This window comes from Phoenix dactylifera, chromosome 1, assembly GCF_051530095.1.
Source record: "Phoenix dactylifera cultivar Ajwa chromosome 1, Ajwa_hap1_PhDact_Kaust_v1.1, whole genome shotgun sequence".
Lineage (NCBI taxonomy): Eukaryota > Viridiplantae > Streptophyta > Magnoliopsida > Arecales > Arecaceae > Phoenix > Phoenix dactylifera.
This window is the reverse complement of record NC_143190.1, coordinates 15,770,014-15,842,102: the sequence shown is the minus strand read 5'-3', so window position 1 is coordinate 15,842,102 and position 72,089 is coordinate 15,770,014. Positions and strand designations below refer to the sequence as shown.

The 72,089-nt window shown below is 47.7% G+C and overlaps 1 long non-coding RNA gene and 1 other non-coding gene across 2 annotated transcripts; one reads left to right on the top strand and one right to left on the bottom strand.

Moving 5' to 3' along the window:
- Positions 1–16,521: 16,521 nt before the first annotated feature.
- Positions 16,522–55,835, top strand: LOC148715071 (uncharacterized). The gene is made up of 2 exons (XR_015982685.1): positions 16,522–16,745; positions 55,519–55,835. It is a non-coding gene; the product is annotated as an uncharacterized LOC148715071 (long non-coding RNA).
- On the bottom strand, positions 19,665–19,737 carry TRNAK-CUU (transfer RNA lysine (anticodon CUU)). Its single transcript has one exon. It is a non-coding gene; the product is annotated as a tRNA-Lys (tRNA).
- Positions 55,836–72,089: the final 16,254 nt, after the last annotated feature.

The following is a 72,089-nucleotide window of genomic DNA, read 5'->3' as shown; positions in this document are numbered from 1 at the left end:
AACACTTTTCATTTCAATAATTTCTGGTTACAATGGCGTGCTCGTGTGATTACAAGGAATTCCCAGAGGAGAATTAGGGAGTAAAGAAAGCAAAGAAGAGGTGGAGAATCCGTGGAGCTGAGGACCGAGGATCCCAAACCCTCAACCCAAAGCAGCTGCAATCCCACCGGAAGTGGGTCCTTCTAACCGGAGGCGCCATCCAGCACCTCACCAAAAAGACGAGGAGCCGCCGCAGAAGAAGCTCCCGCTGCCCCCAGGGGAACGCCGCCTCCAAAGGATATTCCCATCCTCCCCAGTGGTAGGAAAGAGAAGGAATACGAGGGGGAAGAGCATATGGAGGCGCGGTCCCGGACTGAGCGTCTGGTGCAGAGCTCGATCGGGAGGCTGAACTTCAAGGAGGGGAGATGTGATCCCGGATGAAACGCCTAGAGCGGAGTTCCGCCGGGAAGACCCTCCTTGTTGATCCAAGATGAAACGGCTAGTTGGCTGAAGTCGCAAGGGGAGCGTCTCCCCTTTCCTTCAACAGGAGTCTCTCAGTCATATGCCAAGGAGGAGGTCCGCGATCCATGGCAACCTGAACAGCTCCGGCTTGGCAAACTCCATCGTACCTGCACCTGTATTTATAGCCAAACTGCGGCCCCCTGGTCGTTCCGATGCGGGTGGCTCCAATAAATGCAGGCGCATTGAAACCGGAGCCGTTCTGGCTCCCGAGGCGTATCTCCCCGCGATTTCCTAAGCGTCATTCTCCTTAAACCGCATTCTTTGCGCAGGACAATCCGGGTGTCATGTACCCCTAGGTCTACATATCTCCGCTCGCGCCCAGGCCGTATCCTCCTCGAAGAACCCGCGTATCGCGGCCGCTCAACTAACACTCCTCGCAAGCAGCAGCTGGCGATCCGATTTCCCAGGTAACGCATTAATTAGCGTTTAATGCCCTTCTCGTGTTCCCCCAGGCAACGCTTAGAGAAAAGGAGAAACATGATCGCGGCTGGCCATGGAGAAACCCCGTCGGGCAGCGAGCGACAAGCGCACGACCAGCGAGCGGAATTTCCCGAGGCTCGGCCCTCGGATGCCTGGCTAGCCCGATGATCATCCCGGGAGCAGACTAGCCGGAAGCCCCGACCGGTCGCCTCGGCTTGCGCCAGCCTTGGCCGACCAACGAGTGGAATGTCCCGAGGCTCGGCCCTCGGATGCCTGGCTAGCCCGATGATCATCCCGGGAGCAGACTAGCCGGAAGCCCCGACCGGTCGCCTCGGCTTGCGCCAGCCTTGGCCGACCAACGAGCGGAATGTCCCGAGGCTCGGCCCTCGGATGCCAGGCTAACCCGATGATCATCCCGGGAGCAGACTAGCCTGAAGCCCCGACCGGTCGCCTCGGCTCGCGCCAGCCTTGGCCGACCAACGAGTGGAATTTCCTGAGGCTTGACAACCCTCGGATGCCAGGCTAACCCGACGATCATCCCGGGAGCAGACTAGCCTGAAGCCCCGACCGGTCGCCTCGGCTTGCGCCAGCCTTGGCCGACCAACGAGCGGAATTTCCTGAGGCTTGACAACCCTCGGATGCCAGGCTAACCCGATGATCATCCCGGGAGCAGACTAGCCTGAAGCCCCGACCGGTCGCCTCGGCTCGCGCCAGCCTTGGCCGACCAACGAGTGGAATTTCCTGAGGCTTGACAACCCTCGGATGCCAGGCTAACCCGACGATCATCCCGGGAGCAGACTAGCCTGAAGCCCCGACCGGTCGCCTCGGCTTGCGCCAGCCTTGGCCGACCAACGAGCGGAATTTCCTGAGGCTTGACAACCCTCGGATGCCAGGCTAACCCGACGATCATCCCGGGAGCAGACTAGCCTGAAGCCCCGACCGGTCGCCTCGGCTTGCGCCAGCCTTGGCCGACCAACGAGCGGAATTTCCTGAGGCTTGACGGCCCTCGGATGCCTGGCTAACCCGATGATCATCCCGGGAGCAGACTAGCCGGAAGCCCCGACCGGTCGCCTCGGCTTGCGCCAGCCTTGGCCGACCAACGAGTGGAAGGTCCCGAGGCTCGGCCCTCGGATGCCAGGCTAACCCGATGACCATCCCGGGAGCAGACTAGCCTGAAGCCCCGACCAGTTGCCTCGGCATGCGCCAGCCTTGGTCGACCAACGAGTGGAATTTCCTGAGGCCTAACCCTCGGATGCCTGGCTTGGCGCCGGAAGAATTTCCTGAGGCCTAACCCTCGGATGCCTGGCTTAGCGCCGGAAGAATTTCCGGAGGCCTAACCCTCGGATGCCTGGCTTAGCGCCGGAAGAATTTCCTGAGGCCTAACCCTCGGATGCCTGGCTTGGCGCCGGAAGAGTTTCCTGAGGCCTAACCCTCGGATGCCTGGCTTAGCGCCGGAAGAATTTCCCGAGGCCTAACCCTCGGATGCCTGGCTTAGCGCCGGAAGAATTTCTTGAGGCCCAACCCTCGGATGCCTGGCTTAGCGCCGGAAGAGTTTCCTGAGGCCTAACCCTCGGATGCCTGGCTTAGCGCCGGAAGAATTTCCTGAGGCCTAACCCTCGGATGCCTGGCTTAGCGCCGGAAGAGTTTCCTGGGGCCTAACCCTCGGATACCTGGCTTAGCGCCGGAAGAATTTCCCGAGGCCTAACCCTCGGATGCCTGGCTTAGCGCCGGAAGAATTTCCCAAGGCCCAACCCTCGGATGCCTGGCTTAGCGCCGGAAGAGTTTCCTGAGGCCTAACCCTCGGATGCCTGGCCTAGCGCCGGAAGAATTTCGGGAGCCAGGAGTCAGCAAGACGCTACCGAGAGTTAAAAGAAAAAGAAGGACGAAGGCGAGATGAAGAAACATTCAACTTGCATTAATTTTCATTGTTTCAGGGCCGAGGCCCATACAATTTGGCAAAACGCCGGTATAAAAAAAAAGAGAAGACAACGAAAGGTACAAGAGGTCAGCTTGGAGGAACTCCCGGGTCGGGAACGTCGGGCTCGTCCGCAGGAGGTAGGGAAGCAGCAGGAGAACCAGCAGGCAATGGCGCCGGAGAGGAGTCGAGAAGGGAAATCTCGCTCAGGTCAACTTCGGAGTACTTAGCCGACACCCTTGCCAGGCCCTCCTCGAAGCCTAAGATAAAGGCTTCGGCCCCCGCGTCCGACGCGTCACGGACAAACTCGTCGGACTGACGATAGGTCTGTACTGCCTCCGACATATCATGAGCGAACTCGGCGGACTGGCGATAAGCCTCTACCGCCTGACGCCCGATTTCCGCACTCCTCTCGGCCAGCGCCGCCTCTGCCCGCTCCATAATCTGGGCTTTCGCCTCCAAGACCTTCGCCACAATCCGGCCTTCCGCCTCGGTGGAGACCCTCAGCAGCTCAGCCCGAGCCTCCTTGTGCTTCGCTTCGGCAGCAATGCGAGCAGCCTCAGCCTCCGTCAGGCGCGAATGAAGCTCCTGATCGCTCGCACGGGACTTCTCCAAGGCCGACTCCAATTCGCCCAGCTTAGCTTCAAGAGACCGGATTCGGTTGCGGGCGTTGTCGGCTGACCGCTGGGCCTTCTCCCACCTCTCCCGGTAGTCGGCAGCCTTCCGGGACTGCTTCTCGGCCCGCTCATCCGCCTTCTTGACCTTGCCCTCGAGACCCGAGGCAACCTTGAGCTGCTCCTGAGCCTCCAACAGTTGCTTCTCGAGGGCAGCAAAGCCGAGTGCCCGCTCTTCGGCCTCCCGGAGCCTCGCCTCGAAGTCCCCGGTCGTCCTGCCTGCCACAGCCTGGCCTCCCTTTTCCACTGCTTTCAGCCGGTCCTCGGCCTTCGCCAGAAGCCCCGCCTGTTCCTTGTAGCACTCCTCCAGACGGATCATGTACTGGGCGAGCTAAGAAATAGGAAAAATAAGGGAGTCAGGCGGAGAACAACAGAGCCAATAAATGGTGAAAAGCGGCCAGAAGAACACTCACCGACATGAGACAGACACAGCTGGCAGCCCCAACGTCAGAGACCTCCAACTCCCGGACCCGCCGACGGTCCTTCTCCAGCAGCACTGTTTCGATGAGATTTCGGGCGCCATCGGTAGTGAAGGCAGACCCCGATTTCTCCCCAGAGCCGGACGGTGGTTCTGCAGCCTTACCCCTATCCATCGCCTGGGGAAGAGTCCGGCCGATCGCGCTCGGGGCGGGGGTCACCCCAGGAATTGATAGGGTCCCGCTCGGTCGGGGCCTCGGCGCGTCCCTCCTCGAGTCATCAGGAGCCGACCGAGTCGAAGGCCGGGTCGGGGACCGATCACGCCCGACCCGTCCGTCTCGGGCAGGCTCGGATGATACCTCCGGAGTAGCGGCAATCTTACCATCGGAGGGCTGATACAGCGTCAGCTGCCGGTCCGTGCCCACGACGTCTCCCTGATCGGTGGGCCCGGACTCGTCGGTCGGCGTCGGAGGCACCTCCTTACGGGACTTCTTCGCCGGTGGGGCTCCGCTCGGAAGAGCTCGTTTCCTCCTCTGGGCTGCTTCTAGCAGGGACGCCCTACCAACAGCCTTTGTCTTCACCGACCGCATGACGTCGTCGATCTCTGCAAAAAGGACGGGATAGTCGGAGACGGAGAAACCAAAGGAAAGAACGGGACGAAAGAAGGGAAAAAGTCAAGAAAGAATCGGTGGCGGACTCACGGTCGGTGGGGACCGAGCTCAGACCGACATTCACCAAAGTATCCTCGGAAATAAGGCGGGCCACCGGGGGGAGCTGGCCCTCGGCAACCAACCCCTTCAAGGCGGCCAAGCCATCGGACTCCTCCCTTGACAGTCTCGATAGGCCGATCGGAGACTTCATCGGGGTCTCCCAGGTCGCCCTGATTTCCCAAGAGGGATCTGCATCAACAAAAAAGAAGCGCTCCTTCCATTTGTGAATGGAGGTAGGAGCCTCCTTGACAAGGCCGCATCCTCGCCGCGCTGCGAAGCACCACCACCCTTTGTCCTGGGGGTGGCCGCTCAGGCTGTAGAACTCCCAAAAAACATTCAGGGTGGCGGGGATCTCGTGCATACGGCAGAGAACCTGGAAGCCCGTCAGGGCCCGCCACGAGTTCGGCACCAGTTGCGTCGGTGCCACTCTTAAACCCCGTAGCACCTGCATGACCAAGTCCGAAGGGGGAAAGCGGAACCCGGCCTGGAGAATGCCCTCATTGATGGCGATCTTCCCTGGAGGAGGATGGGACATCCTCTCCTCAGGCCCCGGGAGCGTGGCGTTGCAGGCCTCGGGAAGGTGGTACCGAGCCACGAGTCTGTCTAAGTCTGTGGCGACCAGCTCCGACTTAATTTGGTCTGCTCTCACTTCGCCCATTCCTAATGGCCAATAAACCTACGGTCAGGACGGGGACAGGAAGGGGGGAAAGACCGGAGCGACTGGAGTACACTAGCATAAGAGGGGAAAGTATGGAGAGCCCTAAGTAGAAGAATGGGGAAAACTCACCGGAAAAGAGGTAAGAACGGCTCCGAGAGCGCCAAAGGAGAAACAAGTGAACAGTCCGACGGCAGCAACAGCAGCGCAAAGGGGAAACTTGAAAATATCTGTAAAGAAGAAGACGGACGGGGAAAGGCCCCCGATTAAATAGGCGGAAAGGCAAGTGACGCCTCGATGACGCCAGAGGACGCCTGGCTGCCGAAGGGTCGCTCGCGCCCCAAAGGCGAATCGACACCATTAAGGAAGGATGTCCGCCGAAATCCTCAGACTGCCAGGTCAGCAATAACCGCCATACGCCATAAAAAGGGCGGGGAGCTCGAAGCGCGCGCGCCTCTTCGAGGAACGGCGGCAATCCCGAAACATCACTCCCTTCACCTGTTCCCCTTCTGGTTCCAGGCTCGGAAGTGGGGGGCTACTATTACGGGGGAAATAAGCCGCCATGCCCCACGTGACCGGCACGCGCGCCCAGGAAGACTACGGCTGCCCTTTGATCCAGCAATCCGACCCCGAGTCGGACATCCTCGGCCCCGCAGCCCGACCCCGAGTCGGCTGCCCTTTGATCCAGCAATCCGACCCCGAGTCGGACATCCTCGGCTCCGCAGCCCGACCCCGAGTCGGCTGCCCTTTGATCCAGCAATCCGACCCCGAGTCGGACATCCTCGGCCCCGCAGCCCGACCCCGAGTCGGCTGCCCTTTGATCCAGCAATCCGACCCCGAGTCGGATATCCTCGGCTCCGCAGCCCGACCCCGAGTCGGCTGCCCCTTGATCCAGCGCTCCGACCCCGAGTCGGAGATCTCTTGATAACGACAGGCTATTCCCCAGAGGCACGCCGCGGCCTCCTGCTCCACTACTCCCTGCAACGGCTGTATCCGATGCTGCTCCACGATCTCCTGCATCAGCCGTACAAAGCGGAGCCCCACTATGCCCTGACGTGGCCGTACCCGGTGCTGCTCCACGACGCCCTGTAACGGCCATGTCAGTGGCCACACCATCGTGCCCCACGGTAACGAACCCCCCTGAGAGACCCCCCAGCCAGGTATATATGCGGCTGGGGGGAGAAAGGGGGGAGGTGAGCAATATCTCCCAGAGCACTCTCTTACTTGCGATTATCACCTCTCCTCCTCCTCCAATCTCCTCTGACTTGACCGTCGGAGGGCCATCACCACCCTGGTGGTGGTGCAAGGCTTGTTTGCAGGTTTCTTGGCGGAAGGTGGAGCGCAACCAACACCAACCAAGACAACTCAGACGGAACCCCGTTCACACCGCAGTGCCAATCGTTCACGGTTTGGACCACCAGCAACAAGTACTATGGTATTCCTGCCTAACAAGAAAGCGGGTTTGGTCGGTGTCACTCAAGATCCGACCATCGCCCTTCGAATGCTCGGGGACTTATACAGCATACATACATTTGTAGATGATTGACATCAACCAATGGTTTTGGCATGCGCGCATAGACATAATTCCAGCACCTTTTCTGTGGCCTTCAGAGTCCGATTTTGGATCCATATTTTGCTTTCAAAAACAATGCACAAAAGAGGGGCAAGCCAGACTAATACCTATCTTGAGTTACAGTAGTACAATCAGAAACCAAAATGGAAGCAAAGTCCAGTGGGACAACAATATCAGCATTCGTGCAAGATTCAGCATCAACAAGGGCTCTCCTCACAGTCTCATTTCTCTCTCAATTAAGATTTACTGTCTCTGTACTGGACTCGGTACTAATGTCACACAATACAATATAAGTACGGTATGATATAGTTTTTTTTAGCATACCGGATGTCAGTATGCCATTTGTACCAACACTCCATTTGCATATGCTCGTACATCCCAGTTCATACAAACTATGAAGTGTTTTTAACTTCTATAACAAAATTTTGTGCCGGCAGTTGAATTCTTTTTTTACATCTACAAGGTGTGGTACCAATCACTTTCTCCGGCGCATGATCAATATCAGACGGTTCTGCAGAATGTTCTCAGTCGCTTTTCAGGCTGGTCACACCGGAGCAACGATTTTGACACCCACATCTTCTATTTAAACCACCCGGCCCGGCCCGACCCGACCCGACCCCACTTTCCGTTTAATCCAACGGGCCCTTTCTCGTTCTTCTACGCTTCCTTCGCTCGTGTCGTCTTCTCTTTCCCGCCCACCGCCACCCTCTCCTTCCCTCCTTTTTCGCCTGTGGATTAGGGCTTTGCCCATCACCTTTGTCGTCGCCGTCCGCTGCCATTGCCTCCGCGGCCGCCTTCATGGAGGAGAACACAGACGCGGCGAACAACCTCAGCATCGGTGTATCCTGCAAGAAGAACCAAATCGAAGTCCAATACCAAAAAGTTCCTCTTCTTCTACATTAGTCTCGCGAATGTGAGCCCTCCCTGTGTCCCTTCTGCATATGTTTAAAGATCGACCAGCTCTCTATACCTACTTTTGTCTTGTCTCGTCTCATCTCATCTCTCTTCGAGTGTGTTTGTATCTTCAAAAGAATCTCCTTTCCTGTTATTTTTGCATTTGAGCTGCTGGCCAGTAATTCTTTCTTTTGACGCTTGAATTCTTGATTCGGATCCCTGTTTCTTGAAAGAGAGTTTATTTCTTTAAAAGAAAACCTTGCTTGCTATTTTTGGATTTGATCTCTTGGCTGTAGCTTTAACTAGAGTTAAGGTTGAAGGGTTTTATCCGGGTACAGTTCTTTCTTTTGATTCTTGAATTCTTGATTCGGATCCCTCCATCTTGGAAGAGGGGTCTATTGTTGAATTAAATTAAATATTTTAAAATTTTAAAACCGCATGCCAAACAAAGCAAGCCACGGCTAACCAAATATTTGACTTGGTCAACGGCCAAGTGGCAAGCATCCGCGCATAAGCAAGAGAGTAAACATGAAAAGATTCCCAAAGGAAGCAGGCCAAGATAAGTGTCATGCATCCACATGCAAGAGCAAGCATGAAAAGACTCCCCGAAGAAGGAAGGAAGCATGGGCGGCCAAGATGCAACAAGCCGCAAGATCAAAGGAGCACAAGAAGACACGTCATCAATCTGCGGAAGGAGAGTCTGCTTCTTTTGACGCGCCTGAGCCTATATAAAGGCTTTAGGGATCATTTCAAACACAACGAAAAATTCTTTTTTTCCCTCTTGTTCTTATTCTCTTCTCCTCATAATTTCAATTATTTTTCTGAGTTTTTTTTTAGCTATCTACAAGCATAAACGTTCTCTTCTTTTTTTTTCTGGAGGCGTACTGATGGGGAAGACGTAGTTCTGTATTGGATCGTCGTATCTCGAGGAATCTGTGCCAGCGGACCCGTGCGTGAGGGGCATAAACTTTCTTGGGACAGCGCGTCGGCGTGCTTCGATCCACAAGCCATCTTCTTTTATTTCTTCATTTTATTATTCTATTTTCAAGTAAATAATTTGCTAGTTTATTATTCTTATTTACTATTATGAATATTAAAAATATTTAATTATTGATTTATCAATTATATTTGTGCATCTAGGCTAACAATGCAGAAAAGTTTATGTATTATTAGCACTAGATTTTAAATTGCAACATTTATTATACATTTTGCTGCATAATTGCAAATTGTTATATTTTAGTTGTTACACATTTATGCTAGCTTCACTTCATTGCTTAATTTTTCAAACAAAATATTAGATTGCCTAACCTCCAAGAGATTTATTAATACCTCCATTTGGACTCCTCACGGAGTAATTTTCAGATTTCATTCAAACAGAAATTCGAAAATTGATTAATTTATAGGAGCTAGCTTAATATTGCACTTAGGATGACGATATCTAGTGAAATTATCCATTGAATAACGGTGTCTAAGAAAAGCTTATCAAAAAGGCCTACGTGCCTAAAAAAGGCTGGTACTTAAGTGGGCCAAATGCTCCACCACCGATTTGGAGCTGATCTGGCTGTTATTCTTTGAATTTTTCAACTAGATATCTAAAGTTCAAATTAGATATCAGTGCAATAATTTGATATAAACTTTTTCATTTCCACAGGTGTCAAAACTGTATTAAGCTACAAATCAATGGCTTTCCACACATATGAAAATCTTAGTACTAAACTTAAAAAGTTTGATGGTCAAAACTTTAGGAGGTGACAGAATCAAATATGGTTCTGGCTCACCACCCTAGGCTTGATCTCAACCATTGGTGAGAGTATTACTGAAGTCAGTAATGGGTTAACCCATCCGCTTTATGACCTGCTACTTGCCGCAATTCAAACCCTGCTCCTTCCTCTTCCCAAACTGTTGCTGCTTCCTCCACCTCCTCCACCAGGACTCCAGAAGAAACAAACTACCACTGTCTTCATAGAATCCTAGGAGCCCTTTCGGATAGGCTTTATGATATTTATTATATAGCTAAGAGTGCCAAGGATCTCTGGGATACCCTAAAAAATAAATATGGACTTGATGATGCCAGGGTAAAGAGATTCAAGGCCTCTGACTTTAGCAAGTTTAAATTTGTTGATTCCACACATTAGCTAAGCAACCCCACACTTTTAAGTATTTTAAGTTAGGTTTTCTATGTTTTCAGATTTCATATGAGGTTTTATCATTATGTTTGAATAGAATTCTGTTCAAGATATAAGATGCAGTTACTAGTGCCTCCTCCTAAAGATTTTCTAGTGCACCAAAACTAATTAGCATAGAGTTAACCATATCAATTAAGGTTATATTCTTTCTTTCAGCTACTCCATTAGATTGGGGTGAATAGGGAGCTGTCATTTCATAAATTATCTGATGTTCTTCACAGAACTGGGTCAGCTCAAATGAGGTATATTCACCTCTTCTATCAGACCTTAAGGTTTTAATTTTTTTATCTAGTTGGTTTTCAGCCTCTGCTTTATAGATTTTGAATTTATTTAAGACCTTATTTTTAGCTTTAATAAGATAAAGGTGACAGTATCTAAAAAGGTCATTTATGAAAGTTACAAAATATTTGTTTTCACCCCTTGAGGTTCTCCCTAAGTCACATACATCACTATGTATGAGTTCAAGGAGATCAAAATCTCTACTTATAGAGTGGAAGAGTCTTTTAGGTAATTTGGCCTTTACACATATCTCACATTTGTCATTATTCTTAAGTTTTGATTTTGGGATTAAGTTCAAGTGCATTAATATTTTAATTGAACTGTAGTTTACATGTCCCAGCCTACTATGCCAGACAACAGGAGAGTCAATATGAAGAACAATAGAAATTTTATTCATAGATGGAATAATTACATTGAGTTTGAACAACCCATCACAAAGAAAATCTTTTTCAATGAAAGAGACCATGGGTTACTACAACTTTATTTGATTCAAAAACAATTCGGTATTCTTGCTGGACAAGCAAGGATCTACTAACTAGATTTTTACGGATGTCTAGAACGTGGTGCACGCCTTGCAGAGGGAGGATCTTTCTAGAGGTAAGTGTCAGATCCACTCGTCCCACTCCAAGCATGCGTGCCACAACATTATTACTCATGGTCACAGTTCCTCCACATGAGACCTGATAAGATGAAAATCAGAAGCGATCAGAATAAATATGTATACTAGCTCCGGTATCAATCCAGACAAGTGCTAATTTGGTCATGTTAACTTTAGGTATGAAAAAACAGACCTAATAGCAGTTCCAGAAGAGTCAGCCCCACAGGTCACCATGTTGGCCTGGGCACCAGAAGTGGCAGGATCCTTATTTCTAGGTTGACGAGGAGTAGTGATCTTGTAAAAGCATTGGTTGGCTATATAGTTGGTCCAACCACAGACAAAATAGCAACGAACAAATTCTTCTTCTTTCTCTTTTTTCTGGTTCTGAGAGAAGTTGGGTCTTTTGTTGTTGGGCTGGAAGGAGTTCCTATGGTTGAATGATTTCTTCTTGAAGGACTTGTTATGGTTGGGATGGAAAAAATGATTCTGATTTTTGGATTTGGGCTTGGATTCAATATTGTTGACTTTAGGCAAAGGATTGGAGGAGTGGAATTTTTTCCTAAGGCGATGTTGTTCTTCAATCCTAATAGAATTTAGGACTTGAGTTAGAGACAGATCTCCTTGGGTGTGGCTCAAAGTCTTGGCAAAATCTGATCAGGTAGAGAAAAGTTTGTCTATGATACAGGCAACTTAGAAAGACTCATCTAGGTGGGTTCCATTTGCCTGGAGTTAAAGAATCAGGATTTTATATTCATGGATTTGATCATTCATAGGTTTGGAATCAACAAATTTAAACTTGCTAAAGTTAGAGGCCTTGAATCTCTTTATCCCGGCATCATCAAGTCCATATTTATTTTCCAAGGTATCCCAGAGATCCTTGGCACTCTTACCTATATAATAAATTTCATAAAGCCTATCAGAAAGGGCTCCTAGGATTCTATGAAGACAGTGGTAGTTGGTTTCTTTTGGAGTCTTAGTGAAGGAGGTGGAGGAAGCAGTAGCAGTTTGGAAAGAGGAAGGAGCAGGGTTTGGGTTGCGGCGAGTAGTAGATCGTGAAGCAGATGGGTTAGACCCATTACTGACTTCAATAGTGCTCTCACCAATAGTTGAGATCAAGCCTAGGGTGGTAAGCCAGAACCACATTTGATTCTGCTACCTCTTAAAGTTTTGACTATCAAATTTTTCAGATTTAGTACTAAGATTTTCAGATGTATGGGAAGCCATTGATTTGTAGCTTAACACAGTTTTGACATCTGTGAAAATGAGAAGGTTTATGTCAAATTATTGCACTGATATCTAATTTGAATTTTAGATGTCTAGTTGAAAAATTCAAAAAATAATAGCCAGATCAGCTCCAGATTGGTGGTGGAGCACTTGGCTCACTTAAGTACCAGCCTTTTTTAGGCACATAGGCTTTTTTGACAAGCTTTTCTTAGACATTGTTATTCAATGGATAATTTCATTAGATATCGTTTAATTTCATCCTAAGTTTAATATTAAGCTAGCTCCTATGAATTAACCAATTTCTGAATTTTCGTTTGAATGGAATTTGGAAATTACTTCGTGAGGAGTCCAAATGGAAGTATTAATAAACCTTTTGGAAGTTAGGCAATCTAATATTTTGCTTAAAAAATTAAGCACAAAAGTAAAGCTGGCAAAAATGTGTAACAGCTAAAATATACTAAATCCTATGATTTGATACAAATACTAATTTTGAATATGATAATCAGATTCAATGATTTTTGGAGATTGATCTATGATATCATACCAAGATTGTGCATGTAATATGTGGCAGTTGTGATATCATACCAAGATTGTGCATGCAATATGTAGCAAAATGTATAATAAATGTTGCAATTTAAAATCTAGTGCTAACAGTACATAAACTTTTCTGGATTGTTAGCCTAGATGCATAAATATAATTGATAAATCAATAATTGAATGTTTCTAATATTCATCAATAGTAAATAAGAAAAATAAACTAGCAAATTATTTACTTGTAAATAGAATAATAAAATGAAGAAATAAAAAAAGATGGCCTGTGGATCGAAGCACGTTGATGCGCTGTCCAACAAAGTTCATGCCCCCTACGCACGGGTCCGCTGGCACAGATTTCTAGAGATACGATGATACAATACAAAATCACGTCTTTTCCGTCAGTGCTCCTCCAGGGAAGAAAGAAGAGCACGTTCCCGCTTGCAGATAGCTCAGAAGAAACTCAGAAAAATAATTGAAATTATGTGGAGACGAGAATAAGAACAAGAGGGAGAAGAGGAATTTTTCATTATCTTGAAATGATCCCTAGAGCCTTTTATATAGGCTCAGGTGCGTCAAAAGAAGCAAAATCTCCTCCCGCAGATTGATGACATGTCTTCTTATGCTCCTTTGATCCTGTGACCTGTTGCATCTTGGCCGCCCATGCTTCCTTTCTTCTTTGGGGGCCATTCCATGCTTGCTCTTGCGCGTGGATGCATGACCCTTGTCTTGGCCTACTTCTTTTGGGGATTTTTTCATGTTTGCTCCCTTGCTTATGCGCGGATGCTTGACACTTGGCCGTTGACCAAGTTAAAGCAGAAGCAGAAAGCCCGTTGACGCCGAATTTGAATTCAAATTTTGAATTTAGACGAAAGGTTTAAAATATTTAATTTAATTCAACAGTTCTTTCTTTTGATTCTTGAATTGATTCGGATCCCTATTTCTTGGAAGAAAGGTGGTCCAGGAGTTTCCAGCGTTCTTTAGTTGACAATCCAAAAGTTTCTAGCCTTCTTTAGTTGATGATCTGATAACTGGAGCATCCAGCTACTTTGTTTTTTGGTCTAGGATTCTTTGGTTCATGATCTGCTAACCGAAGCTTAGAGTTACTTGTATTGATTTTTCGAAAGATTTGTCCTTTTTGCACTTCTTGTCAAGTATATTTCGTTTTTCTTTTACTAGTTTTATCATGATATTTGTTCTGTTCAATCGCATTCACAGAGATGTATGCAGCGACATAATGAGGTTGAGCTTCTGGCTTTGGGCTATTTCTCTTTGCTTGTTTTTAATAACTTATGGCATGTTTAGATCTTTCTTGTATGGATTAGTTGAGTTATATCACATGTTTTAGATCCTTATTTAAATTATATGTTACTAGTTTTTGGTTTTGATAATCTCATTTCACCCGAATTAGGATACTTTATTTAGAGTAATCTGGTATCAACACAATGATGAAAAGATCTGCTTTAGATTTTTCTTTCGTTTAATTTATGCAACTTACTCAAAAAAAGGAAAACCACCTTATTGTGAGTGCACAATGATATTTTTGGGCCGAAAAAAAGATAAGCTCTTAAATACACCTTTTTTTACCTGCATCCACTCATTAAATGGTTGTAAATGAAAAATACCTGCACATTTTGTGTGCTATTTTTTTTTTTTGAATAACCCATCATGAATACCTTCTCATTGCATTCAAATGTTGATCACAGGTGGAGGATTCTATTAGTTCTCTAACCGGTTATATTTTAAGATCGTAAACAAGATGGATAACTTTGCTTATTTGTGTGATTGAAGTGTATGTATCTGTAGAGATTTCCACTTCAATTTTCCATAGATGTTGCTTATATCTTTTAGACACCTACAATAGGACTTCCTACAATTGATTCTTTCAGGTGACATGATCAAGAGATGCCTGATCTTTCATCAGGAATAATGGTTTCCTTAGATCAATCCGATCTCATATTTTTCGTGATTGACGTTCTCAGGCTTCTTTGAGGCTGAAAATGGATGTTAAGGACATATTTGGTCGGGGGATAATGTTGTTTGGTCAGGGGATAATTAGTCATCAGAAGTCCTCATGTACGTAGGTCCTCACCCACTTGTTATGCGTGGAATGATCTGTTTCATTTTTGATGTGAATCAGTGGCTTGATGTCATTGTAGGTAACTTCAAAAGGAGGACCATTATTGGGCATTTATGCACCCCATTTGAATTAATTTTCTACTGTATGTTGCAGGCTTTTTACTGCAAAATAGACAGGATAATCCTGCTTAGTCTATTAGATAGGCAAGATCCACCCCCTATCTTAAATAGGATTCTTGCGAATAACAGGTATGGGGACTTTGATGTATGAAAGCTCATTACTTGATTGTCGTTATCAATGTCATGATTGTTAAATTACGTGATATCTATAAGTCTATTTTTGTATCTCTGCATATTCCCATGCTCATACAATCTCTCAAGTGTTAGGGGAGAACACATCTATTGATTAAAAAGTGTATTCTAATGATGTTAAAAAGTAGACAAGGTTTGGCAACGAGTTCATTGACTCTGCATATGCATACTTAAAAAGGAAGTGCGATTGTGTTCTTTTGCAGACATTTCTTTTCTTTATGTATAAATGCATGTGTCCCTGTGTAAGCACGCGTGCATAAGCATGGGTGCATTCATGTGCTTGGCTGTGGGTATGACTTCTTATTGAAGTTGAGTTGGGGAATTATATAAGGATCACTATCCACGGCTTATGCCGGCACCAATATTATCATCCATCTGACACCCTTATTTCTGTTGGCTGAGCTAGCCTTGGTAATGTCAATGAAGAATTTGCAAAAATAGTAAATTTAGTATACATGGGTTTTTCAGCAGACTAGATCTTGGAAAAGCTTATCCGGAGATAGACTTTGAAATTATGCAGTACATGTTTGCAAGCATACACACACATGGTGGTTGGGACTTCTTGCGATTACACCAAGAAGGCTGATAACTAGTTCCAATATTGTGGTGCGTGGTACTTCATTGTTTCATTTGCTGTTGGCCACCTACAATACCGACATGTTCTGTTCACATTGTGATCATGAGGGATTGGTTTGAAATATGTTTTTTTTTTTGACCAATTAGTTTTAGCTATGTCGTATACGTATGTCTAGCTCTTATATGCATGTATCTCATGTATCAGAGGTGTGATCTTTGTATAACTTAGGTTTTGTAGATGTCGTGGTTCAGCCTGTTCATGTGTGGCTTTTGATGATTTTATTTTACTTGGTAATTGTTTTATGTTTCTGCGATGTTTGATAATAAATATGCTCTTCCCATCCTTCATCCTATTGAAATCTTTGTAGGCTGCAATAACCTGAGTAGTTGAGATAGTGTCACAGAGAAGAAATATTTGGTCTTCAAATATCAACCTGCCTTGACACCAACCAGAAAGTTATCTATCTTTTGGGTGTATATCTGGTTGACTCAAAAGTTTCAGATAATGTATTAGTGTGTTCTTCTGGTCCATTTCATCCATTTAGCATATTTTGGTTCATCAGTCTTTCAAGTGATCCATCTGTTGAATGCAGTGATTGTTTAATTGATGCAAAACCATAGTTGAGGGTCCATTGGCACAAAAAGATGTGAATAGGAACATAATTGCTTAAATCTGCATAAATTCCTTAATATCAATCCTGCTGCAATAGTTGTGATTTGTGAGTCCTCTTATAATATTTATAATGCACCTAATCTCATTTGCTATTGCCTTCCTGTAGCTGATCTTTTACCAGTATTAGTGCTCTATTGTACTGCTATGTCAATATTGTCTTGTTTTCCTACATTCCCTCCATCATGAAACAATGTTTGCAACTATTTAATTTATTGTATAAATGACCGTTCTCAGATTTATATTTCTCGTCTTACAATCACACTGAATTCTTGAACTAACTGATGCTTTATTTTTCTTTGTTTAGGCAATGCATGATATGCTTTAGCACCAGCATTAATGGGCTCTCCCTCTTTCTCTTGGAGTCAATACCATGGCAATGGAGGAGTGACTGAATATCTAACAAGGAGCATAAGAGGAGGGAGAACTCCTGCTAAAACATCCGCATCTGCATCATGGGGCTGTGGCTGGACCTCCGCCTCCTTGCCGATCTCCTTATTTCTGGCCTCAATCTTTGTCGCCCACTCTTGGGTAATCTAATTCACTGCCCCTTTTATGGATTTCAGTATGAGTTTCTGTCTATTAAATTATTGACTGGAATATTTGATCGTTTGACTAGGCCGTGGATTCTTTCATTGAGTGGCATTGCATAACTACTTCTGCCACTACTATGAGTCTATGACCGCTACTACTAAGATTAACTTTCTTGTTGGTGGTTATAATTTGAAAGCTTGCTAATCAAATTTATCAACTGCCAGGTTTCCAAAATGTTTCAAACTTTCAATTATATTAGTTAGATGTTACTTGTTACTAATCGGAATTTGAGACACCTACAGGAGGAAGTTCTTGATGCCCTTGTTTGTTGGGTAGTTATTCTTGTTCTTATTATTGCATGCATTCAGTTTGTGATGTAACAGATGTCTGCTTTATTTCTGACTGAAATGAAATGATTAAGATGCCTTTTTTTATATATAAAAAGGACTCTCATTTGGTAATGTGGCGTAAATTTGGTGCATTAAAGAGGTAGAGTTAGTGTGGTTAGATTCTCATAAAGGGAAGATGGCATGCCAAACTCAGATATATTACTTAGCAGTTAGCTTGATGTTAACATATGATGATATAATGGACCATAGAATTCTTTTGTAACCAAGGTGATGTAGCAACATTGCTGGATGAGATCACTGGCTTTGGGGAACATATTTGTAAAAGTGATGTTCTGAAATGTTTGAATTTCTTGCTGAACCTGAATCTCATTAAATGTGAATGATGTGGGAGGTGGATTTTGGTCCTAAATCCTAACAATATGGAACTAAAGCTTGAGTTTGGTTTTATAGGGATTTAATAAGGGGATACAAAAAATTATCATGTTTGCTGCCAAAAAGTCGATATTTGATTATTTTGGACTCATGAAGGTGAAGAATGCGACGAATGAATTGATTGGGATTAGTGTAAGAGGATTAATTGATGGTTTGGAAGACTGAATAGAGATTATTGTTTTGGAGCCATGAAGGTTAAGAATTCAATTGATGTTAATCATGGTCTGCTGAATCGGTCGGAACCAACCGGTTCAGCTTGTACCGTACCGGTACCGGCCTCCATTGGTACGGTATAGCGGTGGAATTCGGTTCCTTGCCCGTACCGGTGCGAATCGGTGCAGTTCCACCGGTACTCGCGGGGAAGAAGGGGGGAAGAGAGGAGAAGAGAGGAGAGAGAAAAAAAAAACCTCTCACGCTACCGGGCCTCTTTCTTCTTTCCGAGCACCTCGCGGGGAAAAAGACCTCCCTTACTTGCAGGAGAAGGGGGGAAAGAGAGGAGAAGAGAGGAGGAGAGAGGGAAGAAGAGAGGAGGTGCTCGGGAAGAAGAAGAGGAGAAGGAAAAAAAAAGAAAAGAAAAAGAAAGAGAGAGAGAGAGAGGCCGCGGAGGCGCGGGCGTGAGTGTGGAAATGCATCCTCCGACTCGTGACCGCGCGTGTTCCACGCGGCGGAAATCGCGGTCCACGTGCCGGGAACCGTGCACGATTCCTAACGCAGGCTTGCCGCGCGGGGCAGTGAGCCCACGCACTGCCCCGCGTGGGCTTTTAATGCGGCAGAGGGGCATTTAATGCCACTTTGCAGCATAACACGCATTTTTTTTTTCGGAACCGGTTGAAACCGGTACTGAACTGGTACCGGTCTTCACTACATCGGTTCGGTCGGTTCTGCATACCTTGATGTTAATAATGTGATGACAGAATTGATGAGGATTAGTATAGGGAGATTCATTGATGTTATGGAGGCTAAGCAGGGGTTTGAATGAAAAAAACAGAAAATTTCTCAGAAAAATGAATGAATAAGAGATAATAGAATTGAAGGAACCTTTAGGGATCATACAATAGCAAATTGCCTAGAGTGTTCATCCTTAGGTTTGAATAATTTAACTTTTGAAGCATGGTGTCACATCAAGTATGAGAGGTTAACTTTTATATTCATATTGGTAAGAATTCTATGATTTATGATGCGGGTGCAGAGGGATAAATTTGGAGTTTTTAGCATGAATTGGGATGGAGTTCAATCAATTGGCATGGAGGAGTGCAAGTGATATGAAAGAAAGCAAAGTTCTCTAATTGAATGGCATGTTGATCTTGTGTCATAAATGGGAATTGTGGGCTTGACAATTTCGATTTGATGCTGAGGACAAGGAATGCTTATCTTATTCCGAAAAGAAGTGCTAGTTTCTCGAACATGTTAAATTTGTTTAACCAAATACTACAATTAATAGTTGATATGAGACAATAAATATGAGGCCCAAGGCTTGATTCCTGTATTATATGCTGATAAAAAGTAATGGCAGTGGTGTTTGATTCACTTAGATATAGATGTATTAGAATGGGGTAATGCAAGTTTTATAGGGCTCTGCATTTTCATACACCCCCCAATGAAAAAAGGTGACATTCCCTAATAAGATGTTATGAAATTTTCTCGAAAAAAGAGAACAATACTCAATTAAGTACTATAATATCCCTGGTGGATTTAATCTTACCATGGATTTGTGGACTTCAATCATATCATACAGATGCTTGCATGTAGTTGCTCATTTTGTTGAGATGTAATGGAAAAAACAAAAGAAAATGTAAAATTTAGAAAGAGCAAACTGCACATCTAGACATTCTCCTTCCAGAAGTGGCTGCTAAGATAATAATTGAGTGGAACATTACAGGCAAATTGATAACCCGTGATGAATAGAGTGTGTCTCCTCAAATGATCTGCAAGTGGATATTAATATTAGTCATGGTTATTAGTCGTAATGACTTCAATAGGGTATCGTATCCTCTTCCAAATTATGCTTTCATGAGGTTATGGAAGGTTTTGTTATCATTAAATTGTCTCTTGATAATTCAAATGTTGTTATGAGAAAAATGGTACATACACTGCAAGGTGTTTTGGTGAATAATGCAGTGCATAATATAAAAAACGCCCACCGTGGGGCTCGAACCCACGACCACAAGGTTAAGAGCCTTGCGCTCTACCGACTGAGCTAGACGGGCTGGATAGAGAGCATAAAAAACAATATTTTGTTTATAAGAGTAACTTTGGATGACTGACTTGCAATCAATGTTTGAAATACTTGTGGATCAATATAGTCTCATCCAAAGGTTGGTGTAGCATGCATCATGTCGTGGATTGCACCGACAAAGGGTATTGATAGGTGTGCATAGACATGATTCGAATACTCTTGGTATGGCCTTTCTTAGCCTCCAGACTCTAATTTTTTTTTATCATGTTTTGTTATCTAAATACTATATTATGCAAGAAAAGAGATAGGAGTATTAAGTCAAATGTACTAGTCAAGATTTTCCCTTTGTGTTGAAATCATTATCATGCATAAATATCAAATAGCATCATATAACTTGTACTCCAAACTATATTTCGAAGATATGTTCTAAAATTAGCAATTCGGATGTGAGTAAACAAAGAAAGATATATTTATGAGATTATTTAACAATAGTAACACCCATAACCCACAATCATGTACTTGGCTTTAGTTTACTTATTTATCTTTTATGAATTTTTTATATTTCATGTTTTTTATAGCGTTGAAGTGCAACTTTGTTGCATGCACTTCCGCAGGGTATTCTCCTTATTCCTTTTAGTGCGTCAATTTATCTTCTATGCTTTTTGTGATTTTACAATATTTTTAAGCATATGTATTTTTTGATTTATTAAAATAGATAATTAATTTGAAATTTACAATAGTTTCAAGCCCTATATAACATATGTACCCAAGCCTATTTGCAACCCTACCCCTATATCTCCCAATCCTCACCCACCAAAAATAGGATTGAGTTGGGATTCTCTAACCCAACCCTACCGAACCCCATTTTAAGCTAATTTAGGTTGGCTCATGTTAGTTAGGTCAGATTGTATCATGCCACACTATTCAATGGGAATTTTAAGACAAAGAAGAGGTTTGGGACGCTATTGTTGTATTAATATTTATTAGGTTGATGCCTCAACCATTCGTCAATTTCAGTGGCATGCTTATACATATAAACCTACAAATATTTATTGTTGTATTAATATTTTAAGAAGAGTGAAGATGTAATTTTATAAACCTACAAATAATCTATGTGAAATATATATATTAATTGGAAATATAAATATGAATTATGCATTTATTTATTTATCAAGTTGGGTTAGGTTAAGGTTGGGTTTGGGTTGGGTCATAGGTCAACCCTAACCAAACCCTACTCTAGGTGGTTTAGAACTTTTGAGCCCAAGCCTAACCCAAATTTATAAAACCTCAATCTATCCCTAATTAATGAGTGACGTAAGTGGGGGCTCGTGTCGAACTTAACCCAAGTTGCACCCTTATAGTCAGTTTGGTGGTGATTTGAACCGTTTTCATTCTAATTGAGCCTTCCTATATTGAAACAAACCTCCTTGTACTGAGGAGGCCTCAGTATGATATGTATTGAGAGGTATTCGTTGAATCACTTGGTATTTTGAATCTTTTTGCAATCTAAGCTAAAAAAACTAGAAGAGTAGTCCATTGAAACTTCTTATATTTTATAAAAAGATGGAGCAAGGTTCGTCATCTCGGTACCGAACTCTATATTGGTACGATCTTATTACAATGTTGGTATGTAGTATGGTACAAGATGGCAAGACGTATTAAGTGTCTGTATGGTACGAGACTGTGTACTAGTTTGGTATTGATACAATACAGGACGTTCGGTATGGTGAACTTTGCTCGATGGAGGTTCACAAGGGTTTCATCAGAAGAGCTTTGTTCATCTTTGAGGTTTGCTATCGTTGATGCTTTTTATATATGGTCATAATCCACCCACAATGACCTAAATAAGAAAAAGGATAGTTTAAATCTAATATTATGTATCCACTCATCTTTGGCATGTTGCCTAGTTGCATTGGCTGTTGATGTTTTCTTTATTTTTATTTTATCTTCTCTTCTTTCCATATCATCAATCAATTAGGAAGGTTAATAAATGGAGAGAGAAGAATGACTTGCAACAAGGACAGGTAAATTTTGTGGACAGCATAGCAGTTGTAGAGTAAAAAAATTTACAAATAGGATTGCAAAATATTATTTGATAAGTTCAAGGAGACATGATAAATGAGGGATTGTATTTGTGTTTCTATGTTCTGCAAATCCACTTTTTTGTCACTTCTTTGGTCAAAATGTTTCATCTGAGTTCAAGCTCCTTAGATTGGAAAGGTTTTCGCAATAAACAGAAAGGAAGGTAAACATTGGGGATGGAAAAACTTTGCTTATATTTTTGTATAATCGAACAATAAAACTAACTAATGTTAATGAAAATGGAAAAAGAAGTACCAAAAGTGGTCAAGCCCCTATCTTGCAAGAATAGAATAAAAGGTTGTCTGCTACTTCTGATTATCTTCTATCTTCTTATTGGTTGAAATAAGGCATTTCCTCATTCTAGCCACCTTCCTTTGCTGATATCATCTTGTCTCACTTTTATTAGAGAAAAAAAGGATTGAAATAAGATCCTTGTAAAACTTACCATATAATCAATGAGAGAGGCGAAGATGTGGAGATCTATGAGCAAAAATTTAGAAATAGAATTCTGAAAGCATCATTCTATCAATCCTCCAACACCAGGGGGAGGTTCTGACTCTTACTTTCTTGCTAATCCATATTATGTGCCCTTCTTGGTCAGAACAACAATTTGAAGAAGACATTGTTCAGGTTTCATTTTAATTGAAAAGGGAGTTCAAACATGAGTCCAAGGATTTCTCTCAATGCTATAAAACCCCTAAATGTTAACGAAGAGTAAAAAGTGTGGTTCATGATGTCATGCAAAAACAAAAGAGAAAGGCCTGTCACCTTTTTCTTCTTAGTTGAAATAGCTTGCTCTCTCGTTCTTATCAGCTTCTCACGTTTGTATCACCTTCCCTTTTTCTTATTAACAAAAATTGGAAATAGGATTGAAATAGGAGATGCATGCACAAAAAATGATGGAAATAGGATCCTCAAACGTCAATCGATTAGTATTTAGACGAGAGGAATGTATCCATATTTCTACCTCTTGCTACTCTACCTAAAAGTTAATTGGAGACTGAACTATGTCGAATGGAAAGCTTTTGCTATGATATTTGGCGAGGAAGATAGAAAATGTAAATTGAAAATTTGCCTTCCAGAACACCAATCTAACCAAAAAAATCCATTCGTAGTACATTTTAACAAAGTATAAGTTACTTCAGGTGGCATATCCTGTACATATTTTCATTATTTGCTAATTCATCTCCTTTTTCCTCTTTTAGTGAAATCATTAATTAGAGGATGGACTATTTAGAATGGAAAGCTTTTGATATGATTTTAAATGGAAGATGAAAAATAGGGATTGGAAGCTTTCTTTCTGGATACATTTGTAGCGTGTGTTGACTGGAGAATAAAAATTAGAGCAAGTGGCATCTCCCATGCATGTTTGCAGTTCTTGCTAATCCACCTCCCTTTGCATATTGCCATCAAAGCATTAAACAGAGGATTAATTGGTTAGAATGGAAAACTTTTGACATGGTTTAGAACGATAGGTATTGTTAGTTTTTTTTTTGGTTAAATTAATGATTAAAAGTTTTCATACTTAAAATATATATATTATACATATATGTTAACAAGGGAGTATGGCTTGGTGGTTGGTGCGTTGTTTGGGTGGGGATGAGATAACAGGTTCGATTCCCCATTCCCTCCTTTTTATTTCTATTACGTAAAGCTCGGTTCTCTTGTGCTCGCTGGGCCTGTGCTTGTCCGAGCCGAGGTTCTCCGTGCCTGTGCTTGTCCGACCCGAGGTTCTTTGCGGCCGAGCTGTGCCTGTGCTTGTCCGAGCCGAGGTTCTTTGCGCATGTGCTTGTGCTCGCTGGGCCCTGCCCCTGCTCGTCCGAGGCTCTTTGCGCCTGTGCCTGTGCTCGCTCGGCCCTGCTCGTCCGAGGTTCTTTGCACATGTGCTCGTCCGACCTACCTTCTCATCCGAAGCGCGAAGAGCCGAGGTTGTATTTCATTCGTGCTCCTCCAAGAGGAGTCGAGGCCGAGGTCGGATAGGTGTAATGAGCCCAAGGAGCCGAGGTCGGACAACAGGTACGATGAGCCAAGAGGTACGTGAGTCGTGCTTGGCACCCATAGCACGAGGAGCCACGTCGCTTCCTCGTTAGCACCTCTTCGCAACCGACCTCGCATCCGCTGGCCCTACTCCCAGTGTTTTTTCAAACTTTCTTACCGGTTTCGACCGTTGGATCGGTTTTGGGTCGTGTCTGTCCCGAAGAAATCTATAAATAGACCTCTTCAGATTAGACAGGATATATAATTTGAAAACAGAGAACTTCTATTCTCCCTGTTTGCTATTTTTCTTTCAATCAACGGGCTTGCTGCATACTGATTCTGGGTTCGAAGGCTTCTTTGATCCGTGCAAATCATTGAGGCAGAAGGAACAGTACGAGAGACTGTTGTATCTCAGGAGTAGAACGCCATCTAAGCCTAGTGCACTGTAAGGCGGCGAAATCTACTTCAAGGAAAGTGACCAACATACCACGCCTCAGCATCTCGGGTTCCATTTTTTCACCTTTTCTATTTATTTTCTCTAAGCCTATTTCTGCCTATTATTTGTTGAAGTAGAGTATTATAGATTTAAAATTTTCTGGGACAGTATATTCCCAACATTCTTGAAGTAGATTTCTCCTACATATAATAGGCTAGTACTTAGAGTTACCCCAATGGCCAATGCAAGTGACCCGGTTCCTCCTGAAAAATTTAATGGAAATAACTTTAAGCGTTGGAGACAGAAGATGGAAATCTTCTTAACCACACTTGGGTTATTTTCCATAATCTTTGACTCTCCTCCAAATGAGGAAGAGAATGAACCAGCTAGAACTTGTAATTTGGAGGAATTTAAGAAGAAAGACTATCTGTGTAGGGGAAGGATTCTGTCCTATCTTACTGATCCCCTTTTTGATGTCTACTGCACTTTTAAAACCTCCAAAGAGATTTGGGATGATCTTAATAAGAAATATGGTATCCAAGATGCCGGAATGGACAAGTATGCTGCTAGTCAATTCCTGTCTTATAGGATGGTTGACACCAAGCCCGTAGTTGATCAAGCCCATGAGTTAACAGTGATTTATCATGAATTAGGCTTAAGGGGAATGGGTATAACTGAGAGCCTTCAAGTTGCTTGTACCATTGACAAGCTCCCACCTTCTTGGAAAGACTTTGGGTTATCCCTGAAACATAAAACCGAGGATATGACAATGAAAACTCTATTGTCTGCCATTAGGATCCAAGAACAACACCTTGAGAAAGATAATGAGCAACTCATGAATCCTGAGCTTCTAACCAAGGTGAACTTTGTAGAAGGCCAGAATAAGACCCATAAGTTCAAGAACTCCAAATTTGAAAAGGGTGGACCTAGAAACAAAAGAAAACCTATGAAGCCAAAACACCATATCAATAAGAATGATCGGAAGCCGATTTGCTACAATTGTGGGAAACTCGGTCATATGGCTCGAGTATGCCGGATGAAGAGGAAGAAGTATCAGAACTATGAACATGCGCCTTCTCAACCTGCAAATCCACAAACCAACATGATGCTATCCAGTATTGGTCCTACTAGTACTGATGATCGGTATGTAACTTTAAGTCCAGAATTAAATTTGGCAATTTGCTCTACCGATTGGTTAGTGGATACAGGTGCGAATGTTCATATGTGTACTGATCATACCCTTTTTACTACTTATCAGGTCCGGAGTGGCCTAACAGTAACTATGGGGAACTCCACCTCGGCACGAGTGCTTGGAACTGGAAAAGTACTTCTAAGGCTTACGTCTGGAAATGTGCTTACACTATTTAATGTGTACCATGTGCCCGATGGAAGGAGGAATCTGATCAGTGGATCTCTTCTAAATAGGAGTGGTTATTCTTTGTTATTTCAATCTAAGAAAGTGATTATAACAAAGAATGGAACATTTGTAGGCAAAGGCTATGAGTGTGATGGCTTGTATGTAATAAATAATGTATCTTTGGATTTTTCTTCTGATAACAATAATAAAATTGTGCTTTCAATATGTTCTTCATCTCTTTGGCATGCTAGATTAGGACATGTGAATAATAATACTTGTTGCTGGTGGTCCAAACCGTGAACGATTGGCACTGCGGTGTGAACGGGGTTCCGTCTGAGTTGTCTTGGTTGGTGTTGGTTGCGCTCCACCTTCCGCCAAGAAACCTGCAAACAAGCCTTGCACCACCACCAGGGTGGTGGTGGCCCTCCGACGGTCAAGTCAGAGGAGATTGGAGGAGGAGGAGAGGTGATAATCGCAAGTAAGAGAGTGCTCTGGGAGATATTGCTCACCTCCCCCCTTTCTCCCCCCAGCCGCATATATACCTAGCTGGGGGGTCTCTCAGGGGGGTTCGTTACCGTGGGGCACGATGGTGTGGCCACTGACATGGCCGTTACAGGGCGTCGTGGAGCAGCACCGGGTACGGCCACGTCAGGGCATAGTGGGGCTCCGCTTTGTACGGCTGATGCAGGAGATCGTGGAGCAGCATCGGATACAGCCGTTGCAGGGAGTAGTGGAGCAGGAGGCCGCGGCGTGCCTCTGGGGAATAGCCTGTCGTTATCAAGAGATCTCCGACTCGGGGTCGGAGCGCTGGATCAAGGGGCAGCCGACTCGGGGTCGGGCTGCGGAGCCGAGGATATCCGACTCGGGGTCGGATTGCTGGATCAAAGGGCAGCCGACTCGGGGTCGGGCTGCGGGGCCGAGGATGTCCGACTCGGGGTCGGATTGCTGGATCAAAGGGCAGCCGACTCGGGGTCGGGCTGCGGAGCCGAGGATGTCCGACTCGGGGTCGGATTGCTGGATCAAAGGGCAGCCGACTCGGGGTCGGGCTGCGGAGCCGAGGATGTCCGACTCGGGGTCGGATTGCTGGATCAAAGGGCAGCCGACTCGGGGTCGGGCTGCGGGGCCGAGGATGTCCGACTCGGGGTCGGATTGCTGGATCAAAGGGCAGCCGACTCGGGGTCGGGCTGCGGGGCCGAGGATGTCCGACTCGGGGTCGGATTGCTGGATCAAAGGGCAGCCGTAGTCTTCCTGGGCGCGCGTGCCGGTCACGTGGGGCATGGCGGCTTATTTCCCCCGTAACAGTAGCCCCCCACTTCCGAGCCTGGAACCAGAAGGGGAACAGGTGAAGGGAGTGATGTTTCGGGATTGCCGCCGTTCCTCGGAGAGGCGCGCGCGCTTCGAGCTCCCCGCCCTTTTTATGGCGTATGGCGGTTATTGCTGACCCGGCAGTCTGAGGATTTCGGCGGACATCCTTAATGGTGTCGATTCGCCTTTGGGGCGCGAGCGACCCTTCGGCAGCCAGGCGTCCTCTGGCGTCATCGAGGCGTCACTTGCCTTTCCGCCTATTTAATCGGGGGCCTTTCCCCGTCCGTCTTCTTCTTTACAGATATTTTCAAGTTTCCCCTTTGCGCTGCTGTTGCTGCCGTCGGACTGTTCACTTGTTTCTCCTTTGGCGCTCTCGGAGCCGTTCTTACCTCTTTTCCGGTGAGTTTTCCCCATTCTTCTACTTAGGGCTCTCCATACTTTCCCCTCTTATGCTAGTGTACTCCAGTCGCTCCGGTCTTTCCCCCCTTCCTGTCCCCGTCCTGACCGTAGGTTTATTGGCCATTAGGAATGGGCGAAGTGAGAGCAGACCAAATTAAGTCGGAGCTGGTCGCCACAGACTTAGACAGACTCGTGGCTCGGTACCACCTTCCCGAGGCCTGCAACGCTACGCTCCCGGGGCCTGAGGAGAGGATGTCCCATCCTCCTCCAGGGAAGATCGCCATCAATGAGGGCATTCTCCAGGCCGGGTTCCGCTTTCCCCCTTCGGACTTGGTCATGCAGGTGCTACGGGGTTTAAGAGTGGCACCGACGCAACTGGTGCCGAACTCGTGGCGGGCCCTGACGGTCTTCCAGGTTCTCTGCCGTATGCACGAGATTCCCGCCACCCTGAATGTTTTTTGGGAGTTCTACAGCCTGAGCGGCCACCCCCAGGACAAAGGGTGGTGGTGCTTCGCAGCGCGGCGAGGATGCGGCCTTGTCAAGGAGGCTCCTACCTCCATTCACAAATGGAAGGAGCGCTTCTTTTTTGTTGATGCAGATCCCTCTTGGGAAATCAGGGCGACCTGGGAGACCCCGATGAAGTCTCCGATCGGCCTATCGAGACTGTCAAGGGAGGAGTCCGATGGCTTGGCCGCCTTGAAGGGGTTGGTTGCCGAGGGCCAGCTCCCCCCGGTGGCCCGCCTTATTTCCGAGGATACTTTGGTGAATGTCGGTCTGAGCTCGGTCCCCACCGACCGTGAGTCCGCCACCGATTCTTTCTTGACTTTTTCCCTTCTTTCGTCCCGTTCTTTTCTTTGGTTTCTCCGTCTCCGACTATCCCGTCCTTTTTGCAGAGATCGACGACGTCATGCGGTCGGTGAAGACAAAGGCTGTTGGTAGGGCGTCCCTGCTGGAAGCAGCCCAGAGGAGGAAACGAGCTCTTCCGAGCGGGGCCCCACCGGCGAAGAAGTCCCGTAAGGAGGTGCCTCCGACGCCGACCGACGAGTCCGGGCCCACCGATCAGGGAGACGTCGTGGGCACGGACCGGCAGCTGACGCTGTATCAGCCCTCCGATGGTAAGATTGCCGCTACTCCGGAGGTATCATCCGAGCCTGCCCGAGACGGACGGGTCGGGCGTGATCGGTCCCCGACCCGGCCTTCGACTCGGTCGGCTCCTGATGACTCGAGGAGGGACGCGCCGAGGCCCCGACCGAGCGGGACCCTATCAATTCCTGGGGTGACCCCCGCCCCGAGCGCGATCGGCCGGACTCTTCCCCAGGCGATGGATAGGGGTAAGGCTGCAGAACCACCGTCCGGCTCTGGGGAGAAATCGGGGTCTGCCTTCACTACCGATGGCGCCCGAAATCTGATCGAAACAGTGCTGCTGGAGAAGGACCGTCGGCGGGTCCGGGAGTTGGAGGTCTCTGACGTTGGGGCTGCCAGCTGTGTCTGTCTCATGTCGGTGAGTGTTCTTCTGGCCGCTTTTCACCATTTATTGGCTCTGTTGTTCTCCGCCTGACTCCCTTATTTTTCCTATTTCTTAGCTCGCCCAGTACATGATCCGTCTGGAGGAGTGCTACAAGGAACAGGCGGGGCTTCTGGCGAAGGCCGAGGACCGGCTGAAAGCAGTGGAAAAGGGAGGCCAGGCTGTGGCAGGCAGGACGACCGGGGACTTCGAGGCGAGGCTCCGGGAGGCCGAAGAGCGGGCACTCGGCTTTGCTGCCCTCGAGAAGCAACTGTTGGAGGCTCAGGAGCAGCTCAAGGTTGCCTCGGGTCTCGAGGGCGAGGTCAAAAAGGCGGATGAGCGGGCCGAGAAGCAGTCCCGGAAGGCTGCCGACTACCGGGAGAGGTGGGAGAAGGCCCAGCGGTCAGCCGACAACGCCCGCAACCGAATCCGGTCTCTTGAAGCTAAGCTGGGCGAATTGGAGTCGGCCTTGGAGAAGTCCCGTGCGAGCGATCAGGAGCTTCATTCGCGCCTGACGGAGGCTGAGGCTGCTCGCATTGCTGCCGAAGCGAAGCACAAGGAGGCTCGGGCTGAGCTGCTGAGGGTCTCCACCGAGGCGGAAGGCCGGATTGTGGCGAAGGTCTTGGAGGCGAAAGCCCAGATTATGGAGCGGGCAGAGGCGGCGCTGGCCGAGAGGAGTGCGGAAATCGGGCGTCAGGCGGTAGAGGCTTATCGCCAGTCCGCCGAGTTCGCTCATGATATGTCGGAGGCAGTACAGACCTATCGTCAGTCCGACGAGTTTGTCCGTGACGCGTCGGACGCGGGGGCCGAAGCCTTTATCTTAGGCTTCGAGGAGGGCCTGGCAAGGGTGTCGGCTAAGTACTCCGAAGTTGACCTGAGCGAGATTTCCCTTCTCGACTCCTCTCCGGCGCCATTGCCTGCTGGTTCTCCTGCTGCTTCCCTACCTCCTGCGGACGAGCCCGACGTTCCCGACCCGGGAGTTCCTCCAAGCTGACCTCTTGTACCTTTCGTTGTCTTCTCTTTTTTTTTATACCGGCGTTTTGCCAAATTGTATGGGCCTCGGCCCTGAAACAATGAAAATTAATGCAAGTTGAATGTTTCTTCATCTCGCCTTCGTCCTTCTTTTTCTTTTAACTCTCGGTAGCGTCTTGCTGACTCCTGGCTCCCGAAATTCTTCCGGCGCTAGGCCAGGCATCCGAGGGTTAGGCCTCAGGAAACTCTTCCGGCGCTAAGCCAGGCATCCGAGGGTTGGGCCTCGGGAAATTCTTCCGGCGCTAAGCCAGGCATCCGAGGGTTAGGCCTCGGAAAATTCTTCCGGCGCTAAGCCAGGCATCCGAGGGTTAGGCCCCAGGAAACTCTTCCGGCGCTAAGCCAGGCATCCGAGGGTTAGGCCTCAGGAAATTCTTCCGGCGCTAAGCCAGGCATCCGAGGGTTAGGCCTCAGGAAACTCTTCCGGCGCTAAGCCAGGCATCCGAGGGTTGGGCCTCAAGAAATTCTTCCGGCGCTAAGCCAGGCATCCGAGGGTTAGGCCTCGGAAAATTCTTCCGGCGCTAAGCCAGGCATCCGAGGGTTAGGCCTCAGGAAATTCTTCCGGCGCCAAGCCAGGCATCCGAGGGTTAGGCCTCAGGAAATTCTTCCGGCGCTAAGCCAGGCATCCGAGGGTTAGGCCTCCGGAAATTCTTCCGGCGCTAAGCCAGGCATCCGAGGGTTAGGCCTCAGGAAATTCTTCCGGCGCCAAGCCAGGCATCCGAGGGTTAGGCCTCAGGAAATTCCACTCGTTGGTCGACCAAGGCTGGCGCATGCCGAGGCAACTGGTCGGGGCTTCAGGCTAGTCTGCTCCCGGGATGGTCATCGGGTTAGCCTGGCATCCGAGGGCCGAGCCTCGGGACCTTCCACTCGTTGGTCGGCCAAGGCTGGCGCAAGCCGAGGCGACCGGTCGGGGCTTCCGGCTAGTCTGCTCCCGGGATGATCATCGGGTTAGCCAGGCATCCGAGGGCCGTCAAGCCTCAGGAAATTCCGCTCGTTGGTCGGCCAAGGCTGGCGCAAGCCGAGGCGACCGGTCGGGGCTTCAGGCTAGTCTGCTCCCGGGATGATCGTCGGGTTAGCCTGGCATCCGAGGGTTGTCAAGCCTCAGGAAATTCCGCTCGTTGGTCGGCCAAGGCTGGCGCAAACCGAGGCGACCGGTCGGGGCTTCAGGCTAGTCTGCTCCCGGGATGATCGTCGGGTTAGCCTGGCATCCGAGGGTTGTCAAGCCTCAGGAAATTCCACTCGTTGGTCGGCCAAGGCTGGCGCGAGCCGAGGCGACCGGTCGGGGCTTCAGGCTAGTCTGCTCCCGGGATGATCATCGGGTTAGCCTGGCATCCGAGGGTTGTCAAGCCTCAGGAAATTCCGCTCGTTGGTCGGCCAAGGCTGGCGCAAGCCGAGGCGACCGGTCGGGGCTTCAGGCTAGTCTGCTCCCGGGATGATCGTCGGGTTAGCCTGGCATCCGAGGGTTGTCAAGCCTCAGGAAATTCCACTCGTTGGTCGGCCAAGGCTGGCGCGAGCCGAGGCGACCGGTCGGGGCTTCAGGCTAGTCTGCTCCCGGGATGATCATCGGGTTAGCCTGGCATCCGAGGGCCGAGCCTCGGGACATTCCGCTCGTTGGTCGGCCAAGGCTGGCGCAAGCCGAGGCGACCGGTCGGGGCTTCCGGCTAGTCTGCTCCCGGGATGATCATCGGGCTAGCCAGGCATCCGAGGGCCGAGCCTCGGGACATTCCACTCGTTGGTCGGCCAAGGCTGGCGCAAGCCGAGGCGACCGGTCGGGGCTTCCGGCTAGTCTGCTCCCGGGATGATCATCGGGCTAGCCAGGCATCCGAGGGCCGAGCCTCGGGAAATTCCGCTCGCTGGTCGTGCGCTTGTCGCTCGCTGCCCGACGGGGTTTCTCCGTGGCCAGCCGCGATCATGTTTCTCCTTTTCTCTAAGCGTTGCCTGGGGGAACACGAGAAGGGCATTAAACGCTAATTAATGCGTTACCTGGGAAATCGGATCGCCAGCTGCTGCTTGCGAGGAGTGTTAGTTGAGCGGCCGCGATACGCGGGTTCTTCGAGGAGGATACGGCCTGGGCGCGAGCGAAGATATGTGGACCTAGGGGTACATGACACCCGGATTGTCCTGCGCAAAGAATGCGGTTTAAGGAGAATGACGCTTAGGAAATCGCGGGGAGATACGCCTCGGGAGCCGGAACGGCTCCGGTTTCAATGCGCCTGCATTTATTGGAGCCACCCGCATCGGAACGACCAGGGGGCCGCAGTTTGGCTATAAATACAGGTGTAGGTACGATGGAGTTTGCCAAGCCGGAGCTGTTCAGGTTGCCATGGATCGCGGACCTCCTCCTTGGCATATGACTGAGAGACTCCTGTTGAAGGAAAGGGGAGACGCTCCCCTTGCGACTTCAGCCAACTAGCCGTTTCATCTGGGATCAACAAGGAGGGTCTTCCCGGCGGAACTCCGCTCTAGGCGTTTCATCCGGGATCACATCTCCCCTCCTTGAAGTTCAGCCTCCCGATCGAGCTCTGCACCAGACGCTCAGTCCGGGACCGCGCCTCCATATGCTCTTCCCCCTCGTATTCCTTCTCTTTCCTACCACTGGGGAGGATGGGAATATCCTTTGGAGGCGGCGTTCCCCTGGGGGCAGCGGGAGCTTCTTCTGCGGCGGCTCCTCGTCTTTTTGGTGAGGTGCTGGATGGCGCCTCCGGTTAGAAGCACCCACTTCCGGTGGGATTGCAGCTGCTTTGGGTTGAGGGTTTGGGATCCTCGGTCCTCAGCTCCACGGATTCTCCACCTCTTCTTTGCTTTCTTTACTCCCTAATTCCCCTCTGGGAATTCCTTGTAATCACACGAGCACGCCATTGTAACCAGAAATTATTGAAATGAAAAGTGTTGCACCTTTTCAAATTGTCTTTCTGGCCTTGTTGTTCTACTGGTAATACATCCGCAGGTTAGCGGAATTCCAGCCCCTTGGAATTTCTCGGCCATCTAGGGCTTCCAACTGGTAGGAGCCAGGTCGGTTTACCCAACGAACTTTATACGGGCCTTCCCAATTCGGCGCTAGCTTCCCACCTTCCGTAGGTTGAGATGCCTTAGCTCGCCTCAGCACCAGATCTCCAATTCTGAAAAGCTTCGGTCGGACTTTGGAGTTGTAATATCGGGCCACCCTCCGCTGATACATTGCCATCCGAACCTGCGCCATTTCCCTTGCTTCTTCCAAGAGATCCAGGTTCCCTCGGAGTTGCTCCGAGTTGGCCTCGGGTCGATGTGCGGCTACCCGAGGTGAGGGAAGTCCGAGCTCTACGGGGACAACGGCTTCCGTGCCATAGGTTAGGCTGAAAGGCGTCTCCCCGGTAGGAGTCCGATGCGTGGTCCGATACGCCCAAAGGACATTCTCGAGTTCCTCGACCCAAGCTTGCCCCGTCCGTCCGATCCGCGCTTTGATACCTTGGAGGATTGTCCGATTTGTGACCTCGGCCTCGCCGTTGGTTTGGGGATGCGACACGGACGTGAACCGATGTTCGATCCCGAACTCCTCGCAGAAGTCTCGGAAATGCTTGTTATCAAACTGTCGACCGTTATCCGAGATGAGGACCCGAGGTACCCCAAATCGGACAATGATGTTCTTCTTTACGAACTTCCGGACTTGCGCCTCCGTGATGGTGGCCAGTGGCTCTGCCTCCACCCACTTGGTGAAGTAGTCGATGGCGACAATCAAAAATTTCCTCTGGGCCGAAGCGATGGGGAATGGTCCGAGGATATCCATTCCCCACTGTGCAAAGGGCCAGGGGGCGGTGATTGGCGCCAAGGGAACAGAGGGGACTCTCTGGATGTTGGCGTGGCGCTGGCAGGCGTCGCATTTCCGTACGTGATCCTTTGAGTCTTCCAATAAGGTCGGCCAATAGTAGCCTTGCCTCATGATCTTATGTGCCAGGGACCTAGCCCCCAGGTGCGATCCGCAGATGCCTTCGTGGACTTCGCTGAGGGCGTAAGCCGCTTCCGAAGGGCGGAGGCACCTTAAGAGGGGGGCGGTGAACGAGGTCCGATACAGCCTCCCTTCGTAGAGTACGTAGTGGGCGGACTTCATAACAAGTCGCCGAGCTTGATCTTCATCTTCGGGGAGGATCCCTTCGGCGAGGTAAGCTACAAGCGGGTCCATCCAAGATGGTTCCGGATCAATTGCCATTACCGCTTCAGCCTCGCCGATGCTCGGGGCATCTAGGGTCTCCAGGTATATCGCCCTTGACAAGTTGTGTGCCTCAGCGCCCACCAAGCGGGACAACCTGTCGGCCCTAGCATTTTCGCTCCTTGGGACCTGCTGAATGTCAATACTGCCGAGGTCGGGAATGAGTGCTTGCACCTTCCGGACGTAGCTCTGCATGGTCGGGCTCCGTGCCTCGAACTCCCCTCGAACCTGCCCGACCACCAGCTGGGAGTCGGTGAAGACCTTCAGACGCCGGATGCCGAGCTCCTTGGCGAGTTTGAGTCCCGTGACTAGGGCCTCGTACTCCGCCTCATTGTTGGTCACTGGAAATCCGAACCTCAAGGCATACTCGGCTATCACTCCATCGGGATTGGTAAGGACCAGCCCAGCCCCTCCACCTTCAGGGTTCGACGACCCGTCAATGTGGAGCGTCCAGATCGGGAGATCGAGGCTGGGTGTTTCCGGCGGCCTAGGTTCCGTCTCCTGCACAGTGCACTCAGCGAGAAAGTCCGCGAGCACCTGGGCCTTGATGGCGGGCCGGGGCTGGTAGCGGATGTCGAACTCACCAAGTTCTACTGCCCACTTCACCAGCCGTCCCGCATTCTCAGGATTGCTGAGGATCTGCCGCAGTGGTTGATCGGTCAAAAGGGTGACAGAATGAGCCTGGAAATAGGGGCGAAGCCTCCTGGTCGCAGTCAGCAGCGCGAAGGCGATCTTTTCAGCCTTCGTGTACCGCGTCTCGGCATCCCGGAGGACTCGGCTGGTGTAGTACACGGGCTTCTGAAGTTTTGCCTCTTCCCGAACCAGTACTGCGCTGACTGCGGTTGGGGAGACCGCCAGGTAAAGGTAGAGCATCTCCCCCTCTTGCGGCTTGGACAGCAGGGGAGGAGACGCCATGTACTCCTTGAGCTGGTCGAACGCCACTTGACATTCAGCCGTCCAGAGGAAGTCTTTCGGGCGCTTCAACACCTTGAAGAACGGTTGGCAGCGTTCGGCCGATTTTGCCACAAATCGTCCGAGCGCGGCGACCCTCCCAGCGAGCTCCTGAACCTCCTTCACTTTGGTCGGAGGGGACATATCTTGGATGGCCTTGATTTTGTCCGGGTTGGCCTCGATCCCCCGCTGGTTGACAATGAAGCCGAGGAACCTCCCGGCCGAAGCACCAAAGGCGCACTTCGCTGGGTTTAGCTTCATACGAAACTTCCGCAAGGTGGCGAAGGTCTCCTCCAGATCCGCAATGTGCTGATCCGCATGGCGGCTCTTTACCAGCATATCGTCCACGTACACCTCCATGTTCCGGCCGATCTGCTCCTTGAAGATTTTATTGACGAGGCGCTGGTAAGTAGCGCCAGCGTTCTTCAGACCGAAGGGCATTACCTTGTAACAGTACAGCCCCCTGTCTGTTATGAAGGCCGTTTTCTCCTCGTCCTGTGGAGCCATCATTATTTGGTTGTAGCCGGAGAAGGCGTCCATGAAAGACAGCAGCTGATATCCGGAAGTCGCGTCGACCAGTTGGTCTATTCGCGGGAGCGGAAAGCTATCCTTGGGGCACGCCTTGTTCAGGTCGGTGTAGTCGACGCACATCCTCCACTTCCCGCTCGCCTTCCGGACAAGTACGACGTTTGCCAGCCACTCGGGGTAGCTCACTTCCCTTATGAAACCTGCCTCCAAGAGTTTGTCTACCTCCTGGTCGACCACCCGGATCCGATCCGGGGCACAGTGTCTCTTCTTTTGCTTTACTGGTCGGTGGGTCGGGTCGACGTTGAGGGCGTGAGAAATGACCTCCGGGTCGATCCCAGGTACATCGGCCGCCGACCAGGCAAACACATCAGCATTGGCTCGGAGGAATTCCACTAACCGGAGCCGAGCTTCCAAGTCGAGGTTGGCTCCGACCCGGACCGTGCGGTCCGGGCGGCCTTCTTCGAGGGGAACTTCGATTACGCCCTCGGCCGTCTCCCCGTGCCGCAAGGCCACTTCGTCTCTGGCGTCAAGGGACTCGACGCTTAGGGCCTCCATGGGCTTCTTCCCTTTGAGAGTTGCTAGGAAACACTGCCGTGCGGTTGGTTGGTCACCTCGGACCTCTCCAATCCCGGCCGCCGTGGGGAACCGCATGAGCAAATGGTAGGTAGAAACCACCGCGCGAAGGGCGTTCAGTCCGGGTCGTCCGAGGATAGCGTTGTAGGCCGAGGGGACACGGACGACCAAGAACCCGAGTCGCACCGTGGCTTCTGCGGGTGCAACGCCCGCAGTCACAGGCAGCTCAATGACACCTTCGGCCGAGATAGCGTCTCCAGTGAATCCTATGAGGGGGGTGGATGTTTTGTGCAACAATTGTCGGGACAAGCTCATCTTTTGGAAGGCCTCATAATACAAAATATCAGCTGAGCTTCCACTATCCACAAGAACACGCCTTACATCATAGTTCGCCATAGTGAGAGAGATTACCATGGCGTCATCGTGGGGAGTCTGAACCCCCTTTACATCTTCATCACAAAAAGTGATTACATTTCCGACCCGCTGCCTCTTCGCGACGGCCACTCCTGATGCTTCCGCCGAGCCCCCTGCGTTCCTCACGGGCCGAGAGCAGCCCCCAGTGATGGTGTGGATCACTCCCGCAACGGGTCGATTCTGCTCCCGAGGCTCCTAAGGGGCCGGGTCGGCCGGACGCGGGTCTGCCGGGGGACGTCGGTCGTTTACATATCGACCGAGACGCCCTCGGCGAATGAGAGCCTCGATCTCGTCCCGAAGCTGGAAGCAGTCTTCGGTATCGTGGCCGTGGTCTCGGTGGTACTCACAGTACGCCCGAGAAGGCCTCCTCCCAGGGATCTTCTTCATCTGCCTCGGGACCGGGAGGTCCTCCCGCCCCTTGACCTCCATGAGGATCTGGGCCCGGGGGGCCAGGAGTGGGGTATACCGGTTGAAGCGTCAGTGCGGAGAACGAGGGCGTGTGGCGCCGTGGTTCCTTACTGGTGACGGGCTTCTGCGCCGGCGTTGAGGCGTCGGGCTCCTCCTCTGGGGTGCCTCTTTTCGCCTTTTCTTCCCGGGCTTTAGAGGGGCCTCGGCGGCCTCCTTGTTCCGGTGGGAGGCTGCCTCCTCGGCGTCTGCATACTGGTTTGCCCAAGATAACAGCTCCGGGAAGCTCCGCGGCAGGCGTTTGTCCAGGGAGAAGGTGAGTCTGCCCTTCCGGAAGCCACGCTTCAGGGCTGAGAGAGCCACTTCCTGGCTCAGGTTCCGGACCTCCAGTGTAGCCTTGTTGAAGCGGGTGAGATAATCCCGCAGGCTTTCTCCCTCGTTTTGCCGGACATCAAAGAGGGAGTCGGAGACCAGTCGCCGCCTGCTACTGACGGCGAAATGGCTGATGAAGAAGCGGGTGAACTGGTCGAAGGACTGGATGGAGTTAGCCTCCAGGCCGGCGAACCATGCCCTTGCCGGGCCACGGAGGGTCGCCGGGAAGGCCTTGCAGAGGAGCGGATCCGATGCTCCATGGAGGAGCATAAGAGTCCTGAAACTCTCCACGTGGTCCCGCGGGTCCGCCGCCCCGTCGTAGGGTTCGATCGCCGGCATTTTGAACCCCGGCGGGTTCGGGGTCCGCAGGATCCTCGAGGCAAGCGCCGGCTGGGAGGAGATCTCCAAGTCAGCGAAGGGATCTTTGGAGTGACCCTTCAGGACCTGGAGTTGTCTGTGGAGATCGTCCACCCGCCGGTCCAGGGAGCGCGACCGGTGGGTGGGGGACAAGGAGCGGCGCGAGGGGGACCGACTGGAGTGCGGGCCCCTCGAGGACTGGGGTGTCTGAGAACGCGCCCAGGTCCGCCTCTCGTACCCCGCACAGCTCCGATGAGAAGGTCCTGGCAGAATGGACCGCACTCGAGAATCCTCCTCGCGCCGGCGCTCCTCTCCATGGGAGAGGAAGGAGCGCGGGTTGTGAGGAAGAGGCGAGTGCTCGGGGGGCAGCGGCTCCTGAGCCCGTTGCGGCACCCGAGAGATCACGCCCTGCAGATTCTGCACTGCCTCCGCGAGGGTGCGAACCTGCTGGGCTAGCTGGTCGAACTGGGCAGCTTCGACCGTCTGAATGGGAGAAGGGGCGGTGGAGTGCTGCTGAGAGTGCGTTGGGGACGCAGCAGCCTCCCGGCCGGAGGCGCGAGAGGCTCCGCGACCGGAAGCATTGGAAGCTCCACGACCACCTCGCCGTGCCATTACGATCGTTCTAAGATTCGGGCCCTTCCTCTAGCGCCAACTGTTGCTGGTGGTCCAAACCGTGAACGATTGGCACTGCGGTGTGAACGGGGTTCCGTCTGAGTTGTCTTGGTTGGTGTTGGTTGCGCTCCACCTTCCGCCAAGAAACCTGCAAACAAGCCTTGCACCACCACCAGGGTGGTGGTGGCCCTCCGACGGTCAAGTCAGAGGAGATTGGAGGAGGAGGAGAGGTGATAATCGCAAGTAAGAGAGTGCTCTGGGAGATATTGCTCACCTCCCCCCTTTCTCCCCCCAGCCGCATATATACCTGGCTGGGGGGTCTCTCAGGGGGGTTCGTTACCGTGGGGCACGATGGTGTGGCCACTGACATGGCCGTTACAGGGCGTCGTGGAGCAGCACCGGGTACGGCCACGTCAGGGCATAGTGGGGCTCCGCTTTGTACGGCTGATGCAGGAGATCGTGGAGCAGCATCGGATACAGCCGTTGCAGGGAGTAGTGGAGCAGGAGGCCGCGGCGTGCCTCTGGGGAATAGCCTGTCGTTATCAAGAGATCTCCGACTCGGGGTCGGAGCGCTGGATCAAGGGGCAGCCGACTCGGGGTCGGGCTGCGGAGCCGAGGATATCCGACTCGGGGTCGGATTGCTGGATCAAAGGGCAGCCGACTCGGGGTCGGGCTGCGGGGCCGAGGATGTCCGACTCGGGGTCGGATTGCTGGATCAAAGGGCAGCCGACTCGGGGTCGGGCTGCGGAGCCGAGGATGTCCGACTCGGGGTCGGATTGCTGGATCAAAGGGCAGCCGACTCGGGGTCGGGCTGCGGAGCCGAGGATGTCCGACTCGGGGTCGGATTGCTGGATCAAAGGGCAGCCGACTCGGGGTCGGGCTGCGGGGCCGAGGATGTCCGACTCGGGGTCGGATTGCTGGATCAAAGGGCAGCCGACTCGGGGTCGGGCTGCGGGGCCGAGGATGTCCGACTCGGGGTCGGATTGCTGGATCAAAGGGCAGCCGTAGTCTTCCTGGGCGCGCGTGCCGGTCACGTGGGGCATGGCGGCTTATTTCCCCCGTAACAATACTATTAAAAGAATGATTAGCTCTGGTTTATTGCCTAATGTTTCATTAAATGAAAAGGAAAGGTGCCAAATTTGTGTTCAATCTAAACAACCTAGAAAACCATTTAAAATAGTAAATAGAAATTCAACTTTATTAGAATTAATACATTCAGATGTATGTGATCTAAATGGAACTTTGACTAAAGGGGGTAGAAGGTATTTCATTACCTTCATAGATGATTATTCTAAGTATTGTCAAGTTTATTTAATGAAATCTAAAGATGAAGCATTTGAGATGTTTAAGACTTATAAATCTTTAGTAGAAAATCAACTTGACAAGAGAATAAAGATTCTCAGGTCAGACAGAGGAGGAGAATACACCTCTAATGACTTGAATGAATTCTGTAGAGTTAATGGAATTCTACATGAAGTTACACCTTCCTATTCACCTCAGTCTAATGGAGTGGCTGAAAGGAAAAATAGGACTCTGCAAGATATGGTAAGATCTTTGCTTGCCAACTCAGGTTTACCTGAGGTTTGGTGGGAGGAAGCAATGCTTACTGCATGTTTCCTGCTTAATAGGATTCCATTTAAAGGTTCTAATGAATCTCCTTATGAACTTTGGAAAGGAAGAAAACCTAACCTAAACTTTGTAAAAGTTTGGGGTTGTTTGGCTAAGGTTAATATTCCTTTAATCAAGAAAAGAAAATTAGGACCTAATACTTTTGATGCTGTGTTTCTTGGTTATTCTCTTAATAGTGTTACTTATAGGTTCTTAGTCATTAGTTCTGATATTAATGGCATAGATAAGAATACTATAATTGAATCTAAAGATGCTTCTTTCTTTGAAAACATTTTTCCATTTAAGGATAAAATAGAAAAGCATATAATAGATAGATCTAATGATGCATCTTGTAGTTCGCCATCTAATTCTCTAATTATTCCTAATAATGAAAATGAAAATGAACTTAATGATATTAATGAACTTGGTAAAGGGAAAAGAATTAGGAAAAAGAAAGATTTTAGATCTGATTTCTATACTTTTATGGTTGAAGATGATCCTAAAACTTATAAAGATGCTATGAACTCATTAGATTCTATGTTTTGGAAGGAAGCTATTAATAGTGAAATGAATTCACTTATGACTAATAAAACATGGTTTTTAACTGACTTACCACCTGGTAGTAAGGCTATAGGTTGTAAATGGATATTTAAGAAGAAATTAAGACCTGATGGTTCTATTGAAAAATACAAAGCAAGATTAGTTGCTAAGGTTTTTTCTCAGAAAGAGGGTATTGACTACTTTGATACATATTCTCCTGTAACTAGGATAACCACAATTCGTACTTTAATTGCACTGGCTTCAATCCATAATTTGATAATTCATTAAATGGATGTCAAGACTGCCTTCCTTCATGGTGATTTAGAGGAAGAGATCTGTATGGATCGGCCAGAGGGATATGTGGCTCAAGGACAGGAAAGAAAAGTTTGTAGGTTAGTCAAATTTCTCTATAGTTTAAAACAAGCTCCTAAGCAATGGCATAGGAAATTTGATAAAATAATTGTTTCTTATGGCTTTAAAGCAAATGAATCAGATAAGTGCTTATATTCAAAGTTAGAAAATGATTCATGTATTATCTTGTGTTTATATGTTGATGATATTTTAATTTTTGGTACTGATATGAATATGATGACTGATATCAAAACTTTCTTGTCTAATAATTTTGATATGAAAGATTTAGGTCAGGCAGAGGTAATTCTTGGTAACAGGATTACCAGAATACCTGATGGTATAATCTTTGATCAATCACAATATATTGAGAAAATATTGAAGAAATTTGATAAGTACAACTGTAAACCAGTGAGTACACCTTATGAGCATGGTTTGAACTTGAAGTGCAATAAAAATGATCCAGTGGCCCAAGAGAAATATGCTCAAATTATGGGGACACTGATGTATGTTGCAAATACAAGTAGACCTGACATTTCTTATGCTATAGGAAAGCTTAGTAGGTTTAATAGTTGCCCTAGTCTTAGTCACTGGGAAGCACTGGATAGAGTACTTAGATACTTGAGAGGTACAATGTATTATGGTTTACATTACTCAAGATTTCCCACTGTACTTGAAGGATACAGTGATGCTAGTTGGATCACTGATTCAGTGAATCGAAAAGAAACTAGTGGATACATATTCATGTTGGGTGGTGCAGCTGTTGCTTGGAGATCATCCAAACAAACTGTGATCACAAGATCCACTATGGAGGCTGAGATTGTAGCCTTAGATTCTGCAAGTCAAGAAGCAGAATGGTTTAAAAATCTTATGTCTGAAATACCTATTATGGAAAAGCCTATATCTGCTATCTCTTTGTTATGTGATAATGAAGCTGCAATTAATACTTGTAGAAATACTGAGTATAACAAGAGAAACAGAAGACACATTAGTGTGAGACATAAGACTATTAGATACCTAATTAAAAAATGGTATCATAACTTTGGAATTTGTTGGATCTAAAGATAACCTAGCAGATCCTTTAACTAAAGGACTGGCTAGAAGCAAAGTCATAGAAACATCAAAGGGGATGGGACTGAAACCCATAAGGAATCATTGACAATGGCAACCCAACCTATTCTGACTGGAGATCCCAAGATGAAAGGTTCAACGGGAAAAACAAGTTGTTTAATGATTAGTTAGCACTATTATAAAATGACTTTATGCCATTTGGTCTCTTCTTGTGATGTGAGTGCTAAATACAGCAGAGGTATACGGAAGAGTTTAAAACTCTGAATGAGTCCGAGTCTATGGCAAGGTGCTGTGCTGCGAGCACCCTTGGAGGACTCACCTATGTGAGTGTGACTGTGTGGCCGCAGTCTATGGGGATAAGGGTTTAACCCCTAGAGCACTCATGAAACTGAGATATTGGTGCATAAGGCCAGAAAAAGCACCACCTATGATGAACCCAGTATTTGCATTTGTCATGGGTGAAGTATATAGAAATATGAACCAAAGGATTTGGTTCAAAGCTTTTTAGCTATCACTATACCTTTCAGATGAAAATATACTTTCACTAGGTAAAGGTTCAAAGCCGCAAGCTACCTTTATTGAAGTCGTGACATAAACAAGCCCGGTTTGACTATTTTCTGATTTTATAAAGTTTTGAAAACATTTTAATCATGTGGGGGAATGTTAGTTTTTTTTTGGTTAAATAAATGATTAAAAGTTTTCATACTTAAAATATATATATTATACATATATGTTAACAAGGGAGTATGGCTTGGTGGTTGGTGCGTTGTTTGGGTGGGGATGAGATAACAGGTTCGATTCCCCATTCCCTCCTTTTTATTTCTATTACGTAAAGCTCGGTTCTCTTGTGCTCGCTGGGCCTGTGCTTGTCCGAGCCGAGGTTCTCTGTGCCTGTGCTTGTCCGACCCGAGGTTCTTTGCGGCCGAGCTGTGCCTGTGCTTGTCCGAGCCGAGGTTCTTTGCGCATGTGCTTGTGCTCGCTGGGCCCTGTCCCTGCTCGTCCGAGGCTCTTTGCACCTGTGCCTGTGCTCGCTCGGCCCTTGTCACGCCCCGAGCTCGAGGCGCGGCAGACGCCGCACGCCCGCACGGCGGGCCGCACGGGCGCGCAAGGCAGCAGATCATATCAAAGCAGATACAGCTTTTCAAAGATAACATAATTATTTAAATTATTCAAAAGCGGTCTTACAAAATTTCAAATAACATATGCTTACGTAAGTCAAATACTTTAATTAATCTAACTAAAGGACCAATAACTGAAGGAATCGTCGGAAAATCTAACGCACTCCTCAATCCCGTGAGATCAAGCCTCTGGATCTGAAAAATGAAGAAAATAGAATAATGAGCTACACTAGCCCAGTAAACAACAAAATACCCCAAAATGGGGTCAGAGCATATCAGATCAAAATACAGGATAATGTCTGGAATAAATCATAAATAACATCGTTTTGTTATTTTCAAAACTTATTATCATTTTTCCAAAAACTCTGATACCAGAATCTCAACATAATAGGCTACGGCCACGTAACCCAGTGGCATGGGTTGCACAGAGTGCCAGAAACCACTATTGTTAGTCACCGGTGGAAACGGTGTCCAGAAACCACTATTCTAATCACCGGTGGCACGGTGTCGAAACCGGTTCCTCATAGATTACAAGTCGACAGGTCCAACGTATAATCCCCATTGGCGGGGCCAGAACAGAACAGAACAGATCATAGCCATGCTGAGAATACATATATATAAAAACAGATTTCATAAATTTTCCAGTCATAGTTTACGGATTTCAGAGCATAATTTTCAAATGAAATTTAACATGCCAGACCCATTTTACTAAATACAAAACATATTTCAGAATTTAATCTATTTATCAAATAATTTGAAAATCACACTTGAAGTATTAAGTTACTTACCTCTTCTCGCTTAACCCCTACTTCAGATAGGCGGATCAGGTTCACCTGTTTAAATTTAATTAATTCCTTGTTAATTTCAGAGTTAAGCAAAATTCAGAAATAATACTACTGGGTACGGCCCAACAGGTCCTAAAGTTGGCCCATAATGGGCATGGCCCGATAGGGCCCACATCGGACACGGCCCAATGGGCCCGCATAGACTCGGTCCAATAGGGCCCCCAAGGTTGGCCTCTCATTCATTTATAAGATTCATTTCAGGGACCAATATCTAATTACAGAGTACTGTTCCGTAATAAAACTTGGATAAAAGGACCATAGAATTATATTTGAGGACCTTTATATAATAAATCTTTCTTTTAGGGATCGAACATAAATTTCAGAAGAACCTTTTGTGAAATAACATACTGTCAAGGGCTTAACTGCAAAATTCTATTTATTGGCCAAATAGGTTCGGGTTTCGGGTCTGAATTGGGTTTCGGGTTTCGGGTCTGAACTGGGTTTCGGGTTTCGAGTCTGAACTGGGTTTCGGATTTCGGATTTCGGATTCAGATTTGGTTTAAAGCTGGGCCCAAGTTGGGCCCACCGTGAACTGGGCCCAAGTTGGGCCCACCGTGAACTGGGCCCAAGTTGGGCCCACCGTGAACTGGGCCCAATCTTGGCCCAGTTCGGCCCATAACGGGCCTTCTTCCTTCCCAGTCTCCCCACGGACAGGAAGATGGGAAAATAGGGGAGGAAGGGGGGGCCGGCCTAGGTGGCCGGACAGTGGCCCGGCCGGCGGCTCGCGGGGGACACGGCCGTTGGTAGGGCGGTCGTGGCCGGCGGCAGAGTGCCACGGCAGCTCGGCCGTGGAGGGAGGATCCGAGGATGACCTCGGTTTGGGGCTTGAACAGAAAAAAAACATGAAATACAGGGCAAGAGAAGGCTTACCGGCGGTCGACGGAGGCGACGGGAGGAAGATCTCGGCCGAGGCTGTTCGATCCGGCGGTCAAGCGACGGTGGCGTTCGAAACCGAGAGAATGGATCTCGGAACAGGGGATGACCGCGAGGGGGATCCGGACGGCGCTCGGTCGGGAAGAGGACGCCGGTCACTCGGGGGGCAAGAACAAAGGAAGAAGAGGGAGGAGAGGGAGAGGAGACGGAGGAGAGGGAGGAGGAAAGGGGGGTTTTATAACCCCATTTCAACAGCTCTCCGCCGCGAAAATCGCGGCGGTGGGGCGAAATCAACGGCCGCTCGTGCGGCCGTGGGGTGGCCGCGGAATGACCGCGGGGCTGCCGCGTAACGCCCACGGCGCCCCGCCCTCGCTGCGCCCGAAGAAGCCGGAGGGGATCGCGTCTGCGATCCCCTGCTCTGGCTCCTTCCAAAAAAAAAAAAGAAAAACGGGGTTGAAGTCGGCTGGGGCTGCCGACTTCAGCCCGTATCTCACATTCTCTCCCCCTTAAAAAAAATTTCGTCCTCGAAATTTAAGAGATCTAGGCCTTTCAGATGCTCAGCCCATTGAGTAATATAAATCCAAGATCTCATTCTCCTCGATCAAAATCAGTGTGATAGATAGCTTTGGATCAACTATCAAAAATTCATAAAACTCGCAAGATTAACACTAGATAAGTGATTGACTAAAATCTCATATTGAAATTATCATCTTGATGCATGTTCACTCGAGATTGGATCAGGATCGATTCACAACAGGATTGATTAAAATTAGTTGTGTTTGGGATAGAACTTGAAATGAAATAGATCTCATACACTTATCATGGTAGTGTGCTGATCCCTCAAAGGATAATGACCATCCTTAGAGTCAAATCATTATATAGCTAAGAATGTAATTCACAAAATGAACATGTACTGATGATCATTAGATAGCAACAGTCTATCTCAAAAATAATTTGCATCAAATCACAAGAGCAGGTCTGAGAAGGCAAGGTATTGATACCATGATTCAAAATGCCACAAAGCTTTTAACTTAAACTTATAAATCATAAGATGAGAGCAGATAATGCATGGTTTATTCAGATACTTAACAAATTAGACCATATTTGGTCAACAATCAACTAACCCGAGTCATGATACGCTCAATTATTATTATTATTATTTTCTTAGCATACCCAAAAATAGCAAATTCTATCCAAGAGATAACATAATCATATCATGATTGACCTGAGAATCAATAGTATACACCTTCCCTTATTAACAAAATCTTTCATTATTGAACAACATAGTCTTTCATAATAACATGTTACCAAAACATAGTCAATATTTTTGACCAGTTTAAATTGACTCAATCCATCATACTTTCGTTGCGCAACTCTGATCAATATTCTCCAAAATTTCTTAATGATCCTAGATCATCAACATTTTTATTTTTTTTATAATATCCAAGCAAAATTTTATCCTTGCTTTCCAAGTACACTAGGTCATTATTAACCCTTGAGATAGTTGTCGTATTTGTACCATCATATAATCAAGTAATCATATTCTAGATCCAAATTTGAACTAAGCCAATTCTAGTTTCCCTTGACAATTCCATTATACAAGTTGATATTTATTCCAAGCTTCGATTAAAAGATTCTAGATTAACTTACTCAGGAGCTTACTCAATCATCCTGAATCTTTTCTTTTAGGCTAAACTCATTTGGGCCTCTCATGAAATCCCACTTGCATTTCTCATATGGTGATACAAAATCCACAATCAACTTATGGCCTTGATTTATAAATTTTTAACTCACAAGAATCTAATAATATGGTTCAAAGATTTACAAGAAATTCCACCAAGATATAAGCTCTATGATTTTACATTGAGATCAACTCCTCAAATAAGTAAAATATTTTTATTTGCAGTACTGCAAACATTTCGGGATCTTGTAAATCTACTAGACTTAGAGAATCTACTAATAACACAATGATATCCATATTGATCAAAAGTATTATACTTTCCAACAATCTTTTTTTTATTATTTTTAACAAGGAAAAGCATCAAGAACTTTTCCAAATCAAACAAGTCCTATTTTCGACCAACCCAAAAACATTTTAATCCACCAATATTCTCAAGATTTACTAATTGACTTTCCATCAAAATATCAATCTTAATTGTTTCAAGTCTCCAGTAGAGCCAAATAAGAACTCTTAAGTCTCATCCCCAAGAATATTTTCCTTCTATATACGAGCTCCATGCATGATCCACATACAGATTTTAATGAATATTTTCTAGTCCAAGCTTTAAACATCTTTTTATAGATGAATCTTAAATTGCTACCAAAATAATTAACTTCAACTAGAAGCAATATCCACAGTGCCTGATATCAAGTTAAACTTCCAAAATAATTACATTGCACGATAATATCTCATGATTAATATTCCTTCACTTAATTTAGTCAAAATCTAATTAATCATTGAAATACAAATTGCTCTACCAAGAAAACTCTCAGAATTACTTATTCACACTTTGGTTACAGCCATAATTAGGTTGCATTTTAGCATTTCAAAATTCTGATAAAATAACTCAAATTTATCAATAACAAAAGCAAATAAATATCTTCGTCTAATGGCTTAATGTCTACCCATCTCTCAAACTTTTCGATGAATCCTAAAGATCCTAAAACTTAAGCTCCATCTGACTATTTCAAACACAATCCCTAGGAATCTGAAACCTGAGCTCTGATACCACCAAATCTGTCACGCCCCGAGCCCGAGGCGCGGCAGATGCCGCACGCCCGCACGGCGGGCCGTACGGGCGCGCAAGGCAGCAGATCATATCAAAGCAGATACAGCTTTTCAAAGATAACATAATTATTTAAATTGTTCAAAAGCGGTCTTACAAAATTTCAAATAACATATGCTTACGTAAGTCAAATACTTTAATTAATCTAACTAAAGGACCAATAACTGAAGGAATCGTCGGAAAATCTAACGCACTCCTCAATTCCGTGAGATCAAGCCTCTGGATCTAAAAAATGGAGAAAATAGAATAATGAGCTACACTAGCCCAGTAAACAACAAAATACCCCAAAGTGGGGTCAGAGCATATCAGATCAAAATACAGGATAATGTCTGGAATAAATCATAAATAACATCGTTTTGTTATTTTCAAAACTTATTATCATTTTTCCAAAAACTCTGATACCAGAATCTCAACATAATAGGCTACGGCCACGTAACCCAGTGGCATGGGTTGCATAGAGTGCCAGAAACCACTATTGTTAGTCACCGGTGGAAACGGTGTCCAGAAACCACTATTCTAATCACCGGTGGCACGGTGTCGAAACCGGTTCCTCACAGATTACAAGTCGATAGGTCCAACGTATAATCCCCATTGGCGGGGCTAGAACAGAACAGAACAGATCATAGCCATGCTGAGAATACATATATATAAAAACAGATTTCATAAATTTTCCAGTCATAGTTTACGGATTTCAGAGCATAATTTTCAAATGAAATTTAACATGCCAGACCCATTTTACTAAATACAAAACATATTTCAGAATTTAATCTATTTATCAAATAATTTGAAAATCACACTTGAAGTATTAAGTTACTTACCTCTTCTCGTTTAACCCCTACTTCAGATAGGCGGATCAGGTTCACCTGTTTAAATTTAATTAATTCCTTGTTAATTTCAGAGTTAAGCAAAATTCAGAAATAATACTACTGGGTACGGCCCAACAGGTCCTAGAGTTGGCCCATAATGGGCATGGCCCGATAGGGCCCACATCGGACACGGCCCAATGGGCCCGCATAGACTCGGTCCAATAGGGCCCCCAAGGTTGGCCTCTAATTCATTTATAAGATTCATTTCAGGGACCAATATCTAATTACAGAGTACTGTTCCGTAATAAAACTTGGATAAAAGGACCATAGAATTATATTTGAGGACCTTTATATAATAAATCTTTCTTTTAGGGATCGAACATAAATTTCAGAAGAACCTTTTGTGAAATAACATACTGTCAAGGGCTTAACTGCAAAATTCTATTTATTGGCCAAATAGGTTCGGGTTTCGGGTCTGAATTGGGTTTCGGGTTTCGGGTCTGAACTGGGTTTCGGGTTTCGAGTCTGAACTGGGTTTCGGGTTTCGGATTTCGGATTCAGATTTGGTTTAAAGCTGGGCCCAAGTTGGGCCCACCGTGAACTGGGCCCAATCTTGGCCCAGTTCGGCCTATAACGGGCCTTCTTCCTTCCCAATCTCCCCACGGACAGGGGAGATGGGAAAATAGGGGAGGAAGGGGGGCCGGCCTAGGTGGCCGGACAGTGGCCCGGCCGGCGGCTCGCGGGGCACACGGCCATCGGTAGGGCGGTCGTGGCCGGCGGCAGAGTGCCACGGCAGGCCGTGGAGGGAGGATCCGAGGATGACCTCGGTTTGGGGCTTGAACAGAAAAAAAAACATGAAATACAGGGCAAGAGAAGGCTTACCGGCGGTCGACGGAGGCGACGGGAGGAAGATCTCGGCCGATGCTGTTCGATCCGGCGGTCAAGCGACGGTGGCGTTCGAAACCGAGAGAATGGATCTCGGAACAGGGGATGGCCGCGAGGGGGATCCGGACGGCGCTCGGTCGGGAAGAGGACGCCGGTCACTCGGGAGGCAAGAACAAAGGAAGAAGAGGGAGGAGAGGGAGGAGAGGGAGAGGAGGAGACGGAGGAGGAAAGGGGGGTTTTATAACCCCATTTCAACAGCTCTCCGCCGCGAAAATCGCGGCGGTGGGGCGAAATCAACGGCCGCTCGTGCGGCCGTGGGGTGGCCGCGGAATGACCGCAGGGCTGCTTCGTAACGCCCGCGGCGCCCCGCCCTCGCTGCGCCCGAAGAAGCCGGAGGGGATCGCGTCTGCGATCCCCTGCTCTGGCTCCTTCCAAAAAAAAAGGAAAACGGGGCTGAAGTCGGCTGGGGCTGCCGACTTCAGCCCGTATCTCACAGCCCTGCTCGTCCGAGGTTCTTTGCGCATGTGCTCGTCCGACCTACCTTCTCATCCGAAGCGCGAAGAGCCGAGGTTGTATTTCATTCGTGCTCCTCCAAGAGGAGTCGAGGCCGAGGTCGGATAGGTGTAATGAGCCCAAGGAGCCGAGGTCGGACAACAGGTACGATGAGCCAAGAGGTACGTGAGTCGTGCTTGGCACCCATAGCACGAGGAGCCACGTCGCTTCCTCGTTAGCACCTCTTCGCAACCGACCTCGCATCCGCTGGCCCTACTCCCATTGTTTTTTCAAACTTTCTTACCGGTTTCGACCGTTGGATCGGTTTTGGGTCGCGTCTGTCCCGAAGAAGTCTATAAATAGACCTCTTCAGATTAGACAGGATATATAATTTGAAAACAGAGAACTTCTATTCTCCCTGTTTGCTATTTTTCTTTCAATCAACGGGCTTGCTGCATACTGATTCTGGGTTCGAAGGCTTCTTTGATCCGTGCAAATCATTGAGGCAGAAGGAACAGTGCGAGAGGCTGTTGTATCTCAAGAGTAGAACGCCATCTAAGCCTAGTGCACTGTAAGGCGGCGAAATCTACTTCAAGGAAAGTGACCAACATACCACGCCTCTGCATCTCGGGTTCCATTTTTCCACCTTTTCTATTTATTTTCTCTAAGCCTATTTCTGCCTATTATTTGTTGAAGTAGAGTATTATAGATTTAAAATTTTCTGGGACAGTATATTCCCAACAGGTATTAAATAGGGACCGAGAACTTTCCTTCTAGTGCTCTTGCGGAATGACAAAAGAGCATTCCTGGCATGTGTTAACAGAGAATAGAAGTTCTTTCAGGTGGCATCTCCCATATCACCTTCTGATCCTGGTATTCCTTCTAAGCCACCTCGTTGATATCACCTTCCCTTGTACCTATTAGTAGGTGGTATCTCCCATACCTGTTTCTTCCTCTTGGTAATCCACCTCCCTTTGCCTATATCTGTCGAAGCATTACATAAGAGGATTATTTGGTTAGAATGAAAAAACTTTTGACATGGTTTCGAAGCATAGATATAAATATCGATTGAAAACTTTCCTTTTGATGTTCTTAGGAAACAAAAAACCGTTCCTTGAACATGTTACCTAAGAATAGAAGTTATTAGTAAGTGGCATCTCCTGCTAACATGGAAAGATATATAAAAATGTAAGGGTTGTTACCTACCTCGTTCATATAACCTTCCCTCCTTAGCAAGGAGTATCTCCCATATGTGTTTCTGCATCATGCTAATCCACCTCCCTTTGCGTCTTATTTATCAAGGCATTATCATAGAGGATTAGTTGGTTAGATTAGAGAGTTTTTGACAAGGTTTCAACTTTCAAATGATAGTAATTAAATAGGGATTTGAAACTTCCATTCTAATACCCTTGGGGAACAAAAATCCCTAGCATGTGCTAACTAAGAAAAAAGTTGTTGCTGGTGGGATATCCTACTTACATGCCAATATAGAAAAATGTAGAGGTTAGAAGAATGAGGGAATGTTATAAGAATAACAAAATGGTCTTTTTGCTTTTTTGCTTGTTATAGATGGGTGGATGGTGATAAGCTTAAGAGTTGGGAAACAAATTTCCACTCTAATAGAGGTTTAAACCAAATTGAGAAACCGATACAAAGCATGTTTTGTCCTCCTAAGGGTTTTCTAGACCAATATGCGGAACCATATCCCACTAGGTTTTTGACATGTTACTCAACTAATTTTTATCTATTTTTAAATTAAGGCAATTTAAGGAACTTGGTCTTTCCTTTACACTTTGTGGTTGGTATGGATTAGGGGAAGGCTAAGAATGAGATGACAATCTTTTTTTCCTTTTTTACCATGTTATTGGAGTGGAAGAAGGTGACTGAGAGGAAGTAATGGTCTCTTCCCTTCCCCTTTTGCATGTTAAATTGGAGGCAGAAGGGTGATAAGAATGAGAGGATCTTTTATTTACAATTATTATCTAACAGTTGTTAGGTTTTATTCAAGGATTTAAGGCACAATGGAACAAAAAGGTAATGTTGGTTTGTATGATTGCTATAGGATTTGCCAGGACCTGAGACAACGGTTCCCTTGAACTAGGTTGTCTTGACTGTGCTACTTACATCCTGACATTCAAGATGCATCAAGACAGTCAAGATGGACCTCGACGTGATTTTTTGTTTTCTTTTTCTTCTCATTACTACTTGTTTTGCCCGTTACCATATCATTTTAAAGCAAATCGGGACGAGGCATGGTTCATTATAATGTCCCATAGGAATGTTCAGCAAAAAAAAATGTTCTCACTTTACTTTCAATTAGGAAAATAATCTTTTTAACATGGCTGTAGAAATTGGCGGAATAGGATGGTACCACTGGTACCATATTGTTTCAACCAGAAAAAAGACACCCCTCGGCTTGCCGAAACCTTAGCTGGTCAGGTCGGGTTGGTGCAATTGGTACTGATCTCTATAGACATGCTGATAGGACACATGGATCACATGTCTCAATTGAAACATGTCGGTACTAGCCGGTTTGACTAGTTCGCAAACGTGTCCCATAGGGCACAACTTTTTTTAAAGAATTCGTTGGGGGGGTCGAGGGGCCTTGCATGATGTCCTTCCCCCCTTTTACACATCCTGTTAGATGTTCTACCTATCTTTTTGACTAAATTGTGAGAAAAAGAGAAGAGAGAGAATGAGAGAAAGAGGAAGCTGATGGGGACATCAGATCTAATATCACATACTGAAAACACAATTAAAACACTAAAATACAAAGCAATATTATCCCAATACCTTTATTATCCATAGAAACCAAATAAAACCCAAAAGGCAAAAAAATTAAAGAAGCTGTTTTTTGGTTATTTTGGTACAATACTGGTATGTAGCTCCATCTTGTGTATCATTACAAGACGGATTGATACCATACTGTTTGCAGAAAGCTAGTACCACCCTCGATACCGGTATTTAAAACCTTACTTTTTATAATTCTTTCTTTAATCAATGTTCAATAAAATGCTTCTTTTGGATTCTATTTTCAAGAAACAATATTGTCAAAACTGGCAAATTTTAAGTTGAGCCACTTTTCTCTGAAGACTTAAAATAGTATGTTGCAGTTGCAAGTACAATGAATACCAAGTAAAATGACATATATAAAAGTAGGAAAAGTGGGAATAACTCCTAACTTTTGATACCTTGCTCCGACAATGTCTCTATTCTTAAGATGCCCTTGTTAAATGGGGAAAAAAAAACTTTTTATGTACTTGTTCCAAGACTACGTGAGGACACCGACATCAACTTCAGCTATGATCTTGAACCTCAGGACTGTTTCCAAATTCATGCACATTTTAACTAGTGCCAGGTATCATGTTTTTCTATAATACATGATAAAAGTGGCCCTATAAATCCAAGAAATAAGGACGATGCTTGTATATGTTAATATCACGTTGCAATAGTGTTATTAACATGACACGTTATCAAAGTGACAATTGATCAAAATAAGCAACTAAATCTAACAAATGTATACTGATAGGAAGTGATCAAGAGACTAGTAGTGTTAGATTGGCAAAGGAACATATACCAATGAGAATGTCATTGCGTCAATCCTTGTCACCTTAATCCAATCAATTCTGCACCAATTTTAACCCAAAGGCTTCAGTGAATGTTGCACCTTCGGAACCTTGGAACCGCACCAAGGGGTTGCAATAGGGTCACTCCCAAAGCAAATAGCACATTCAATGTGCACATAAAGCAATCCTAAATCTATTGCTCATTTTGTTTGAGTACAAGTCCTGCTTATAGATTCTAGGGATCCTTTATGAACTCTCGAGTATTGACTCATGAGAGACATTTGGAGTAATTAAGAATTTTGGAATAAACAAAATGTTCATGTAAATTAAGACTCCGAGGACATACTGGGTACTGACAGGATGAGAGTCAAATGCTACATATGGCCTGGATAAGTTTCAACCTACTCTTGAATGGACTCAAATTAGACCATCAATTAAACACTAAATATTCTGGTTTCTTAGATCCCAAGACGACTTATAGAAGTGTAACTTAAGTTAATTTGGACTCTTGAAGTGGAAATGTGGACTAGTGGTATGGGGTTCGATTCTGATCAAGGTTTAAAGTATTGGTGCTGGTGGGTGTGCTAGTTACCAGATGAAACAGCAATAATGTGCCAGTCCGTGTTGTACTGCAATGAAAAGAAGCCCTTTGTAATTAAAAATTTATAAATAAAGAGTTAAATAGCTTTTTCCTGCCTGCCTTTGGTTCTGGTACTGGCTTGCTGTGGTACATGCTGGCGAGGACAGGCAACACTTGAAACCTTGATTCTAGTTACAACTTGTTCTAATTTCTGACTTGCATGAAACAACTAGTCAGATGTGGCTCATGATCAATTGGGTCCTTGCCATTGTATCTTGCTTTAGTCCACATGGAAGTTTTCTCACATTGTGTGAGTATCCCTTAGTTCATGGTAGTGGTTCCAACTTCCAAGGTGGGTTTGGTCTACTGTCTATGCATTATGGTATTAATGGTTACTGTTACAAGGGTCATTTAGTGTATGTCACATAACCTATTTTAATTTATTTTTCTGTTCATTTATTTGCAAGAACCTAATTTTTCACTACTACTCACTTTATCAACACTAGGTGGTTTAATTCCCATTTTGCTCGTCATTTTGTATATATATATGTTTCATGCACCAGCTGGTTTTTATAGGCACTATTATTCTATCCAACTTATACAAACATGTATGCTTGGCACTACTTATTTATTTATCTTTTTATTTGTATCTGTCATATGAAATGAATCTCTTTAATCCAGGTTGTAGGCGCTTTTTACTTTATTATGGACGTTATCTATGAATTATAGGCAGTGCTTTCTCTTCGTAGCAGCTGTTTGCTTTGTGATTATCTGTTTATAATGGATGGCACATGTCCACTTTAAATGCTTTGAATTCGTGATGCATTTCCCACACACAACACAGTACCTATTTACTTATTTCTTTATTATTGATAGTATGTGTTGAATATTTTTATTCCTGGTTATAATTATTTATTATTTTATTATGGTATTATCTATATATTTCAGAGAGTCACTGTCTTTTCTCTGTACTGTTTTCCTTGGAATTATCTGTTTTTTAATGGATTAGACATGTGTATTTGTAACCTTTTTTTAGTTTCCTAAACTTTGTGAGACTTTCCCAAATTTTTTGATGCCTTTAAATGTAAGAATGGCATGAAGTATACGTAACTGATAGTAATAAAAAGAAGACATGTTCTGAATTTAACTTCTCATTGAGTATGGCAGGAACACAGAAACAACTCTCGTGCTGGTCAATGGACCACATATGTTAACCAAAATGGCGAGCATAAATAATTTAGTTTGAGGTGAACAACTGCTAATTATTTTCTAAGGTAACTAACTTGTCTGGTTCGTAAAAGAAATAGTGATGGAGCACAGTTATTTAGATTTGTGAGTTTCATTTTAGTATCCAATCAGCATACTGGAAGAATAGGTTGACACCTATCAATTTTGAGGGTCGATTTTTAGAATTGTTTAATCTGACAGGTGTCTACATTAATCAGTATAGTATATCAAATTGATTACAAGATAAGATGAATGGCCACTGAAATCATCTAGAGTCAGAGGATGACATGGTTTCAACTAAAGTTGACTTGTGTTCCTGATTGATGTGTTGGTGATTAGGTGGTTCCAATTTATTATGTTAGAGATTTCTCTGCCCTTCTCTAGCTACCTTATTTTCGAACTCATTCTGAAAGTTGCTCCATGTACAACAATATAACCAGTGAGCATCTCAAGTAATAATATGCTTTTTGACCAAGGAATTAAGGCATTAAATTATTGGAATTTGTTGTTCAAGTTCATTTCCTGCATTTCATTTTGGTGTTTAGTGTTCATTTAAGTGACAATTCCTTGATTAAGGATGCAGTCACAAAGAGAGATTATGACCGAAAGCATGAAGCAGGACAAAGTTCAACCGAGTGACGTGGAGTAAGACTGAGATAAAAGAGATCAGATTCTGAGAACAATTGCGTATCTATCTTCGGTCAGAAATAGCAAGTCCCGGGCATTATTGCCGTGAGGTAATGCTTGAGACAAGAAATGCTCATTGTATTTGTAAGAGAGGTGTTAATTTGTCTATTATCATGTGCTATGGGGTATAATTGGCACCAATATAGAACCATGCTGCTTTTTGTCAGTTTGTTTTCTGGAAAATTTCCTTCTTAAATAGCTACTGTTCCTTCCTAAGATGTCAAGTTTTTACAGGCTTTTATATGTGACTTCTTGAATGGGATGTTGTTATCTTTTATTTATTTTGGATGATATAATCATATGATGAGTGCTAGTGATGCGAACTATAACCAGGCATGTAGTGGGGAGCAGTTAGTTTGTTTTAAAGGGGTTGCAATGTCCTTGTAGCAATGCTCTCTTATTTGTGAGATAAAACAGCCGTATCTTGGTGTCGTACATAGGCTAGCCTCTGTTTATGGTTTTATGTGTCTCTTGCTGAACACTTGTGTGCAATGGGCATCGGGCGGGATTTGAGCAGTGGAGTTCTTGATCTGTCCCTCGAGGAATTTTCTTTCTTCTTGATATACCAATGGATTTTTTTTCTAATTTCCATCTTTTACATATCGTTAGGGTAATATGAGAGCAAATGTTACAGATGACTGGGCTATCCCTTTTCTTTTTTTAAAAAAAATGTAATTATAGTTCATTTGTATTTTTATCTGAGTATCGATTATATTGGTATTAATGCTTTATCACACTGCCTTAAACCTAGCCAAAATTAACACTATCCAGTGTAAACTCTTATTTCTATCAAAAAAAATCCCAATTCCCTTTCCAAATTGGGCTAAAAGATATCAAGAGGTTCCAAACAATCATCAATGATATACAAGTGCAAGTCAAACAATTTTCCACTTAGAAAATGATCAAACAATTTTCTACCGTGAAAATGAGCTTGCATGCTTTTTTCCTCCTATTTCATTGAAAATTGGGCAATGCCCCATCAATTCAAATGTGATCAAAATAATCAGAATGAAACAAAAATACGTGCATAAAGAAAGGTTCAAAGGAAAGTGTCTCAAGGACAGGAAGGGGGCTAGACATCCTTAATCTAGCCGAGTTAAATAGAGCTCTCCAATCTAGATGGGCATGGAGACATTTATCTGAAGTATGTATTTTTGTATCTCTCCGTAGAACATTTTGCTTCTTAGTCTATAGGAAGTCATAGGCTAGTTTAGTTGTAATCATTTAGATCTTTGCATGGGGATTTATTAGATGAGATTTATAGGATCAGGATCAAGTTACACATAGTGTAACTCTTATAGAGTTATACCCTTTTTTAAATTGAATGATAATTAATGATCCGAGCAATTGGATGTAGTTTACTATCTTTAGACTGCTTATACATCAAAAATCATGTACTTTGGAGGCCCTAGCCTATGCATCAAATGGTTAATTTTTTTGTGTTACTATTTAATTTTTGGCCGTTTAATCTTAATGTGTAAGCTAAGGATCTACAAATTACATGAATTTTGGTATATAAATAGTTTAATAATAATAGATCATATCTAATAACTCAGATTATCAGTATTTAATCCCCATCATCCAATTTAAATAAGGTGTAACTCTATATATATGTGTGTGTGTGTGTATGTGTGTGTAGATGTAGATGTATAAATACACACACACACACACATATATGTATATACATATACATACATACATACACACACACATATATGTTATGTATACATGTATGTATGTGTACATCTTCTTTCTCTCCATTGACCCTAGAAATTGATTTTAATGATCACAAAACTTTGTGGTATAATTTCTAATGTTTGTATTGCAAGAAGAAAGATAATTTATTTTGTAAGGAACAAAGCAAGTTGGAAGAATACAAGAAGGTCTCAAAAGTTCTCAAGAAAAGTTGAAAGAAAGCTATACTTCATTGGCCCAAGTTTCAAGTTTAAAAGATTCAAGTTGGAGAAGCAATTGAAAGAAAAATCCAAAAAAATATTCCTCGAGTCGACTTCTGAAAGCTTAAAGTCGACTCTAGCACTTTGGATTTTCCGTGGCACAGAGCTCGAGTCGACTCCTACTTCATTCAAGCCGACTCTCTCAGTCAGGACAGAAAGATAATTTTCAGGAACAGAGCTCAAGTCGACTCGAAAGATAATTTCAGGAACAGAGCTCAAGTCGACTCCTACTTTATTCGAGCCGACTCTCTCAGTCAGGACAGAAAGATAATTTTCAGAAATAGTACTCGAGCCGACTCCAACCCGCAGGAGCCGACTCCAATTCTGCAGGAGCCGACTTCACTACAATTGACAGCCCAAACGGCTAGTTTTTTACGGCTCCAATGGCTAGTTTTTCACTTCCAACGGCTCTATTTCATTTCTAAGGGCTAAGAGAAGCTTCCCACATGTTCTTAAGGCTATAATTCATGGAAACACCATTAAACAAATAGAGGGAGAGCTCCACAAGATCAAATCTTTCAAGAACCCTAAAAGAGAGAGCATAACGACAAAATCTACAAAAGGAGCCAAATATTTGAGCAAGAAGTGAGCTATTTAAGTTAAGATCAATTAGAGCATCCACCAAGAGCCTCAAGATCACATTCTCAAACTCAACAAATTGGTGAAGAGCTTCAAAGATCAACCACTTCACCAATCCGAGTTTTGCTCTTTTTTATTTGTGTTTAACATCTTGAGCTTAACTTTAGTATGCTTTAATTCTTTCAATTCTTCAATTGTATCAAGTTTCACAAGGGTGGAACTTGAGGAAAAAAGTTTTAGTTGATTCCCTTTAAAATTAATCGGATTTGTTGGGATCCCGAAAAACAATGTGTAAGGTTTGGTTGGTGATCCCGCAAAATCAACTAGGTTGTTTGCGATCCCGGAAAACAAATGGTATTAGGTTTGATTGTTGAGCCCGGAAAAAACAATCAATTGTATTGGGTTCGTTGTGATCCCAAAAAAATAACGAGTTGGGTTATAAACTCGGAAAACAACCACACTATAATCAGGAGGATTATAGTGAAATTCTCAAGAGAGTTTGGGGAGTGGACGTAGGTGTAGTTGGTACCGAACCACTATACTTTTGTGTGTTTGTAATGCTTTGTTTCTTCTTTAGCTTACTTGCCTATTCATTCAGTTGCAATTCTAGTTAAAATTGTTTCGCTAGTTTTAACTTGCTTCATCTTCATCTAGCTAACTTTGATTAGAATTGTTCTCTTGATTGTATTAAGTTAGCTCTTCTGTTTAGATTATCTCTTCGCTATACTTGACTTCATAAGCTGAATTCTCTGTTGCATGTTCTGATAAGTTAAAGGTTTTAACTTATCATTGTGTTAGTGATGCTTCCTTTTATTGTTTGATTTTCTCGCCTATTTACTTAGTCAAATGTCTAATTGAATTGCTTACTTTTTCACACCCTTTAGTATCAAGTATATTCAAATTGTTTAGCAAAGTTTCATTTGATAAATCTGCATCAAGATTCACTGTATTGAATTGCATGCTTAGGCAAACTTAGATTAATCTTTTATTGAGTTCATTTATCTGCTGCCTAATAGTTTTAATCTTGATTAGATTAGAATTAATCTGTGGCTAAGTTTAAGCTTTAGTGTGCATCCATATAACTCAGCTTAATTAACTCAAAAGTTTAGAAGTAATTAAAAATTTTTAAAAGCCCAATTTACACCCCCCCCCCTCTTGGGTTGCATCTATTGGGCAACACACACACACACACTCTCTCATTCTTTTAGTTTAGAGGAGTCAAGGGGGCTGGCCGATTTAGTTGTAATCAATCTAAGATCTTTGCATAAATGAGACTTTGATTTGTTTTAAAATGCATATTAAGATAGGATTTTCGTATATGTATGTACTTTTGTATATGTCCGAAGAACATTTTGCTTCTTAGTCTATAGGAAGTCATAGGCTAGTTTAGTTGTAATCATTTAGATCTTTGCATGGAGATTTATTAGATGAGATTTATAGGATCAAGTTACATAGTGTAACTCTTATAGAGTTATACCATTTTTAAAATTGAATGATAATTAATGATCCGAGCAATTGGATGTAGTTTACTATTTCTAAACTACTTATACATCAAAAATCATATACTTTGGAGGCCCTAGCCTATGCATCAAATAGTCAATTTTTTTGGGTTACTATTCAATTTTTGGCCGCTTAATCTTAATATGTAAGCTAAGAATCTACAAATCACATGAATTTTGGTTTATAAATAGTTTAATAATAATAGATGATATCTAATAGCTCAGATTATCAGTATTTAATCCCCATTATCCAATTTAAATAAGGTGTATCTCTCTCTCTCTCTCTCTCTATCTATCTATCTATCTATCTATCTATATATATATATATATATATATATATATATATATATATATATATATATATATATATTAATGTATGTGTGCATATATATGTCGATGTATACACACACACAAAGATATATATATATATATATATATATATATATATATATATATATATATATTGTTGCTGGAAATTGGACCCGGGGCCAATCTTCGGTCGAGGGAGAGGGAGCTGCGGGTCACCACGGCGGGGCGGCGACCAGTCAGCGGGCGGCGTCCTCCGTTTGGGGTGGCCGGAGAGAGGGAGCAGGGGGTCCTCTCGGCGGGGCGGCGATCCGTCAGCGGGCGGCGTCCACCGTCTGGGGTGCCTGCAGGCAAGCCGGTGGCCGGGTTTTCCGGCGCCGGCCCTCCGACGCTCAAGTCAGGGAGGGGGCAAAGTGTGTAGAGAGGAGATAAACAGTGTTTGTAGGGCACGGAATTTCCCCCCTCCTGAGAAGCCAAGGCTCCCTTTTATAGGTGGGGGTCGGTTTACCTGTGATGTAACAGGGCGAGGCCATAGTACGGCTCGACATGTGGCTCAGGTCGGCGCACGGTCAGGCGAATCATTGTGCTGATGTCGGCGGTGAGGGCGTCGTACGACCCGAACCAGTACGCTACCAGGCGAATCATTGCATTGGTGTCGGAGGTATGGCCAAGATCAGAGACTTATCATGGTTGACCAGACTCTGCTGGGCCAACTTGCTGTGGAGAGCTGAGAGTCCGTAGATGACTGGAGCCATACGCATTAAATGTGGAGTAAGCCGGAGATCCGCATTAATTGCAGAGTAAGCCGGAGACCCGCATTGATTGTTGAGTGAACTGGAGGTTTACAGTAGCCATGCGCAATAAATGCTGAAGCAGCGGCAGGATATGGTCCTCAGTTGGACCTCGGAGGAGTACGGTCGTAGTAGGTGGCTGACAAGGGTAGACCTTGAGCATCAGGATTTTCCTAGGTCGGAGGTCTCGAGGTCGGATGTCTTGAGGTCGGGTGTTCCGAGGTCGGATGCCGACTTTGGCTGTTCAGGGTCGGCGATTGTGCGGCTTCTTGGGGGCATTCGTGTCACTTGGGGGGAAAAATCTTATTCCCCCAACACTACCCCCCGACTTCCGAGTTCGAGCGGCTTGCGGGCTCGGACGTGGGAAGTAAAGTCTATCATTAAAGTTGGGGGGCGAATCTCGTCCACGCCCTCGTGTTTCTCGGAGTTTTTATGGCGAGACCTGCGCCCTTGGGCGTTTCGAGGTTGCTTTATTCAGCGAACTTATGGTGGAGCTCGTATCCTTACGTTTCTTGGAGCGGATGTAACGGGGGTGGCGTCTCTTGGATCGCCAAGATCGCTTCGTGCGGCGGACCCATGATGAGGGTCCTCGGGCTCAGCGAGGCGGCGCCTCGATCCCGTAATCGAGACTCCCCGCTTATCAATGAGTGTGCCGTTACGGGGTTCAAAACGGACACACGGCATGACCTAGGGTCGGACGCTTCCAATCTCGTATTACTGGATCATGGATCCGGCGAAGTGGAGGCTACATCGGGGCTCCACGTGCCCCAGGGCCTTATAAAATGAGGGGAGCGGAGGTGCCGTCCGCTCGTTCTTCAAGGCGATTCGATTCTGCGGACCCATAATGAGGCCCCGAGGTCTGATGGGACAGGGCTTCGATTTCGTACCCGATTTATTGATCCGGAGTGAATACGGTGCCTCGGCCTCCGAGGTCGACACGTGGCGCAATCCGGTCGGGGGATGGGAACCGACCCTGCCGATTTGGGCCGTCAAGGGGGTCTATATAAGCCCCTCGAGTTTGCCCTAAAGGTTTTATTTGGCTGCCTCTTATTTTTGTTGTCTTTCTCCCTCGCTTCCTTCCTCAACCGAACCTCGCCATCGGTGCCTGGAGCGATTTCCGGCGATGTCCAGTAGGTCCCTACCCTGTGATTGCTAGGGTTCCTCTTCTCTTTTCCTCCCAGTTTTCATCCTCTGCTTTTAATTTTATTTCGCTCTCCTGTGAAATGGGTCTTGGTCCGGAGGAGGTAGGGTCAAGTCTATCAGGGGAGGAGTTGGAGTTAATCCGCTCCCGGTTTTTCTTCCAGCCCGGGTTTCGTCTCGAAACTGCGGGGCCGGAAGACAGGGTGACGCAGCCGCCCCCAGGTCGAATCGCGGTTTACCACGAGACGCTTTGGGCCGGCCTACGGTTCCCTGTTCACGAGTTCGTGAGCAACTTGCTGGTCGAGTACCAACTCGTCCCAGCACAGCTCGCTCCGAACTCGTGGAGAACCATCATCGGGTTCCTCTCCCTGTGTCTCGGGCATGGGATCCCGATTACCGTGAGCGTCTTCCGTCGGTGTTTCTTATTAAAGAAGAACCCGGCGGACGCGGAGTGGCTATACTTTGCCTTTCGAGGCGGTATGTCGCTCTTTCACGGGCCCCTTCCTCTATACATGAGTGGAAGGGGAAATTTTTCTTCCTCGGGTCCGAGGCGCCGTGGGGGTTCAATCCGAGGTGGGGACATCCTCGGTTGAAGGCCCTCAACAAGCTCTCCGAGCCCTCGGGGAGGGAGCAGAGGACCCTGGACTCTCTCCGAGCCCTCGGGAAGGGCTACGACCTGACCGAGCTCCTACGGGAGGACGCCCTGGCGAGCGTGGGTCTGAGCTCGGCGCGCCCCGAGGGTAAGGGTAGCTACATTACTTTCTTTCCTTGTCCTTTGTTTTTACTGCCACTGGTCTGACACTTAGTGAAATTTTTGATTTCAGATATTCCCCATATGCCGACCAGCAACACATCACTTTTTTCCCGCCTGAGGAGGCGAGAGGCCGAGGCCGGGGGAGCTATGCCCCAGCCTCGGAAGAAGGCGAGGTCGGCCGGCGTGGAACGAGGTCGGCCGGCGCTTCCACGTCGGCCGGGACGAGTGGCCTCGAGGCGGGGGCCTCTACAGCCGACCCGAGGCGGGCGCGGGTCGTCAGCGACGCGGGCCCAGCGGCCCCTCCTTGCCTTGCCCCCATTGCCCAGCGGGAGGGCCCGGCTTCGGGTTCCTCACTGCGCTCGGGGCCCGAGCCGACCAGGGGCCCTGAAGCAAGCGGCCCCGAGATCCCGAGGCCGGACGTGCCGAGCTCCTCAAGGTACTTTCAAGAGGAGTCGGATGAGCTGGACTCCCCTATCCCCGAGGGGAGTTCAGCTATTCATGATGCTGAGGTCGCACGCGCCGTATTCCGGCGTGTGATGCTTCCGGCGGACCGGGCCGAATTCCGGAACATTTCGCTGGAAGAGGTCGTTGACAGTGCCTACTGCAACACCGCCCGGGTAAGTCCTTTTCTCAATTTCCTTAAAGTTGTTAGCGAATCCATATGTTTTTAACCTACGATCATTTTGTCTCTTTCTTTACAGCATGTTCACGAGTTTGACACCCTGGTGTTCATCGCCCAGGGATATCAGGAAGAGACCCGGCGGGTCAGCCGGCAGTTGGAGCCGGCTAAAAAAAGGATCGCCGAGCTGGAGGCGGCGTTGGCCGAGGCCGAGACTCGGCGAGAGGCCACCGAGGCCAGGCGCCTCTCTACGGCGGAGGCGCTTGAGGAGGAAAGGGCTGCTCACGCCCTGACCTGGTCGGCCTTGCGCGCTTCGGAGGCGCGCTTGGGGGAGGTCCAGTCCGAGGTTGCGGGCCTTAAGTACGAAGACGGAGTCTCCCGCCTTAAAATCGAGCAGCTCGAGGTTCGGGAGAGGAGGGCGCTCGAGCGAGCCAAGAACGCCGTGGATCTCTTTAAGGGGTCGCAGGAGTTCCGCGATATGCTCGAGGAGGAGACGGTGGACGGGTTCCTCCGGGGCTTCGAGAATTTTCGGCTGCAGATGGCCCGGTTCTGCCCCCAGTTCGACCTTTCGACGGTCCGTCCGAGGATGAACCTGGGCTACGGGTCCGACACGGAAGACCTTCCTGCCATTTTGACATCCGAGGCAGGATTGTACGAACAAGACCCCGCCGAGCCTTCGACGAGGGCGGCCGAGACGGACGGCGTCCCGGAGGCGGCACCGGCGGCCGAGACGGACGGCGTCCCGGAGGCGGCACCCGAGGCCCCTGCCCCCGACCCTGAGCCTCTGCCGGCTGAAGGTCCCGAGGTCATCACTGTGCCAGACGACCCCGCGGATGTTGCTGCCGCCGCTTAAGACTTGGCATATTTTTTCATGTCAGCGGACGAGATTGTGGAGGCACAGGCGGAGAAGATGGATCCTTCCCTGATAGAGATGCTAAAGAAGCGTGGGCAAGACAAGTTAGGGAGAAAGGTGCTGACTTGAAACGGAAAGGGGGATGGCATGATCTGGGAAGTGCTAAGCCAGTTGGAGAAGACCCCGAGCCTGTGCTGGCTGAAGGTCCCGAGGTCATCACCGTGGACGACCCCGCGGATGTTGCTGCCGCCGCTTAAGACTTGGCGTATTTTTTCTTTTTCATTGTATCCGAGGTCGGCTCTTGGATGGCCGACCTCCAATTTTGTAATTGGCCTTCCGGCCCTTTGTCAATGAAAAAATACTTTTGTCATTCTGTGCTCGTCTTTCCCTTTCTTGTCGTGAATGAGGCTAGAGCCTTAGCTAACCGCCTCGACGACCTCTAACTTTGTATTTTAGTTTTTGGGCTGCTTAACGAAGTTGCCCTTTTTCCTGAGTTATATCTTGGCCTTCTCGGATTTTAGTTATTCCGACCAAAGGGAGCTCCGAGCTTAGGTTTCCAGAAAATTTCTCTAAGTCCTATAACTCGGATCTTAGAATCGTAGAATCTGCCATGCCTGGCCTTTAGGCTGCTAAGGCATCAGAGTCGGGCCTTAGCCCTTCAAGTAAGACCGGGCTAGGTCTGTGCGTGCCGTTATTCGGGGGGTTTAGTCGGGTTCCCGAACTCAACCCCGGATCCTTCGCGGGAAACGTGGGCTAATAATCAAGTTATTGCCGAAGGTTTTCATAGTTATCGTTCTCGGACTCTGCCGAGATTTCGGTGAGCAAGGCTGGGATTTTCAAAGATTGCCTTGGTATCTGTGTTTGGCTGGTACGCTCGCGGTCGGGACCACTTTCTCAGCTAAACATCGGAGTTTACGCATGGGGGCCCGTTGTTGGGCCCTAATTTATGAAGACTTTGTACAAATTGTGGAGACTTGATGAGCGGAGCATGTATAATGTGGTTAGGAGATCGGTCTTAAGCCGACCCATTGGAGAAGCCCGGCTTTGGGGCGAGATAAGACTCCAACGTCGGATGAGATTCCGCTTAGCAGTATGTAGATAAAATTTGATAAGGAGGGCGTCGAGTTAGATGTACCTCTTGCCTTTTCAGAGTCGTGCTTCACATGGCGGAGTAGGTTGCCTCCCTTCCTCGTCGACCTCCGGAGTCATTTTTGACTTTAAGGGGGCTCGGGCTTCTCACGGACCCGACGGCACCCGCCGAGGTTGAGAGGATTTGGGGAGACTTTATTGATTTGTAGCTTTTTGCGAGGTCGAGGGAGCTTGAGACCCTATGGTCGGACCTCGGGGCGCCCCAACCTTGGTCGAGGGATCTCGCGTCAGGTCGGCGGGTCTGTGGACGCTTTGCTGACCTGTGGTGCCTCCCGAGGTCGAGGGAGTTTGGGACTCTACGGTCGACCCTCGGGGCATCCCGACCTTAGTCGAGGGATCGTTCGTCAGGTCGGCGGGTTTGGGCACGCTCTACCGTCCTGTGACGCTTCCCGAGGTCGAGGGAGTCTGGTTCTCTACGGTCGACCCTCGGGGCATCCCGACCTTAGTCGAGGGATCGTTCGTCAGGTCAGCGGGTCTGGGCACGCTCTACCGACCTGCGACGCTTCCCGAGGTCGAGGGAGTCTGGTTCTCTACGGTCGACCCTCGGGGCATCCCGACCTTAGTCGAGGGATCGTTCGTCAGGTCAGCGGGTCTGGGCACGCTCTACCGACCTGCGACGCTTCCCGAGGTCGAGGGAGTCTGGTTCTCTACGGTCGACCCTCGGGGCATCCCGACCTTAGTCGAGGGATCGTTCGTCAGGTCGGCGGGTCTGGGCACGCTCTACCGACCTGCGACACTTCCCGAGGTCGAGGGAGTCTGGTTCTCTACGGTCGACCCTCGGGGCATCCCGACCTTAGTCGAGGGATCGTTCGTCAGGTCGGCGGGTCTGGGCACGCTCTACCGACCTGCGACGCTTTCCGAGGTCGAGGGAGTCTGGTTCTCTACGGTCGACCCTCGGGGCATCCCGACCTTAGTCGAGAGATCGTTCGTCAGGTCGGCGGGTCTGGGCACGCTCTACCGACCTGCGACGCTTCTCGAGGTCGAGGAAGTCTGGTTCTCTACGGTCGACCCTCGGGGCGTCCCGACCTTAGTCGAGGGAATCTTGCGCCAAGCCGATGTCTCATCGTCCTGCGATACTTCCCGAGGTCGAGGGAGTTTGGGACTCTACGGTCGAGCCTCGGGGCATCCCGATCTTAGTCGAGGAATCTGAGGATCACAAAACGACCCTACATTAGAAGAGAATTGTAATCATTGAAATAAGCGATTCATTCGCAGAAAAGAGATTGAATCTATGGTCCCGATCGTCTTAAACCCCATGGGGTTTCATTGGTAGTACACTCGTAGATTCTCAGAATTCCAGCTTCGCGGGATCAGAGTCCCCTCCAGGGACTTCAATTTGTACGCCCCTGGTCGTTGTACCCGGGCGATTTGATACGGCCCTTCCCAATTTGGGGCGAGCTTTCCTTGCTCGGTCGGTTGAGAAGCCTCGGCTCTTCTGAGGACGAGGTCCCCCACCTTGAAGAGCTTGGGCTTGACTCTGGAGTTGTAGTATTGGGCCGTTCTCTGTTGGTATCTTGCCATACGAACCCGGGCGACCTCTCGTGTCTCTTCAACGAGGTCCAAGTTGCTCCTGAGCTGGGAGGAATTGGTGTCGGGGTCGTAATGCTCCACCCTTGGGGAAGGAAGGCCGATCTCTAGCGGGATGACGGCTTCAGTGCCGTATGCTAGGTTGAAGGGGGTCTCTCCCGTGGGCAGTCGGGAAGTAGTCCGATACGCCCAGAGGACATTATACAAGTCCTCGACCCACTGTCCTTTGGACCGATCGAGCCTAGCCTTGAGTCCCTGCAAAATAGTACGGTTAGTTACCTCAGTCTCTCCGTTTGTCTGGGGATGGGCAACCGAGGTAAAACGGTGATCAATGCCGAGCTCAGAACAAAATTCCCTGAAATGGACATTGTCAAACTGCCGACCATTGTCGGATATAAGGATACGAGGTAGCCCGAATCTGCAAATTATGGACTTCCACACGAAGTCCCGCATCTTTTGTTCGGTGATTCGGGCTACAGGTTTGGCTTCAACCCATTTGGTGAAGTAGTCGATGGAGACGACCAGGAACTTTCTCTGTCCGGTGGCCAGGGGAAAGGGCCCCAGGATGTCAATCCTCCATTGGGCAAACGGCTAGGGGGCGATGATGGAGGTCAGCAGGGCCGAAGGTCGGCGCTGGATATTACCATTCCGTTGACATCGGTCGCACTTGCGGACGAAATCTGTTGCATCCCTCTGGAGTGTGGGCCAGTAATATCCTTGCCGTAGGATCTTATGGGCCAGTGCCCGACCCCCCAGGTGATTTCCGCAGATTCCTTCATGGACCTCTCGGAGGGCATAGTTCGCCTCGGAGGGGCGGAGGCATCTGAGAAGGGGAGAAGTAAATGATCGTCGATAAAGCCTATTCTCGTACAAGACATACCGGGGGGCTTGGCGCTTGATTCGGCGAGCCTCCGTCTCGTCATGAGGTAGGGTCCCGTCTTGGAGATAGCAGACGAGCCCATCGATCCAGCTTGGCTCGGAGTCGATGCACATGGTGGGCTCGGGTTCCTCCGTGCTGGGGATCTGAAGATACTCGAGCGTTGTTCCCTTGGGAAGCTCGCTCATGCGGGAGGTTGCCAATTTGGACAGCTGGTCTGCCCTGAGGTTTTCCGCTCTGGGAATGTACTGAATATTGAAAGAATTCAGGGCAGACGTAAGTTCCCGCACCTTTTGGAGATACTTTTGCATGGATGGCTCTTTAGCTTCAAAGTCTCCTTGGATCTGGTTCACTACCAGCTGGGAGTCGCTGAAGGCTGTCAGGTCTTCCACTTTCAGTTCTTTCGCCAGCTTGAGTCCGGCGATGAGAGCCTCATACTCGGCCTCGTTGTTCGAGGCCGGGAATTCGAGGTGCAAGGCTTGCTCGGCCACCCCTCCGTCTGGACTGGTGAGGATGAGTCCGGCTCCGCTACCCCCCGAGGTTGAAGACCCGTCCGAGTGCAGGACCCACGGCTGCCTCAGGGCTTCCTCCGCGGATACGGGTGGCAACTCGGGGTCGTCCGGCATGGTACATTCCACGATGAAGTCGGCGAGTATTTGGGCCTTAATAGCCGGCCTGGGCCGATATTCGAGGTCGAATTTTCCGAGCTCGACCGCCCATTTGGCGATCCTCCCCGCACGATCCGACCTTTGCAATATTTGCTTCATAGGCTGGTCGGTCAATATAGCTATTGTGTGGGCTTGGAAGTAAGGCCTGAGTCTCCGAGCCGAGATGATGAGAGCGAAGATGGTCTTCTCAAGTTTAGAATATCGGGTCTCAGCATCCCTGAGAACCCGGCTGGTGTAATAGACCGGCTTTTGGAGCTTGTCCTCTTCCCGGACGAGGACTGAGCTCACTGCGGCCGGGGAGACGGCCAGGTATAGATAAAGAACCTCGCCCTTCTGGGGCTTGGTGAGCAGCGGGGGAGAGGCCAGAAGGCCCCGGAGCTCTTCAAAGGCTCGCTGGCATTCTTCTGACCACCGGAAGTCTTTCGGCTGTTTGAGGCTTTTGAAGAAAGGGAGGCAGCGCTCGGCTGACCGAGAGACGAACCTTCCCAAGGCGGCAACTCGCCCTGCGAGCCGCTGCACCTCCTTAACTGTCTTCGAAGGCGACATCTCTTGCAGTGCCCGGATTTTCTCCGGGTTGGCTTCAATTCCGCGCTGGGTCACTATGAAACCCAGGAACTTGCCCGAGGTGACCCCGAACGCACACTTCGTCGGGTTGAGCTTCATTTGGTATCTCCTGAGCTTGGTGAATGTCTCGTTGAGATCGGCTATGTGGTGTTCCGCCGCTCGGCTTTTTACCAGCATGTCGTCCACGTAGACTTCCATATTTCGGCCGATCTGATCTTTGAAAATTTGGCTGACCAGCCTCTGATAGGTGGCTCCAGCATTCTTCAGGCCGAAGGGCATCACCTTGTAGCAGTAGGTGCCCTTGTCGGTGATGAAGGCCGTCTTTTCCTCGTCTTCCGGCGCCATTCGGATTTGATTGTACCCTGAAAAGGCGTCCATAAAAGTTAGCAGTTGGTGTCCTGAAGTGGAGTCGACGAGCTGGTCGATGCTTGGGAGGGGGAAGCTGTCTTTCGGACAGGCCTTGTTCAGGTCGGTGTAGTCCACGCACATACGCCATTTCCCATTGGCCTTCTTTACGAGGACTACGTTGGCGAGCCAGTCCGGGTAGGAGACCTCCTGGATGAAGCCGGCTCCGAGGAGTTTGTCCACCTCCTCGGCAGCAGCTCGTTGCCGTTCCGGGGCGGAGCCCCTTTTCTTCTGCTTCACAGGTCTGCTAGTTGGCTTCACCTGGAGCCGATGGACCATGACCTCAGGGTCAATTCCTGGCACGTCCGCGGGCGACCAGGCGAAGACGTCAGCGTTGTCCCGCAGGAAGCTGACGAGGTGGTCCCTCTCGCAGGCGCCAAGGCCGGAGCCGACCTGCACAGTTAGCTCAGGAAAATTTTCTCGTAGTGGAACTTGAACAAGAAGCTCACCGGGCTCTACTTGCTTCTTCCAAGGGGTGTCCCTCGCATCGAGGGTTTCTATGGGTAATGAGGGGCCCGTTGGCCGAATCGTTGCCCCGGTTGGTGGCTTTACTCCGTGGGCCGCCATGTAGCATTGCTTGGCGACCAGCTGGTCTCCGCGGGCCTCACCTACTCCTTGGCCGGTGGGGAATCGCATGAGCAGATAGCGGGTTGAAACCACGGCTCGAAGGGCGTTTAGCCCTGGCCGTCCAAGGATGGCGTTGTAGACTGAGGGCAGACGGACCACAAGGAAGTCCGTCCTTACCGTGCTCTCCCGGGGAGCGAGGCCAACTGTGACAAGGAAGCCGGCCTCCCCTTCAACTGGGACTGAATCCCCAGTGAACCCAACCAGTGGGGCATTAATTCTCCGGAGATGTCCTTCTGGCAACCCCATTTTTTGGTAGGCATGATAATACAAAACGTTGGCTGAACTTCCATTGTCAACTAGGACACGCTTTACATCAAACCTATTTACAATCATAGAGATGACCACAGCGTCATCATGAGGGGTCTCGACCCCTTCTAAGTCCTCGTCCGAGAACGAGATGACTTCATCAGTGCGTGGGCGCTTCGGGGGTGCTCTCTGGGCGGCCGTTCCTGCCGAGGCCCTCCCAATCATGTTGATAGTGCCGGCAATGGGCCTGTTGTCGTCCGGATTCTCGGACGGTATGGTATTCTCCGCCGGCCTCCTTTCCTCATGTCGGTTCCTCACGAACCGGTTGAGTACTCCCCGACGGATGAGTGCTTCTATCTCATCCCGGAGCTGGAAGCAGTTCTCCGTGTCGTGCCCACGGTCCCGATGGAAGCGACAGTACTTCCTGGAATTACGGGGAACTCCCGTGTCTCGCATAGGAGGCGGGGGTCGGAAAAAGTCCCGACCCTCGATTTCCATCAGGATCTCGGCCCGGGGAGCATTGACAGGCGTGTAGTTCTCGTACCTCCCCGTGTACGTCCGAGGCCGTGGTGGAGACCTCGGTCGAGGAGGGGTCCTCTGCTGAGGTCGTCCCTGCTGCCGGGGCGGGCTCCTCAGCCGGGGAAGATTCTTCTCTCGACGGGGAGATCGACTCCTTTGTCGGCCTCGTTCCTCGCGGCGTTTCTTCTGCTTCTTTGAGGCGGGCTCAATTGCTCCCCGCCTGGAGGCGACCGCCTCCTCGGCCTTGGCGTACTTCCGGGCTCGGGCCAGCATCTCGGTGAAGTCGGCCAGGAAGCTCTTCTCGATGGAGAAGAGGAATCGGTAGGAGCGAACCCCAGTCTTCAAAGCCGACATGGCTACTGACTGGTCTAGCTCGCGAACTTCCTAGGTGGCGGCGGTAAAGCGGCCCAGGTGCTCCTTAAGGGATTCCCCCTCCTTCTGTTTGATGTCCAAGAGGGAATCTGACGTCCGTCTTTGGCGTCGGCTGGCAGCAAAATTAGTGGCGAACTGCCTGCCGAGTTACTCAAAAGAGGATACCGTGTTCGGCTTCAGTCCAGAGAACCAAAGCCGAGCGGTCCCTCGGAGGGTTGCTGGGAAGGCCTTGCAAAGTACGGCCTCCGAGGACCCTTGTAGGGCCATGAGGGCCCGATAGCTTTCCAAGTGGTCGAGAGGGTCGGTGATTCCGCTGTAGGGCTCCACCTGAGGCATTTTGAACCTCGCGGGAACCGGCTCGTCCTCGATCTGGCAGGAGAAGGGGGACTTGGTAGTGAACTCAAAGTCTCCCTCTTGCCTCGCCTTCTTGCTGTGGAGCGCCGCAATCTGGCGCTCGAGATGCTCCACTTTTCGGTCGAGCTCCCCCGCCCGCGGTATCGTTGCCGTGATCCGCGCCGGTTCGCGGTGGTCTGGGGCTGACTCAGCCTCAGAAAGTTGGGGTCTCCTGTCGAAATCTTCCCCCAGTGGCTCCCTCCGGGGAGAAGTCCGTTCTTCGTTGTTGGCTCTGGAGGAGCCACGCAGATTTTGGCTTGAGAAGACCGGGCCGTTGGGGGGACACTCCGGCGGGACCTGAGTCCGCGGGGGGAGCGTTGGTAAAGCTTCCTCGCGTCGTAGGCCCTGAACGGCGGCGGCCAGGGCCTGGACTTGCTGTACCAAGGCATTGAACTGTTCCGGCTGGACTTGAGGAACTGGGTCAGCCGGAGTTGGAGAATTCTGGACGGAGCGTCCAGGACTTTGCGGGGGACGCCAGGAGACGTTGGAGGCTCCCTTACTTCTCAACTTCATGACTGCTACTCGGGCCCTTCCTCTAGCGCCAACTGTTGCTGGAAATTGGACCCGGGGGCAATCTTCGGTCGAGGGAGAGGGAGCTGCGGGTCACCATGGCGGGGCGGCGAC